This window comes from Gastrolobium bilobum, unplaced genomic scaffold (genome assembly GCF_033153095.1).
Source record: "Gastrolobium bilobum isolate Gb01-03AN ecotype WA unplaced genomic scaffold, APGP_CSIRO_Gbil_v1 utg32371, whole genome shotgun sequence".
In the NCBI taxonomy this organism is placed as follows: Eukaryota; Viridiplantae; Streptophyta; class Magnoliopsida; order Fabales; family Fabaceae; genus Gastrolobium; species Gastrolobium bilobum.
The window spans coordinates 533,730-605,818 of NW_026898885.1; the positions used below are offsets into that span (position 1 = coordinate 533,730).

General features: G+C 35.9%; 5 protein-coding genes and 1 pseudogene across 6 annotated transcripts; 5 read left to right on the forward strand and 1 right to left on the reverse strand.

Moving 5' to 3' along the window:
• The first annotated feature begins 260 nt into the window (after nucleotides 1-260).
• LOC133285060 (uncharacterized) lies at nucleotides 261-18,111 on the forward strand. Its single transcript, XM_061482216.1, has 11 exons — nucleotides 261-334; nucleotides 2,309-2,894; nucleotides 3,183-4,025; nucleotides 8,582-9,752; nucleotides 9,918-10,301; nucleotides 10,337-10,468; nucleotides 14,561-14,570; nucleotides 14,652-16,252; nucleotides 16,331-16,951; nucleotides 17,123-17,590; nucleotides 17,624-18,111. The coding sequence occupies exons 1-11, from the start codon at nucleotides 261-263 to the stop codon at nucleotides 18,109-18,111; spliced, it is 6,378 nt and encodes a 2,125-aa protein (XP_061338200.1).
• An 11,982-nt stretch (nucleotides 18,112-30,093) lies between these two features.
• Nucleotides 30,094-30,483, forward strand: LOC133285061 (uncharacterized). The gene has a single exon (XM_061482217.1). The coding sequence runs from the start codon at nucleotides 30,094-30,096 to the stop codon at nucleotides 30,481-30,483; it is 390 nt and encodes a 129-aa protein (XP_061338201.1).
• Nucleotides 30,484-31,730: 1,247 nt separating this feature from the next.
• LOC133285062 (receptor-like protein kinase) lies at nucleotides 31,731-36,408 on the forward strand (annotated as a pseudogene).
• Nucleotides 36,409-40,355: 3,947 nt separating this feature from the next.
• Nucleotides 40,356-42,593, forward strand: LOC133285079 (uncharacterized). Its single transcript, XM_061482239.1, has 3 exons — nucleotides 40,356-40,513; nucleotides 40,807-41,015; nucleotides 42,080-42,593. Exons 2-3 carry the CDS (start codon nucleotides 40,830-40,832, stop codon nucleotides 42,257-42,259), a joined length of 366 nt encoding a protein of 121 aa, XP_061338223.1. The 5' UTR covers nucleotides 40,356-40,513; nucleotides 40,807-40,829; the 3' UTR covers nucleotides 42,260-42,593.
• A 4,451-nt stretch (nucleotides 42,594-47,044) lies between these two features.
• LOC133285039 (abscisic-aldehyde oxidase-like) lies at nucleotides 47,045-61,954 on the reverse strand. Of its 2 annotated transcripts, XM_061482191.1 has the most exons (11): nucleotides 61,792-61,954; nucleotides 59,680-61,185; nucleotides 59,491-59,625; nucleotides 58,185-58,444; nucleotides 57,863-58,072; nucleotides 57,464-57,682; nucleotides 49,968-50,933; nucleotides 49,552-49,647; nucleotides 49,283-49,381; nucleotides 48,417-48,606; nucleotides 47,045-47,504 (listed from the first exon to the last, which is right to left on the reverse strand). In XM_061482191.1, the coding sequence occupies exons 1-11, from the start codon at nucleotides 61,946-61,948 to the stop codon at nucleotides 47,287-47,289; spliced, it is 4,056 nt and encodes a 1,351-aa protein (XP_061338175.1). In that variant the 5' UTR covers nucleotides 61,949-61,954; the 3' UTR covers nucleotides 47,045-47,286. The 2 variants fall into 2 exon arrangements, with proteins under 2 accessions (XP_061338175.1, XP_061338174.1); XM_061482190.1 differs by having other exon boundaries at nucleotides 59,491-61,185.
• Nucleotides 61,955-67,975: 6,021 nt separating this feature from the next.
• Nucleotides 67,976-68,970, forward strand: LOC133285063 (inactive protein RESTRICTED TEV MOVEMENT 2-like). The gene is made up of 2 exons (XM_061482218.1): nucleotides 67,976-68,096; nucleotides 68,318-68,970. Exons 1-2 carry the CDS (start codon nucleotides 67,976-67,978, stop codon nucleotides 68,968-68,970), a joined length of 774 nt encoding a protein of 257 aa, XP_061338202.1.
• The last annotated feature ends 3,119 nt before the right edge of the window (nucleotides 68,971-72,089 follow it).

Here is a 72,089-nt window from a genome sequence, read left to right on the forward strand (position 1 = left end):
TTATTTTAATGTAATAGATTTAGCCTTGCACCTGTCCATTGTACAGGTGCGGCGGTAACATTCCCCAAATTAGATTTAGATTAGCTTCCGCAATATTTCTATTATTATAATTGTAAAAAAAAAAATTTTTTAGACAATTTATTTATTATTAGATTGTTTTATAAATTGTTATAAATTTGGGGTATTACACTAAGACTGTCTGAAAACATGGGGAGAATTTCGTGCTCGCCAATGTTATTCTGGTTAGCTGCCCTAAAATTATGACAACACTTGATTTGCTGATTATATTCCGAGAATTGAGTCTTAGCTTTGATATTTGGCAAGGGTCATTGGGGTTAGAGACCAGTGGTGTAAATAAGTTCGGTCAAGTCAAGTTCTAGTTTAAACTAGTCAGTAGTCATGTTTATGAAAAATATTGTGAGTTTGGCTTGACCATAGTAGTTAAAATTTTAATTTAAATCAGTGATTTTATGATTTTACGATTTTTTTTAATCAAAATGATTTCATCAAAATTTCAAACATTTTTATGTTTTTATGATTTTTTTTTACGTTTTATAATTTTTTATCTTCCTTTCGATTTTAGATAAAATTTTGATTTTAACTACCATGGGTTTGACCCATTAGCCTGGAACGAGTTAAATTTTAAACTTGACTTGACTTGTTTATGAAAAATTAAAGTCTTGACTTGATTCATTTAAAATTATAAAAAGTATTTTTTTCAAACTCATACATCCAAATTTTGAGATTATAATTGCGTCAAATTCTGTATTCCTTCGTCTAAGAAAAAATAATCGTAAAATCCACTCAGTCCGCATATAATTACGTCTTTCATGCTATTTACCCGGAACAAAATATATTATTTGTTATAATAATATATTAAGTCAGTTCACGGAAAAGTTAAATCTCATTAAATTAGATTTGGACTTGTTTGTTAAACAAGTTTTTTTTTTAAAACTTAAGTCTGTTCTATTTATTAAATAAGTTAAGCCAAGCCAAACCTTGAATGCCTGGTGCTCGACCTTTTTACTCTCCTATTACAATCAAAAGTTCAACACAGGCCTTGTTGGGAGATGAGTCTTGCTATTCTATAGGTTTAACACGTTATCTTCTAACAAAGAGTTAGCAGGCTATCTAAAATAACTGAATTAAACTAATTGAACTATACTTTATTTTTTATTAGTTTTGTGAACCAAACTAATTTTATAAATCAATTTAAAAATTGAATTGAATTAAAAAATCAATTTGTAACATCGGTTTGAAATCAGTTTAAAATCAATTCTAAATCGATTTGGAATTAGTTTGGAACTAGTTTGCATATTGAAACCGGTTATAAATCATGAATTGGTTTTAAAACATAAATTGGTTTCAAACGAGTTATGAACCGGCTTACGAAAAATAAATTCAGTTCAGATTAAATAATGCAGTTGGATTTGATTCAGAGAAGAAAAAATCGATTTGGGTTGAACCATCCTCAACTTAAAAGTAAGCTCTAGGGCTTTAATCCAGGAATAATGTGGCTATAGAAACATCATTTTTGTAGAATTGCTCTTATGCATGTATACGTCATACATAGTGCCTGATGTATCAACTATTAATTTTTTTTATTACATTGAACTATTAAAAAATTCAGGCTTTTTGTTAAGGGTTTGGTGTTTGTCATTTTAAATGACATAAGTTATGTCATTTTAAGAGAGATAGACACAGAAAAACGAAAATCATGGAAGAGAGAAAATGAGTGTTTTTTTTTAATTTAAAATTGAAATAATTTTTTTATGTGTATGTCTCTCTCTTAAAATGACATAACTTTATATAATTTAAAATGACAAACACTTTTCCTTTTTGCTAATTGTCCTAAAAACTACTATTTTTTATGGTAATGTTTTGTTTGAGGTTTTAGAATTCATCTGAAAATAAAAAGAAAGAAAGATTTGTTTTATCACGTAAATCTCCACCGTTGATGATACTGGAACCAAAACCATTTGGTTTTTAAATAATACGTGTTTGACACTAGTTGTGTCTTTTAAAAATAACTCAACCATGAATTTATTTATGCTCAAGGACCGGATAGCCACTTAGTTATTATGTGAATTTTGTGGATATTCACTTAATTCATAATCAGGTCATTCATAATAAGTAATTTGTTGACTTGGTTCGAGTAGTTAGTTTTTTCGAAATAATAATCGCATTTGGAAAAGAAAGGTATTTGGATTAACAAAACAATTGACCAAATAAACTTACAAAACAATTTTAACATGACAATTCAAGTATTTAACAAAACGATTTGCATAACAAACAATTGAATTGTCAGTGATTCTGCAATGGTCTCTGATGGGGTGACTCTATTGTCACTCTTGACTCACTGGACCTTTATTCCTCCTATCATAAACTCGAGTTGGAATGCCTCTGATTCCATTCCATGCTCATGGGTAGGAGTTCAATGCGACCATGACCACCATGTGGTCTCCCTTAACCTCACTGATCATGCGATTTTTGGTGAACTTGGGCCACAAATTGGAAAATTGTATCACTTGCAGACCCTTGTGTTGTTGGGTAATGGTTTCTCAGGAAAAGTTCCTTCAGAGTTGAGTAACTGTAGTTTGCTCGAGTATTTAGACCTTTCTGAGAACAGCTTTAGTGGAAAGATACCATATAGCTTGAAAAAGTTGCAAAACTTACGGCATATCAGCTTGTCTTCTAATCTGCTAACTGGTGAAATTCCAGATTCCTTGTTTCAAATTCCTCCCCTGGATGAAGTGAGCTTGCACAGTAACCTTCTTAGTGGTCCTATCCCAACCAATATTGGGAATGCTACTGAACTGTCGAGGTTGTATCTATATGGTAATCAGTTGTCAGGGACTATTCCTTCATCCATTGGTAATTGCAGTAAGTTAGAGGCTTTATTTTTGAATGAGAACAGATTAAATGGGGTTCTGCCTGAGAGTCTTAACAATCTCAAAAATGTTGTTTATTTCATTCTCAGAAATAATAGTCTTGGAGGTACCATCCCACTGGGTTCTGGCAGCTGTAGAAGATTGTTTATTTTGGATCTTTCGCTCAATGTATTTAGTGGAGGTATTCCCTCTGGCCTGGGGAATTGTAGTGGTTTAGCAGAATTTTCTGCAGTGAATAGCAACTTAATAGGCAGAATCCCATCATCCTTGGGACTGCTACGTGAATTAGAGGACCTTGATTTGTCTTTTAACCATTTGACAGGTGAAATTCCAGCCAGTATTTGGAGAATTCCGAGTCTTAAGCACATCTTGGTTCATAACAATAGCCTTTTTGGAGAACTACCTTTGGAGATGACAAAGCTCAAGCATCTCAAAAATATCTCATTGTTTGACAACCAGTTCTCTGGAGTCATACCTCAAAGCTTGGGAATCAATAGCAGTTTAGTGAAGTTGGACTGTAAGAATAATAAGTTCACTGGTAGTATCCCTCCCAATCTCTGCTTTGGAAAGAAATTATGTTTGCTTGATATGGAAAGTAATCAACTTCAAGGTGGTATACTTTCTGATATAGGAAGATGTGGAACTCTAAGGAGGTTGATTCTCAAAGAAAATAATTTCACCGGGCCTCTTCCTGATTTTGTAAGTAATCCGAACCTCACATACATGGACATAAGCAAGAACAATATCAGTGGATCAATTCCATCAAGTTTGGAAAATTGCACAGATCTCACTGAAATTAATTTGTCAATGAACAAATTCACTGGGCTGATACCATCAGATATTGGAAAGCTTGTGAATCTTGTGAATTTGGATCTTGCTCACAACAAATTGGAAGGTCCTTTGCCACCTGAGCTGTCAAGTTGTACTAAAATGGATCGTTTTGATGTGGGATTCAATTCCCTAAATGGTTCATTTCCGTGTAGTTTCACAAACTGGACGGGGATAACCACATTAATTTTAAGCGGGAATCATTTTACAAGGGGTATCCCAGACTGTTTGGCAGAATTTGGCAACCTACGCGAGTTACAACTTGGTGGAAATTTGTTTGGAGGCCAAATTCCTCGATCATGTTGGGTTAAATTTTAATGAGATAAAAATAGAAAATAGAAAATAGAAATGTGAAGAGTTTTCTGGTGAAGAGTCATGTCCTTAGGTTTGTGTTAGTGGACATTAATGAGTTTGAAGTTATGTCAGTTAGAATATTAATGAGCCAGTTATGTCAGTTATAAAGTAATGAGGGTGTTATGTGTGGAGTTATGTTTGCCAGTTTTATAGCTTATAAATAGCCTTTGATAGTTTGTATGAAATGTAGATCAAGAGAAAAAGAAAAAGAGCAAGAATAGAAAAGAAAAGTTTTTTTGTAGATACACAAATATGGTTGTCTCTTGCATCTGTGTAGATACCAAATTCTAACAAATTGGTATCAGAGCTATGGAGAAAAAGAGCGAGTTGGAGGTGCCACTCTTCCATGGAGATAAGGATGAAGCATTAGATTGGCTTCTCTGTTTGAAGGAACATTTTCGGAAAGAAAAAAACTGGACGGAGGACAAATGGCGGGTAGCCATGAGAAGACTCAGAGGAAGCGCAATCAAATGGTTCCGTACATGGAACTGACGCGACTTTAATAATATGTGGAAGGATTTTCTAATGGCCTTCATAACAAAATACTTGCCTGGACGTTTTGATCTGATTAATGAAGAAGATGAAATCTTCAATGATGATGATGAAGATGAGGAGAATGATGTGGATGAAGAAGAGACCATGATGGCGGAATCCGAGGTTGCCAACGGCAACGCATCCGCGGAGGAGATTGACGTGTTAGAACGCGTAAGAGATGACTCGGAGAAGAAGACGATGGAGATGACTGCGGCCAAGGGAGCCGAGATAGAAGATGAGGAGAACAAGGGAGCCGAGACAGAAGAGGAGGAGAACGAAGGAGTCGAGATAGAAGAGGAGGACAACGAAGGAGCTGAGATAGAAGATGAGGAGAACGAAGGAGCCGAGATCGAAGCGGAGAAGGACGGGAACGACGAGTCCATTGTCGGGGTAGAAGACTTCGTGGAACCTGAGTGTCTGGAGACAGAGTCAAAAATCGGAAAGGAGATTGAGAAGCCGAGGTGCTTGATGGAGACCGGCATGGAGGAGATCGCGAATCCGAGTTCCGTGTTGATAACCGGGATGGGGGAGATCCCGGCTAAATCACCGATTTCATGATTTGGAGAAGAGCTCGACCCCGGCGTGATGAGGTTGATGTCGGAGACCGACATAGGCGCGGTTCGGGTTGGAAGTCAGAAGTCGGAGACTGCATTGAATTTATGGTGGAAGTGGAAGATGTCGACACCACGGAAAAAAGACCATTTCCAAGGAGGACGGTTGTCTGAGATTCCATTGATGAGGCGCGTGGAAGCTGGACTCGATGAAGAAGAACCCGACGATGAAGAAACTGAGAGCGGAAAAATGGAAAGTGTGATTGTGGATAAGGAACCCGGCGATGAGGAGCCTAGAGTTACTTTTATGGCGGAATCATTTTGGCTCAAGCGTAAACCAGAAGAAGATCGTGGGGCAGAATCAGAAAATGATGAGTTGAGTTATTTGCTTGATGATGGGAATCAATGGTCCTCAATGAGGGATGGGGTTATTGTGGTTGATGAGGCCCAACGTGCTATTAATGTAGCACATGTTGAATCTGGAAGTATTAAAATTGGCATAGGTGTTGTAAAACTAATGGGACGTTATAGTGATACAGATTAGTGTTGGGATAAATTTTAAATGTCCGTTTTGTAGCAGTTTTGGTTATTTAGTTTCTTGTGTCAGTTATAATATTAATGAGTCAGTTATGTCAATTAGAATATTAATGAGTCAGTTATGTCAGTTATAAAGTAATGAGGGTGTTATGTGTGGAGTTATGTTTGTCAGTTTTATATAGCTTATAAATAGCCTTTGATAGTTTGTATGAAATGTAGATCAAGTAGATCAAGAGAAAAAGAAAAAGAGCAAGAAAGCAAGAATAGAAAAGAAAAGTTTTTTGTAGATACACAAGTATAGTTGTCTCTTGCATCTGTGTGGATATTCAATTCTAACAAATTGGTATCAGAGCTATGGAGAAAAAGAGCGAGTTGGAGGTGCCACTCTTCCATGGAGATAAGGATGAAGCATTGGATTGGCTTCTCTGTTTGAAGGAACATTTTCGGAAAGAAAAAACCTGGACGGAGAACAAATGGCAGGTAGCCATGAGAAGACTCAGAGGAAGCGCAATCAAATGGTTCCGTACATGGAACTGCCGCGACTTTAATAATATGTGGAAGGATTCTCTAATGGCCTTCGTAACAAAATACTTGCCTGGACGTTTTGATCTGATTAATGAAGAAGATGAAATCTTCAATGATGATGATGAAGATGAGGAAAATGATGCGGATGAAGAAGAGACCGAGATGGCGGAATCCGAGGTTGCCAACGGCAACGCATCCGCGGAGGAGATTGACGTGTCAGAACGCGTAAGAGACGACTCGGAGAAGAAGACGATAGAGATGACTGTGGCCAAGGGAGCCGAGATAGAAGAGGAGGAGAACGAAGGAGCCGAGATAGAAGATGAGGAGAACGAAGGAGCCGAGATCGAAGCGGAGAAGGATGGGAACGACGAGTCCATTGTCGAGGTAGAAGACTTCGTGGAACCTGAGTGTTTGGAGACAGAGTCGAAAATCAGAAAGGAGATTGAGAAGCCGAGGTGCTTGATGGAGACCGGCATGGAGGAGACCACGAATCCGAGTTCCGTGTTGATAACCGGGATGGGGGAGATCCCGGCTAAATCACCGAGTTCATGTTTTGGAGAAGAGCTCGACCCCGGCGTGATGAGGTTGATGTCGGAGACCAACATAGACGCAGTTCGGGTTGGAAGTCAGAAGTCGGAGACTGCATTGAATTTATGGTGGAAGTGGAAGATGTCGACACCACGGAAAAAAGACCATTTCCCTGGAGGACGGTTGTCTGAGATTCCATTGATGAGGCGCGTGGAAGCTGGACTCGATGAAGAAGAACCCAACGATGAAGAAACTGAGAGCGGAAAAATGGAAAGTGTGATTGTGGATAGGGAACCCGGCGATGAGGAGCCTAGAGTTACTTTTATGGCGTAAAAGTGTGATTGTGGATAGGGAACCCGGCGATGAGGAGCCTAGAGTTACTTTTATGGCGGAATCATTTTGGCTCAAGCGTAAACCAAAAGAAGATCGTGGGCCGGAATCAGAAAATGATGCGTTGAGTTATTTGCTTGATGATGGGAATCAACGGTCCTCAATGAGTGATGGGGTTACTGTGGTTGAAGAGGCCCAACGTGCTATTAATGTAGCACATGTTGAATCTGAAAGTATTAAAATTGGCATATATGTTGTAAAACTAATGGGACGTTATAGTGATACAGATACTGATCAGTATGATGACTTGTGTGATGATCATACGTGTAAGAATGGATGTGGAAGTATATCGGAGGATGAGGTCGACAGAAAAAAATTCAAGACTGTCTATCTTCTACCAATGAAGGAACCGCCGGACAAAAATAAAATATGTTCAGAAAAATAATTGCAGGAGAGATATTTTCTTTGAGTTAATTAAGTTGGAAGGTGTTAGATGTTTTTTGTCAGTGATCAAGATTGAAGAAAACAGGCGCGATCAGAAAGTTGAAGAAAAGCAGAAGCAACGCGAAGAAAGAAAGAAGAATTTAAAATTTATGGGGGAGTTTTGTTGGGATAAATTTTAAATGTCCGTTTTGTAGCAGCTTTGGTTATTTAGTTTCTTGTGTCAGTTAGAATATTAATGAGTCAGTTATGTCAGTTAGAATATTAATGAGTCAGTTATGTCAGTTATAAAGTAATGAAGGTGTTATGTGTGGAGTTATGTTTGTCAGTTTTATAGCTTATAAATAGCCTTTGATAGTTTGTATGAAATGTAGATCAAGTAGATCAAGAGAAAAAGAAAAAGAGCAAGAAAGCAAGAATAGAAAAGAAAAGTTTTTTGTAGATACACAAGTATGGTTGTCTCTTGCATCTGTGTGGATATTCAATTCTAACAATCAGTATGATGACTTGTGTGATGATCATACGTGTAAGAATGAATGTGGAAGTATATTGGAGGATGAGGTCGACGGAGAAAAATTCAAGACTGTCTATCTTCCACCAATAAAGGAACCGCCGGACAAAATTTTTTTTTTTTGAAGAAAGGAGTGCAACATGGAAGCAGCGCGGAAAAAAATCAACCGGTGGAAAATTCAAAAAAAAGAATTAAAATTTAAGGGGGAGTTTTGTTGGGTTAAATTTTAATGAGATAAAAATAGAAAATAGAAAATAGAAATGTGAAGAGTTTTCTGGTGAAAAGTCATGTCCTTAGGTTTGTGTTAGTGGACATTAATGAGTTTGAAGTTATGTCAGTTATAAAGTAATGAGAGTGTTATGTGTGGAGTTATGTTTGTCAGTTTTATAGCTTATAAATAGCCTTTGATAGTTTTTATGAAATGTAGATCAAGAGAAAAAGAAAAAGAAAAAGAGCAAGAAAGCAAGAATAGAAAAAGAAAAGTTTTTTTTGTAGATACACAAGTATGGTTGTCTCTTGCATCTGTGTGGATATTCAATTCTAACAGATCAATGGGAAATTTGCGGAGTCTGTTCTACGGGTTGAATCTGAGTGCTAATGGATTGACAGGTGACATTCCTTCAGAAATTAGTAATCTAGGAGTGCAAAGTCTGGACGTATCCTTGAACAATTTGACGGGTAGCATAGATGTTCTTGAGGGTCTTGCTCCATTCATTGAGGTCAATATTTCTTATAATTTCTTTGATGGTCCTGTACCAGAACATCTGATGAAGTTATTGAATTCCTCACCATCATCATTCATGGGTAATCCTCTCCTGTGTGTTAATTGTTCACTTTCAGATGGCTTGGGTTGCAATAAAAATAGTTATGTGAAGCCATGTGTCTACAAATCAACTGATCACAGGGGTATCAGTTGCCATGAAATTGTGATGATAGCACTTGGATCCTCAATATTTATTTTTGCCGTGCTGCTAATAGTAATTGTAATGTATCTCCAGAGAAGATCTCAGCAGGAAATGAAAAGGGCCTCCAGCTCCCATAACTCTGAGCAGGAACTTAAGTATTTCGCTGGAAATGGAGGAGGAAAGATTGGAGCAATCTTTGATAGCCAAGTCCATATCTCAGCTCAAAAGAAACCGTCTTACCTTAACGACCTAGTGTTGAAGGCTACAGAGAACCTAAATGATCGGTATATAATTGGTAGAGGAGGCCATAGCATTGTATATAAAGCCCAACTAGGTGAACTGGATTTTGCAGTAAAGAAGGTTACATTTGGAAGTAACAAACAGAAGTATGTCGGTATTATGCAAAAAGAAATTCAAACTCTTGGGATGATTAAGCATCGAAATTTGGTCGCATATGCAGATTACTGGGTGGGAGAGGACTATGGTTTAATCATATATGAGTTCATGGAAAATGGAAGCCTTCATGATATTTTGCACGAAAAAAACCCCCCACCCTCCTTAACGTGGGATGTCCGGTTTAAGATAGCTGTTGGAATTGCTCAAGGACTAGCATATCTTCATCATGACTGTAACCCGCCCATAGTGCACCGAGACATCAAACCAAAGAATATACTTCTTGATGCTAATATGGAGCCTCTTATAGCTGATTTTGGTACTGCCCTGTACAGGAACCTGTATGAGCATTCTAATAGTCATTCTGGTTCAAGGCCAACGCTTTCATTGCGCATTGCTGGTACTCCTGGCTATATTGCACCGGGTATCTAATTCTTCATCTACGCTTAACTATTGATTTGCACACCACTTTCATAGCTGATAATAACTTGCTAGGATGCGATAATAGCTTTATTTTTCTTTACAGTTTGAAAGTGGAGTTGTGGAAGATAGCATTTCTCTAACTTGCTTGCATTGTGCCCTGTGACAGAGAATGCATATGCAATAGTGCAGAGCAGAAAGTCTGATGTATATAGCTACGGGGTTGTTCTGCTTGAGCTAATAACCAGAAAGAAAGCATATTTTTCGTCTTTGAATGATAAAGAAGAGGTGACCACTATAGTGAACTGGGCTAGATCTGTATGGTTGGAAACGGGCAAAATTGAGAAGATTGCTGATTCATACCTTGCAAGTGCATTTCCCAATTCGGCAGTACTAGCCAAGCAAGTCACTGCAGTGCTTTTGTTGGCATTACAGTGCACAGAAAAGGATGCAGACAACAGAACGACCATGAAAGATGTTATCAATTTCTATCAAAAAGGCGTGTTCAAGTTGTGGTGTGGTGATGTGGTTTATGTTGATGGTGATGAGGCTGCTGCAGTTGTAGCACCACAACCATATCGCTCCCTTAATCTTTTCCTGATGTTCCAGTTGTCAGTATTGACCACCATCTTCATCGAGAAAGTAGCAGGGCTGCAAACCTGAGAAAGAGAGAAGTTACATTTAATGTGGAGACTGAACCTGAAGATCTTAATGATAGAGGCTGAACAAGTAGCGGTTGTGGCTCTGATTGCTCCTAAAATTACCTATACTAGGCCTTTCTTGATCTTCCTTCCCTCTGTAATTGGTCCAGTACCTACCAAACCCCTTTGTTTTGCTTTGGAGAAATTTACTTTGGTCGTTGGTACATGTAAGAGACTCTTTGAAAACAATGAAAGAACTTCGTGCTCGTGTGCCAATGTCATTCTGGTGTTCAGAATATTCCTATTAATATAAGATCATTTTGTGAGCTTTTCGTTTTAGCTGTCCTTAAAATTACGAAAATACTTGATTAGCTGATTATATCCCAAGAATTGAGTCTTGGCTTTGATATTTGGAAAGATTCATTTGGGTTAGAAAGAAAAGTTTTGCGTTGGGAGATGAGTACTACTGCGTTTGGTAGAGGAGAAATTTTTTTTTGTCCGAAAATCTCAATTTTCAAAAATATAATTTTTACATTTAGTTTACGATAATATCCAAAAATTTAAAATTTAAAAAAATTCGATTTTCCGAGAATCTTGAGAAAACCCTCATACCAAACGCCTTAATAACAAGGAGTTAGCGGGCTATCCAAAATAACTGAATTGAACAAAACTTTATTATTTTACTTTTTTCAGTTTTGGGAACTGAATTGTTTTATAAATCAGTTTAAAAATTAAGCATTTGTAAAATTGGTTTAAAATCAATTCTACATTGATTTGGAATCAGTTCGAAATATGTTTGGAATTAGTTTGTATATCGTAACCGATTATAAATCATGAATTAATTTTGAAACATAAATCGGTTCCAATTGAGTTTTGAACCGGCTTAGGAAAAATAAAATTGATTTAGATTAAATAAAACAGTTCGGTTTGATTAAGAAAAAATCAATTTGGGTTAAACCATGCTCATTCTTAATAGTAAGCTATAGGGCTCTAATCCAGGAATAATGTGGCTATGGAAACATCATTATGCATAAATACGTCAATATGTCATACATTGTTTCTGTAGCGCCGATGTGTCAAATGTGAAATATATGCATGATGTATAAACTATCAAGTATCAACTATTAATTTTTTTTTTTAATACATTGAACTATTACAAAATTTAGGCTGTATGTTAATTGCCCCAAAAAACTACTCCTTTTAGATTATTTAAAAAAAAAAAAAAAACTAGTATGGTAATGTTGTTTTGTTTGAGGTTTTAGAATTAATCTGGAAATAAGAAAAGAAGGGTGTGAATATAAATAATGAATTAATTTTATCAAATGTTATTTTTAAGTATTCTATTATTCAAATAGAAATAAAGAAAATAAATTAAAAAAAAAAAGCATTTGTGGGAAGAAAAAACACATTTATGGAAAATTGTCATGCACACACCAGTGATGACAATTTTGTAGTAAGATTTGAAACGAGTGTTTGGCAGAGAAAAAAAAAATTTGTGACTGAAAATTACAATTAACAAGAATATGGTGAAAAAATAAATTTTTCTAGATATGACAAAAAACTATTTTGGTAGGTCAAAATTATTACTGAAATAATTGGTTCAACTTTACTAATTTTATATTTAGTTAATTGTGTGAGTTAATTTTACAAAACTACGCTTAACCATCAATTGATTCAAAACTTTTTCAATTTAAAATTAAAATAAATTTTTTACACAATCATCCAAAAACAAAATTAACCATAACCTCTGCATTGTGATGGGCGACCCAATTGCTTTTGGAAGAGCTCCTCGATTGATTAAGGAATGACTCATTAACTGCAACAACCGTTGTAACAATAATGCATGGCTCAACATTACCAGCAAATCCCATCTTCGTATACCTGCAACATAAACATCATTTTCCAATTTCAGGGTAAGCCCAATTCGTGTCAATCAATATTAGAGACAATTATATGGCAAAACTAAGAGAACTGAATTGGGGCATTTTAGCAAATACATGGTGTCCCTACTACATTGATATCAAGAAAAAAAAAAGACAAGCGTAGAGGAGAAATGGGTGATAGAGATGAAGGAAAAGTGTACCCGGAGACATTGTCGATGATTACAGTTGGACGAGAAATAGAGGGGTCTATGAGAAAGAGCGAAAAAGGTGGCGGTGAAGGTTGGAAGTGGATCTGCGACTGAGATCCGAAAGTGACCATGAGGCAGAGGATCATGTGTGAAAAGCAAGGGTGACGGTGACGGTGACGGTGACGCAGACTTCGATCCTAACAAGGGTATTTTTGTCCTAAAAAATGGATAGATTTTTCCACCCAGTGAGATTTTCAGAATACCACGTGCGGGTGATATTATTGTTGAGATTTTCTAGTAGAATTTAAAGAGATAGGATATTGTGACACACAAATAATGTTACGCACAATGTTACGACCACATCTTAACCGTTGATTTCCGCCAATCAACGGTTATCATTTATTGAGAATTAATAATTAATTAATGAGTTTGATTTGAAAAATGATAACCGTTGATTGACGGAAATCAACGGTTAAGATGTGGTCGTAACATTGTGCGTAATATTATTTGTGTGTCACAATATCCTATCCCGAATTGAAAATCCTTTTACAGCAAATGTGTAAAAATAAGATTTCTAATAGGATTTTATAAGAGTTATGTTGTAAGAAAAGTGATTGTGTAATATTATAGAGATTCATTTTGTGTGCCGTAATTTTCTTTTCTTTTTTTGTTCTTCAAAAAATGTGGGTCCCACAAAATATTGTATGTGTAGAAAAATTTATTGTGTCAAATTAAATGACAAATGCAAATCCCTTTCTAATATTACTTTTCCGTGCAAATAAAATTTTCCCAGGATCGAAGGTAAGGGAGTGTTTGATAGGAGGTGAAATTTTTTTTTCCCGAGAAAAGAGTGGGAGAAATAATTTATCTATAGGAGATGAAGTAAGAGTATGACTGAGACATTTTTTTTCTTTGTAAAATAGTTGAGAAGATTATCATTAAAAGTATGAAATTATTTTTTCTCATATGGTATAGCATCATTAAAATTAAATCAATATTATTCAAAAAAAATTAGTCTATCAAACACTTTTAGGGAGCGTTTGATAGAGGAGAAATTTTTTTTGTCCGGAAATCTCGATTTTCAAAAATATAATTTTTATATTCAATTTACGATAATATCCGAAAATTTAAAATTTAAAAAAATTCAATTTCTCGAGAATCTGGCCAAAATCATTGTACCAAATTGTACCAAACGCCCCTTTAAAAAATCTACCAAGGATAAAAAAATTTCTATCGTATTCTCGAAAATTATTGTTTTTCAATAAAAAAAATTTCTCCTCTCTAAGAGACCGGTCTCAAACACGTCCCCATGTATAGACTCTGATGAGGCGTTGGTGTTACTCACTGGTTATGGTTGAAGATGGCATGGTTAGGCAGAGGAGATGGAAGGCCCTGTGCAGCGCAATACGTGGCTGGAAGGAGTGATGGGTTCTAACGAGGCTTGTTTGTGCACTTGTTGGCGTGGAGGGTATGTGATAAAAAACTTTTAAATCGCAAAATTTTGTAAGCTGGTAAATGATTATGTAAAAAATACAAGGGGTTAATATACAATAGTAGCTCAGTTGGCAATACTTTGTTTGAATTAGGGTTCAAACCTTGCCTAAAATAAATTCTTAAAAAATCTTTGAGGGTTTCTGGATGTGTCTAGATTAGTCTTATCCTTTCTCCGGTAACCAAGCTCAATGCACCATCTGTTTCAATAAGGAGCTAGCTTACAAGACCGTATTCTGAGAACAAAATGACCAGAGTAGGTTGAACGAGAATAACTAGAAGTTATATATAAAAAAAAAAATACAAGGAGTTTTTGGAGTTTTTTCTTACTTTCTCCCAATATTTTTATAAGTTTTGACTCTTGAGTCAGCTAGAATGCCTTCTCCTTTTCATTTACTCGATGACTTGCTACGAAGGGAGCTATTACCACCATTTTCCTGGCAGTTTCAGAAAAGTTCTCCCTTTACTTTTCATAAAGAAAGCAAAGCCGCTCAATGGGGACACGTATCCCATATTGCTTCTCCAAGTTCAACTCTATTTTCCATCTCAAAGGAGAAAAGTCTCAATCATTGACTTCAATTCCAATCCCTTGGTTTCTCAACTTGTAAGCTTTGACAAGGTAAGTGGTTATCTGATCCTTTGCAACCTCTGTTAACTTTTTGTCACCTTGTTTTGTCAACTACCCTGTCTCAATGACTAGAACTAGGAGTACTACTATCACACTCGTGTTGTTGGTTTTATCCTTCCCTGCCTTTTTGCATGGTGATTCTGAAATGGTCTCTGACGGGTTGACTCTATGGTCACTCTTGGCATGCTGGACCTCTATTCCTCCTATCATAAACTCGAGCTGGAATGCCTCTGATTCCACTCCATGCTCATGGGTAGGAGTTCAGTGCGACCATGACCACCACGTGGTTTCCCTTAACCTCCCTCATCATGGGATTTTTGGTGACCTTGGACCACAAATTGGAAAATTGTATCACTTGCAGACCCTTGTGTTGTCGGGTAACGGTTTCTCAGGAAAGGTGCCTTCAGAGTTAAGTAACTGTAGTTTGCTCAAGTATTTAGACCTTTCTGAGAACAGCTTTAGTGGACAGATACCTTTGGAGATTACAAAGCTAAAGAATCTAAAAAATATCTCATTGTTTGACAACCAGTTCTCTGGAGTCATACCTCAAAGCTTGGGAATCAATAGCAGTTTAGTGAAGTTGGACTGTAAGAATAATAAGTTCACTGGTAGTATCCCTCCCAATCTCTGCTTTGGAAAGCAATTGCGCGTGCTTGATATTGGAAGTAATCAACTTCAAGGTGGCATACCTTCTGATGTAGGAAGATGTGCAACTCTAAGGAGGTTGATTCTCAAAGAAAATAATTTCACTGGGCCTCTTCCTGATTTTGTAAGTAATCCGAACCTCTCACACATGGGCATAAGCAAGAACAATATCAGTGGATCAATTCCATCAAGTTTAGAAAATTGCACAAATCTCACTGAAATTAATTTGTCAATGAACAAGTTGACTGGGCTGATACCATCAGAGATTGGAAAGCTTGTGAATCTTGTGACTTTGGATCTTGCTCACAACAAATTGGAAGGTCCTTTGCCACCCGAGCTGTCAAATTGTACTAAAATGGATCGTTTTGATGTGGGATTCAATTCCCTAAATGGTTCATTCCCATCAAGTTTCTCAAGCTGGACGGGGATAACCACATTAATTTTAAGCGGGAATCATTTTACAGGGGGTATCCCAGGCTGTTTGCCACAATTTAACAACCTACGCAATTTACAACTTGGTGGAAATTTGTTTGGAGGCAAAATTCCTCGATCAATGGCAAAATTGCGGAAACTGTTCTATGGGTTGAATCTGAGTGATAATGGATTGACAGGTGACATTCCTTCAGAAATTAGTAATCTAGAAGCGCTGCAGAGTATGGATGTATCCTTGAACAATTTGACTGGTGGCATAGATGTTCTTGAGGGTCTTGTTTCATTAATTGAGGTCAATATTTCTTATAATTTCTTTGATGGTCCTGTACCAGAACATCTGATGAAGTTATTGAATTCCTCACCATCATCATTCATGGGTAATCCTCTCCTATGTGTTAATTGTCCACTTTCAGATGGCTTGGGTTGCAATGAAACTAGTTATGTGAAGCCACGTGTCTACAAATCAACTGATCACAGGGGTATCAGTCGCCATGAAATTGTGATGATAGCACTTGGATCCTCAATATTTATTTCTGTCATGCTGCTAATAGTAATTGTAATGTATCTCCAGAGAAGATCTAAGCAAGCAATGAAGAGGGCCTCCACCTCTCTTAACTGTGAGCAGGAACTTGAGTATTTCGCTGGAGATGGAGGAGGAAAGATTGGAGCAATATTTGATAGCCAAGTCCATATCTCAGCTCAAATGAACCCATCTTACCTTGAGGACCTAGTGTTGAAGGCTACAGAGAACCTGAATGATCGGTATATAATTGGCAGGGGAGGCCATGGCATTGTATATAAAGCCCAACTAGGTCAACTGGATTTTGCAGTAAAGAAGGTTACATTTGGAAGTAACAAGCAGAAGTATCTAAGTATTTTGCAAAGAGAAATTCAAACCCTTGAGAAGATTAAGCATCGTAATTTGGTGGCATATGCAGACTACTGGGTTGGAGAGGACTATGGTTTAATCATATATGAGTTCATGGAAAATGGAAGCCTTCATGATATTTTGCATGAAAAAAAACCCCCACCCTCCTTAACGTGGGATGTCCGGTTTAAGATAGCTGTTGGAATTGCTCGAGGACTAGCATATCTTCATCATGATTGTAACCCGCCCATAGTGCACCGAGACATCAAACCAAAGAATATACTTCTTGATGCTAATATGGAACCTCTTATAGCTGATTTTGGTACTGCCCTGTACAGGAACCTGCATGAGAGTTCTAATAGTCATGCTGGTTTAAGGCCAATGCTTTCATCGCAGGTTGCTGGTACTCCTGGCTATATTGCACCGGGTATTTAATTCTTCATCTACACTTAATCATTGATTTGCACACCACTTTCATAGCTAATAGTAACTCACACTTGCTAGGATGCAATAATAGCTTTATTTTTCTTTACAGCTTGAAAGTGGAGTTGTGGAAGATAACATTTCTCTAACTTGCTTGCATTGTCCCTTTTGACAGAGAATGCATATGCAATAGTGCAGAGCAGAAAGTCTGATGTATATAGCTACGGGGTAGTTCTGCTTGAGCTAATAACCAGAAAGAAAGTATTAGTTCCGTCTTTGAATGATAAAGAAGAGGTGACCACTTTAGTGAACTGGGCTAGATCTGTACGGATGAAAACGGGCAAAATTGTGATGATTGCTGATTCATACCTTGCAAGTGCATTTCCCAATTCAGCACTAGTAGCCAAGCAAGTCACTGCAGTGCTTTTGTTGGCATTACAATGCACAGAGAGAGATGCACGTTATAGACCAACCATGGAAGATGTAATTAAATTCTATCAAAACGGCTTGTTCAAGTTGAGATGTAGTGATGTGGTTTATGGTGCTGAAATTGCTGCAGTTGTAGCACCACAACAATATAACTCTCCTAATCTTTTCCCTGATGTTCCAGTTGTCAGTATAGACCACAATCTCCATGGAGAAAGTAGCAGGGCTGCAAACCTGAGAAAGAGAGAAGTTACATTTAATGTGGAGACTGAACCTGAAGATTTTGATGATTTTAGCTTTTTGCGGGATGCTAATCAATCTCAGCTGGGAGTCTATGCTCGGGGTGATTGGAAACTCGTGTATAGGCCTATAACTGGTACTGATGGACTTGTAATTAAACTAATGGGCAACGGTAAGATACAGGCTGAACAAGTAGCGGTTGTGGCTCTGATTGTTCCTAAAATTTCCTATACTTGGCCTTTTCTGATCTTCCTTCCCTCTGTAATTGGTCCAGTACTTACCAAACCCTTCAACTGGTTTTTCCTCTCACGTTGGGCTCAATATTTGCACCTGCAGAAATCCTTGTATTCACAGCCCATAACCTACTTTATAATACCATTAAAGGCCACTCTTCAACTTAGTAATCATGGAGATTTCGAAAGTCCCTATATAGCCAATGTTCTTCAATCCTTAAACAAGGAGAAATACATGGCCTGTACATTGAACTTCTATTTTTAGTCTTATCAGGAAACGGATACTGATGTTATGTTATCCAAACCAAGTAATGTTAATTGTTATGCTTCAACATTTCTTGACTGCAATCTTGCATTGATATCGAGTTTTTGCAATGGGATCCTGACTATGCATCTGTTTGATTTAGCTTTTGCTTTCTTTATTCATTGAACTATGTGACTTATTTTAAAAATACATATTATTATCTATTACATTGGAGGAAAACTGGAAATTAATATTTAATTGGCTCAACGAACATATGTCTACATGCACTTACATTCATTATCAAGATTTTAAAATTACATTTGTATATCTCTTGCATGATTCTCACAATAATATTCTTCAATATCTATCTTCATATCGCATCTTCATGATTATTTTACAGTGTTACGTACTTATGTTTATATTGTATCTCATCATTATACTATTAACAAAGAGGGAAAAATACTACTCTCATTTTACATGAGATAGTTATCTCATTTTCTTTCACTTCGAAAATTGTACTTTTTTTTTTTTAATGGTGGACCCCACTTGAATTTTCTTTATAGTATGAGAGAACTACTCTCATATAACATAAGACTAATATTCCCCTCACAAAAATGCATGCCTACATGTGACTTGCCTTACCTGCTGGGTTTCTCTTTATCAATCAAAATCTGCAATGGTGTTGTTATTGGTTTCTTCGTGACTTTTGATGCTTGTGCTTACGCATTTTTGAAACATACTTTTTTGTGCTTACTTTTGCATTTTTATGTGGGGCGGACAGGGGTTGGTTTTTGCTCTAGGAATTTGGGAATTAAAATATAAAAGTTCCGCTACAAAAATATTAAAACTCACTCAACCGGTGAATTTATTAAATTAAAATTATATAAAAGTCAATAACAATCTTAAAATTAATTTTTATTTCACACAAATTGAAAAAACATATATTTAGGATAAGTGTTAAACTATTCAATTATAATTAATTTTATTATTAAATGAGATAAATATAATGTTTATTTAAATGAACGAAGCATGGAGGAGGGAGGGAGCAACTTTTATAGTATTCTCTAGCAACAGTTGCCATGTCCGCCTGAAGAAGGAGTTTGATGCTTGGAGAAGGAGCTTGCAAGAAGTAATTTTTTGAATTTATCTAAGGGAGAAACTACTGCTACGAGTGATAAATTTCTCTTCTACATACCCTTCAATAAATGTGCCATCTTTTTCTTTTATTTTATTTTTATTTTTCAGGTGATGGAGCCCACAAGTTTATCTCTATGACATGAGATAACTTATCTCCTTTAACATAAGATTAATAAAATCCTTTGTCTAACTAGTCATCCAAGCCAGATAACAATTTTCTCTTATCTTATGCATGCACCCCGTGTTAACCCGGTTTGTTAACATGTCATCGTATTAAGCCACGCTTAATTAAAAATGCGGAATATTCTTTTTCTTTTCAATTATGACGTCATTATCATTACCAAGTTGAATTACTTAATTCATTTCCAAAACATTGCCTGTATGTAGACTGCAAAGTAAACAGCTAACTGAAATACCTCAATATATAATTAACTGTGAGTATCTAAAATCGCGGAACTACAACACGTAGCCCGGACATAATCCTGATACATTATTACATCTCAAATCTAACCAAGACATAGTCAATCAATGTGGCATGGACAATCCTCATGCTCACCAAATAAGGCAACAAAGCCAAACATAGTCTCAGCAACAGCAACATAATAATAACAAGCTAAAGGCATATCATCAGCAGATATAATCCAACATCGAAACATATCATCATATAAACAACAATATCAGCTAAGCTCCGGCCTCCTGCCGCTAGAGGTCTCAACCCCCACATTACCTGAACCTGAAATGGTGCCCCAAACGTGGGGTGAGATCTCTAAACAGAATGCTCAGTAAGACAAGGGGTCCTCAAGGATCTTCCACCTCAAGCTCACTTACATGTGCAATATAAGTTCTAAAAGCATTAATTCAATATCAGTTCCAAAATCAGTGCAATGCAGCAGATATTTATGTCATGTGTGTTATAACTATTCTACTGATCAGAGAAGTGAAGGAATACGTCTATTACCCACACAGTACACGCTCATGCTGTACCCGCCCACAGGACCGCCACATGGCTTCCTGTCTAGGCGGAACATCACATACATATCATATAGCATTTGCACTTAACAGTTCAATAGCATTTCAGTAAAATAATACATGAAAACACATTATGCATATAACCATCCCCCATAAGACATGGTGGAACAAACAATGGCTAAACTGAGGACACAAAAGCTTACCTTACAAGCTAGCTATCCAAGCCAAAAGTCCACACAAGCTCAAGGTCCACACACTGCACAATCACAATCTGTTAGGACCACTAACAACATCAATATTTATACTCTACAAGCATACGATATAAAGACAACGCGTTTCCTTTGCGTTCCAAGTCTTAAGGCTTCTCACAAAGTCACAAGCCCTTAATCCCTTGATTCTAACTTAACTTAATCATTGCAGAAGTCCAACTTCCACAATCTAGGGTCCACAAACCTATAACTCAGTTCTGTATGAACAATATCGTTCCTGTTCTTGAAAACCCAGAATATCCAGATATTTGTCGGGGCAATATCCGGATATGTATATCCGGATATCATAAGACCCCATATCTGGATATCAATGTCCGAATATTTCGCGACAGAATGTAGTTCTACATTTTCGCGAAGATATCACTCAACTTTTACCATTATTATACGTCCAAGAGTCCATTTTTAGGCATATACAGGTTCATATACGTGTTGGTTACTTCATTTTAACATATTACATGCCAAGACTCAAGCTTTAACCCATTAAAACTCATGATCAAGTTAGGGAACATACCCAAGGCTTCAAAACAGAAGCAAGAGGTGCTCTTGGAGCTGTCACAACTGCTCATAAAGTCAGACTTGCAAGGAGAACGAAAATGCCAACAAAGTTTGGTCCTTTCTCAACAAAGATGGCTCCTTGGAGCTCAAAGTGCCATCACCAAAGGCTCTCACCACCAGGGGTGTTCGCGGTCTGGATTGGATCAGTTTTGGAAGCAAAACTCATCCGATCCAATCCCTTCGGTTTGATCATGTAATCATACATTCGGTTTAGATTTTTTTTCAAATTCGATCCGATCCAATCCAATTATTTTCGGTTTGGATTGGATCGGTTTTCGGTTTTTTGAATATCCTAAAATTAGTTTCATGATTATTGTGCAAATAACATCTTTTGTATATATTGACTTTGTAAAAAAAAATTGAAATACAAAAATATCAGTAAACAATACTATAGTTGATGAGACGTGACTAAGTTTTTTTTTGGGTTTAATTGATGAGTTAATGAGTCTTGAGTTTAGAAATTTTTGGACTATGATTGGAGAAAGGACAAGTAGATAGAGAATAATTAATATATTGGATCGGTTTGGATTGGATCGGTTTTCATCAACCCATCCGAAAACCGATCCAATCCAATTAAAATTTGCGGTTTTTTTTCGGATTTCGATTTTTCGGTTTTCGGTTTATTCGGTTATCGGTTTTTCGGTTCGGTTTTCGCGGTTTGAATCGGTTTGGATCGGTTGATGAACACCCCTACTCACCACTCTAACCACCAAGTCAGAAACTTTCTCACTCACCACATGTAACATCCCGAGCGCTGACGAGGGCAGGGAGTGATCGCCGGTGCAAAGAGGCACAGACAAGGAGCGGCTCCTGACAGGCTTCCAGCGTGGGGTTACATACATGAATGAATCGAATCGACACCCGAAAGAGAGGGATTCCAAAGACTGTGCATGTGTGAGACTGCACAGTCTGGGATAGCTTATAAGAATTAATTGGTACTACCTATACTAACAAGATGCATCTGTTTTTCGGTAGCCTGGATCGGAAGAACTCTATAGTTAAGCGTGCTTGACTTGGAGCAATTCTAGGATGGGTGACCTCCTGGTAAGTTTTCTCGGGAAGTGTGCGAGTGAGGAAAAAGCACACTGAAAAGTCTCGTGTTAGTATGTGGGGACAGTCGTTAATTTTTGAAGTGGCCGGGCGTTAGGCACAAGAATAGACTTAGGATCATGTGCCAAGGCTATATATAGTCACTTAAGTCTTAATCGCACTGTATTAGCGCTAATTGCTACGCTTAGCAATTTAATCCCAAACTTAGGATTCTGAACCTACTTATTTTTCTAAGATTTATCATATTTTTATTTTATTTTTTGCAGCACCTTTCCGGTACGCGCTTTTCCATAGCCAGTATCAGTTCTGGCACCAGTTCTCATTATTTTAACTTGAAACTTGTTTTACAAATCCTATATATTATTCTAGTGAAATATACACACTTTTCATAATTTTCTGGGATACTTCATCGGTACACATTTATACCGAGTAGCAGAATCGATATCTGCACTTTTCATCAGAAAAGTGACTTTCAGCATTATTAATCACTTACCAATATTATTTAAGCCTCATAATAATAATTAGGGTTAATTATGGAATTACTTCTTAATTTCTCATAATTAATTAATTAACTTCCTTAATTAACGGTGCAGGTTCTTACAATCAACTCCTGCATTATTATTGTGCAAGATTTATTATAATAACTTTTGTGTTGAGGTTTTGTACTAAAAAAGCATATGATAATATATTGGGAAAATTATTTTTCCAGTCATCGGAGATAAAGTTATCTTCAGTGAGTTCAAAATGACGTCGTTTTGAGTTATAAGATTAAAAAATTATAATGACAAAGACTAATATAATCCTGCAATATATTATAATTACAAAAATACCTTGATTTCTGCCCTAAAACGACGTCGTTTTGAACTCACTGGAGATAACTTTATCTCCGGTGACTGGAGAAATCCTTTACCTTATTTTATTTTATTTTATTTTTATTTTATTTTTATGTAAGCTGCGTATTTCTTATAAAAATTATAAAGTATAATGTAGAATTCCCCGTTGCTTTTGTTCCTTGACCCGTCCAATGTGATTAAACATTTTCTATTATAAATTATTTGAACAGAAGTTAACGGTATATAAATTCTCCAACTATACTTCACTTGTATTGGTTAATTATTTTATCGCCCATTCTAGTTTTTACTCATGAAACTAACCATAAATTAGATAAATTTAACTGATTGTTTAAAATGGTTATGTGAATATTAATTTTTTGTATAGAATGATGAATGAGATATGAACATATAAGCCGAAGAAGATGACTGGAAGAAAAAGAAAACAAACGTCAATGAAATTCAATTTCACAATTATTATACATATTAACATATAACATAATAATAAGAAGTAAAATTATTTATTTTTTTCTTTTGAAGGAGAGCATTGTAGAAAAAAAGTGAAAAGAGAAATCAAAGCATATACGTTGAACTAATAAGAGAGTTTTGTCGAAACTAAGGACAAAAGAAATTTAATTGTTATTTGATTTGTGATAGAAGAAAGTCACGAGAAGAAGAAAGTACAGCCAAAAAAATTAAAATATTGTTTTTTAATAAAAAAATTTACAAAAACATAGTAATTTTGAACCAATTTACGAATTTATTGCATTCAGTCACGTCTAAAATGGGCATGACCACTCACGCCTCACTTAGGCATGACCCATAAGTAGGGACGTCGAAATAGGTTATGACACGTAGGTTGACCCGTGACACGACATGAAAATTCGTGTTTGGGTTGACTTGCAAAAAAATTTGTGTCGTGTTCATGTTGAAAAAATGACCCGCAAAAAATTCATATCGTATCGTGTCAAATTCGGGTCGACCCGTATTTTTTGAATTATTTTTTTAAATTTTTTAAATATTATTTTTTAATTTTGACCATTTTTTTAATTTTGTGTGGTCAATTACTGTTTTGACCCCTATTTTGCGTGCTATTTGTAGGAAATCTTAGATTTATGCGGAAGCGGTTTAGGACCTAGTACATTGGTATGCTTACCGAATCATCCTTGTTTCACAATTACCTCTCTCGGTGCGCAGGTCTCGTGTAGAATATTCCCTTGTAGGATTCCTCTTCACGAACAGCTCACCTCAGCGCCGCAACACGAACAACCTCCTTGAAGCTGGACTGTGGCAGATCTTCCAAACTATCTCTCGAGGAGGAAGGGGAAGTGTGTGGGCACTGATTAGATTCTGAGTTTGCCTCTTTCTCACAAAAAAGACCTTGGAGGCTGATGACTTAAGAGGTACTATTTATATGGGTTCCAAGAAACCCTAGCTCATTGGGCTCTAGGTTCCTTGGGCTCTTCTCATACTAATAATTCATTTGGGCTTTAGTAAAAGAGCAAACCCAACAATCTCCCACTTGCTCTTTTGGATACAAACTTGAGTCGTAAAACCCAAGATCATGTAATCCATAAGTCATCATCTATCCGAAAAATACCCCATCCCTTGTCTCAAGCTAGCTTGGGGATCTACCATCTGTTATTAATCAAGGCTCCTGATAATCAACGAATGATTATCTAATTCGGTGCTACTCCACTAAAAGCCCGAACTTGAACTCCAAGATTAACAACACTTATAACATGAATATGCATCGCCCCTTTGTAGAATGTCTATAATTGATTGACAAGTTTTCTGTAACTCAATCAATTATTTATTCCCTTGACTATGATAGTTTCTCTGATGGATTACATGCACTGGCCAGTGTCTTTAATATCCAAGTACCGAAACATATCAAGGGGACATATCCTACAAATTCCATGTTGTTTATCTCATAAATACCGATAATCAAATAATCTCACTCCCAAAATACCGAGTTATTGGCCGTCAATAGATCGAACCTCACCCTTTGGTAAATCAAAGAATGAAAACTATTTGATTACCTATTTATAATAAACTCAGGATTAAGAGCAATCACATAACTATAGTTAACTGGAGATTTGATACCTTATGACAGAAAAACAACCTTAATCAAATCTCTCCTTGATCCTTTCAATGTGAATGTTAATTCACACCAATATTTTACAATGATTCGAACAAAATCATTTCATAAAATATTGCAGCCTGAATAAAGTGCCCAACTTTATTTAACGGCTGTGACTCCATTCATCAACTGTGAGAACCTATGATCATGTCCTCCATGAACGTATCCATATGATCATATACTCCACAATTTGATCCGGACCTTTATGTTTGTAAATAGTGCGCAAAATAAATAAATAAAACCTTATTTATGAAATTCAGAAAATTATTTATTGTTTCATCGTCTTACTCCAAGAGCACAATGAAAACAATAACTCTGACTTGCTTAATGCAAGTCTGGGATCCTCCTAAGACCCAAAGAAGTAACATGCCTCTCGAACACAAGTTCAGGCAAACTCTTAGTAACTGGGTCTGCAAGATCCACTTTTAATGTTATCTGAGTTTAGTAAAAACTCATAGCTCGAGGTTGATTTTCTTGAGTCAATATCCACTTGAAATAACTGAATTTTTGAAAACTCAGCTTTTCAAGACTCCCACTAGAATATACCAGCATATAATCTCTCGTTCTCCAAAGATACTTGAGTACATGCTTAACAATAATCTAGTATTCCTCTAGGTTCAAAATGGTACTATCTCACTACTCCCACTGCGTGACAGATGTTTGGTTTAACGCCGAACATGATATGCGTGAGTCTACCTTTGCCAAAGCATAAGATATCTTGCTCATGCATTCTTCCTTCTTAGAAGTCTTTGGTCACTCCTTAGGAAGATGAATTCCACATCTGAGAATTATAATTCTTCTCTTAGAATTCTCATGTTGAATTTTGGGTTTTGTCAATGTAAGTAGCCTGAGGTGATGCCAACAACTTATTCTTCCGGTCTCATAAGAGTTTTATACCAAGAATATAATTGGCTTCCCCAGTACTTCCATACCAAAACACTAACTTAGCCAACTCTTTATGCTTGATATTACCTCCACATTGTTTCTAATAAGGAGCATATCATCTACATAAAGTACCAGAAAAGCTACTGTCTTCCGTTGTATCCTTTACATACAAATACACATCATTCATCAAGGTTCTCTCAAAATCAAAATTTTGATAACCTGATCAAAACTGATGTTTCAAGACCTGGATGCTTGCTTAAGTCTATGAAATAGACTTTCACAACTTGCATACCGTGTGTTCCTACTCATTTGCTATAAACCTTTTTGGTTGTTGTATGTAGATATCCTGACATCCAACTCCCAAAATGAAATCTCATAATTGAGACTTATAGCAACTAAGAGAATCTGGATAGACTCAAGCATGGCGTCTGGCAAAAAATGCCTCCAAGCTAGCTTTGAAGGTTTTCACCTTTCTGTCCATCCTCTCTTTGCCTTTTATATCCACATGCACCTTGTGGGTTTTACCCCTCTTGGTGTATTTACTAGGACCGAACGGAGTTGAAATACAAGTATTTCATCTTATTGTTCATAGCGTGAGCAACACTTGATCAACAACATCTTCTAGTGTATTATCGTAACTAGTAGGATCAATATCACTCAACAAGAGACAACTTGAGAGTTAACAAGGTTCTCTCCTACTACGAATGTACTGCACTAGACCTTGTGTATTTATAGGTAAAACAAATAGTGGGTCAAATGATGGATCTTCAATTTCTTGAGGATCCGATTATCCTTGATATTGTTCCTTTACATGTGATACTAATATTTCTACTAGTTTCACTTATATATTATCATGTTGAATTTCCAATCATGGTTCTCTTGTTTGTTCACTTAGAGATATATCTATCCCCTCTTGAACAATCAAGGGAACAATGGATGAAGCTTCTAGAGATTCTGGAAATTCTTGATCTGAGATAAATCTCATCGAGAATAACCTAACTTAAGAGCTTGTAATTTCTTATCTAGTCCTCCTTTAAGAAAATCATGTGAGTGCTCACTTAGATTATCTTGTCCTTAAGACTAAATAAGAAATCATCCCTAGTTCTCTTAGGGTAGCCAAAAGATATGCACACTTCCATACAAGATTCCATCTCATTTGACTGCTGTTGTAGGACGTGTGTCGTAGCACCCTAAATTCGAATATGGTTAGATCTGGGCTTGCACCCCTTCCATAATTCTTTAGGTGTCTTTACAACAAACGTTGACGGAACCAAGTTAAGAAGGTACATTTCCTTCTCTTAGGCATCTCCCTTGAACAACATTGACAAAGATGAATAACTGAACATGATCTTCACCAAGTCTAGAAATGTTTGATTTTTGCATACTGCAACTTCATTCAACTAACGCGTTCTTAGAGTTGACAGTTACAAAAACTATCCCCTCTTAAATCAGGTAAGACCTGAACTTACCAGACAGGTAGCCAACACTTTAGTCAGACCAAAGTGTTTTTGATTTGAACACCTACATGCTTTTCTGCCTCAGACTAAACCTCTTGGAAATTTTCAAAAGCTTTAGACTTATAGCGCACTTGGTTCATCTGTCCAAATCCAGAGTAAACATTCATATAATGAAGTACTCATCACCTCTTCTGGTCTGAACGCTAAGTGGTCCACATACTTTAGTATGTACCAGTTCCAGTTGAATAGTTGCGCAAACCTTCTTGGCCCTTGTAGGATTGCTTGGCCACTTTACCTTCCAAATAGGACTAACACGTAGCTGTTAGTTAAAAGATTATTGAACTTTCAGTCCCTCTTTTAACTAAAACATGTTTCCTACTTGAGATAACATGACTCAATCACAAAGGCCAAAGTTATGTTTCATTTGAAACTTTTATTTCTTTGGTGAAATTTCTTGTTCATCATCCTTCCATTCAACATAACAAATTTAAAAAGGTTATAGGACATAGGTAATAAAGACTATTTAAACAATGTACCAGAACAAACAAGACGAAGATGAACTTCGAAATGTAACTGAGGAATCAATTGCATTGTCAACCCATGTTTTAACCAAAACAACTAACAAAAATTGAATTCCTCTTGAAATCTGGAACAAATAAACAATCACCCAAAACCATAGTCTTATAAATAACTTGTCTTACTGCAAATGCAGACACAAGTTCCCATTTTCAAGCTTAAAATATCTGTCCATTGCTGACAGGTATGCCATGTTTGAACTACTACAAAGAGTAACAAACATAATCAGTGATTCCTGAATCAATAATTCATTCACTGATCAGGCCTTGATATGCCCATGTCAGGTTCTTTTCATCACCTCTGGACAATTTTTCTTTCAGTATCCCTTCAGTCTGCACTTGAAGAACTTGCCTTGCGGCTTCTTCATAGCAACTGGTTTGACAACTGATAACCAAGTCATTTTGTTCTTGTTACCACCCTTGGGTTTCCCTTTGGATTTAACAAGACTCTTAGCAAAACCTGCACCGACTGCATTCTGTCTAGCAGAGCTGCTAGACGCAGCAAACATGTCATTAAGAGTCTGAAGCATTTCTACTCCACTCTTAATCATGTACACTTGCTTCTGCAAGTATTTGGAAAGACTGACAATAATATAGAAGCGAACTACCATTTCTGCCCTTTCCCAATCTGAGAAATGCATCTTAGCTTCCTTAGACGCATTCTCTGCAGGTTGCTATGGCCCTCGCATTGTCAGGACAAATTTTAGCTTCCATGTTTTAGAACAATATCAAAGATTTGTTTTTCACTTATTCATAGTTGGTACCATCTAGAGGTTTTCGACTCAAAATCATTTCTAAGATATTTTCTGAAAAACATATAAAGCACACAATTACAAACAAATAATGCAATAAACAAACGAAGTGCAAGTAGATTCTTTGTTTATTGTTAACAATCTTTCAGTTTATCTTTACAAGGCTTACGATGGGCAAGTCACTTGTAAAAACCAAAATTGTTATTTGGGCCTTCAGTGCCATTGCCAGAGCCTCGATGGGAGGGTTAACAATTTTACCAAAGTTGAACGTAATTAACCATTGTTTAATTTCAAAATTATCCTTAGTGTCTAAGCATTGCCGACGATGGGCCGTACAATACTTTACTAAAATTTTGAAATTATTAAGATTTAATCTAGTGAAATCTGATTATCCTTATCCGATGGGGCTTCAGCGATAACCATTTCACTAATAAACCCACAAATGGAGCCCACAGGTTTTAAAATTAATAAATTTTTAAAACCTTCACTCATTCAACATTTTTGTTTGAGAATTTTCATAAGCCCAGTCGAATTCATTGTTTAATTTCAAAATTATCTTTAATAACTTAGTATTATCGACGATGGGTCGTACAATACTTTATTAAAAATTTGAAATTATTAAGGCCCAATAAAATCCAATCATGCTAATCCGTTGGGGCCTCACATGATTATTTTATTGATAGGCCCACAATGCGCCTGGAGGTTAAATTAATTTCTTAATTTAAATCTCCTCCCATAGATATTTAAGTCCAATCTAATAAAATCCAATTATGCTTATTCGATGGGACTTTACATGATTATTTTATTAATGGTCCTATAATGCGCTTGAAGGTTAAATTAATCTCTTAATTTAAATCTCCTTCCATTCAACATAAGCAACATTTTCTAATTTCCAAGAATTATTTAATTGAGAGTATTCTTTGTTTGATTTCAAAAACTATATAAGTAATAGCGCCGATAAACGTGCACTAAGCTTAACATAATTTTGAAAGCATTAAGGTCCTGAAATCCGGTCACTTTACGTCAGCGTGTGCTCCAAACAATCATGATACATGAATGTTGTATGCAGCGTGTGTTATTCCATGACCATTTCAGAAAACCCACAAATTACTCGCAAAATAAAAGAATTCTCTTAGGAAATTTTCTCTAATTATTTTTCTAGATTTAAATCATCCAAATAGCTGACTTAATTATTAATCTAGATTGCAACAATCGGTCGTGTCAACTCGCAAAAATTTTGTGTCGTGTTCGTGTTGATGTATTCGTATCGTGTCAATCCGTTTTGACACCCCCACCCACAAGGCATCCAATTGTCCCTGAGTCTCAGACTGTAGGACGATTGTATGTTATTATTCAGCTGCAGGCGAAGAAAGCGCCTGCTATGGTGAAAGATACGATCTATATTGATAATTATGATATAGATGTTTTATTTGATACAAGGGCTACTCATTCCTGTATTTCGAATTTTATGGATGTGGGCTTGAATCTGCATATGTGTAAGGTATCTCCTCCTATGAAAGTAACTACAACTACTGGGGAAAAGTGTGGTACTTTCTACATATGCAAGGATGTCGAGTTTAAGTACGAGGGCCGAGATTATGTAATTGATTTCGTTTGTCTACCCATGATTGGTCTTCAGGTTATCTTGGGTATGGACTGGCTTTCTAAGAATTGTGCAACGATTGACTATTGTGGTAAAAGGCTAGTGATGTTATTTGATGAGTCTGTTACTAGCTCCTCTCCTATTATATCAATACTTCAAGCCAAATAGGCCTTGGAGGAGGGAGCATTGGGCTACATATGGTTGGGAAGATTAGTGAGTAGCACTAAGGATAAAATTGCTGATATTTCGACTGTGAATGAATTTATGAATGTATTTTCGGATGAGATTTCTCATCTTCCACTAGAGAGAGAAATAGAGTTCTCCATCGAGTTATTGTCAGGTGTGGGGCCTATCTCTATAGCTCTATATTAGATGTCTCCTTTAGAATTGTCTAAATTGAAGAAATAGATTGGAGATTTATTAGATAAGCAATTCATTTGAATGTGTGTGTCCCCGTGGGGAGCACCGACGTTATTTGAAGAAGGATGAAAGCATAAGACTTGTGACCAACTATAGGAAGTTGAATAAAGTGACTGTAAAGAACAAGTATCCTCTCCCTCGCATAGATGATTTGCTTGATCAGTTGAGAGATGCTTGTGTCTTCTCAAAAATTGATTTGAGATCAGGTTACCATCAGATTCTGGTAAAGCCAGATAATATTCTAAAGATTGCATTTAGGTCTAGATACAGACATTATGAGTACCAGGTAATTCCTTTTGGTCTCACTAATACTCCGACAGTATTCATGGACTATATGAACCGTTTGTTCAAGCCATATCTGGATCAGTTTGTGGTTGTGTTTATAGATGACATTTTGACAAAAGAGACAATAAAAAATTGCATTACACAAGGAAAATGAAAAAGTTAATCACATTTTTCATCATAAAATACTGTAATTTTAACTGAAATAACATAATTCTATCAACATTAATCCCTTGAATTAAAAAGATAAAACCACCATTTTCTTGGCAGTTTTAGCAAAGTTCTAACTTTACTTTTCATAAAGAAAGCAAATCCGCGCAAACGGGGGCGTTCTATCTCATGGAAAAGTGTTTATTCTTTTAAAATGATATAATTTTTATTATTTTATTTTCATAAAGAGTTAAGACCCATATCTTTATATTTTTTTATTCACTATCTTTTTCTCATTTAAAACGATACAACTTTACCCTTAAATGATACACATTTCTCCGTAAAAATATAAGTCCCTTTAAATATAAGTCGAATATGTACCAAAAAAAATATATATATAAGTCCAACTATTTTTTCCATCTCAAAGTAGAACTCAATCATTCACTCCAATTCCAATCCCTTGGTTTCTCTCCTTGTAAGCTGTGACAAGGTAAGTGGTTATTTGATCCTTTGCAACCTCTCTTACCTTTATGTCACCTTGTTTTGTCAACTACCCTGTCTCAATGACTAGAACGAGGAGTACTACTATCACACTCGTGTTGTTGATTTTATCCTTCTCTGCCATTTTGCATGGTGATTCTGCAATGGTCTCTGATGGGGTGACTCTATTGTCACTCTTGACTCACTGGACCTTTATCCCCCCTTTCATAAACTCGAGCTGGAATGCCTCTGATTCCATTCCATGCTCATGGGTAGGAGTTCAATGCGACCATGACCACCATGTGGTCTCCCTTAACCTCACTGATCATGGGATTTTTGGTGAACTTGGGCCACAAATTGGAAAATTGTATCACTTGCAGACCCTTGTGTTGTTGGGTAATGGTTTCTCAGGAAAAGTTCCTTCAGAGTTGAGTAACTGTAGTTTGCTCGAGTGTTTAGACCTTTCTGAGAACAGCTTTAGTGGAAAGATACCATATAGCTTGAAAAAGTTGCAAAACTTACGGCATATCAGCTTGTCTTCTAATCTGCTAACTGGTGAAATTCCAGATTCCTTGTTTCAAATTCCTCCCCTGGAAGAAGTGAGCTTGCACAGTAACCTTCTTAGGGGTCCTATCCCAAGCAATATTGGGAATGCTACTGAACTGTTGAGGTTGTATCTATATGGTAATCAGTTGTCAGGGACTATTCCTTCATCCATTGGTAATTGCAGTAAGTTAGAGGCTTTGTTTTTGAATGAGAATAGATTGAATGGGGTTCTGCCTGAGAGTCTTAACAATCTCAAAAATGTTGTTTATTTCATTCTCAGCAATAATAGTCTTGGAGGTACCATCCCACTGGGTTCTGGCAGCTGTAGAAGATTGTTTATTTTGGATCTTTCGCTCAATGTATTTAGTGGAGGTATTCCCTCTGGCCTGGGGAATTGTAGTGGTTTAGCAGAATTTTCTGCAGTGAATAGCAACTTAATAGGCAGAATCCCATCATCCTTAGGCTTACTAGATAAGCTTTCTATTCTTCGCCTTCCCCAGAACCATTTATCTGGGAAAATACCCCCAGAAATTGGTAACTGCAGATCTTTGAAAACACTACATTTATATTCCAATCAACTGGATGGAGAAATTCCTGATAGATTGGGACTGCTAAGTGAATTAGAGGACCTTGATTTGTCTTTTAACCATTTGGCAGGTGAAATTCCAGCCAGTATTTGGAGAATTCCAAGTCTTAAGCACATCTTGGTTCACAACAATAGCCTTTTTGGAGAACTACCTTTGGAGATGACAAAGCTCAAGCATCTCAAAAATATCTCATTGTTTGACAACCAGTTCTCTGGAGTCATACCTCAAAGCTTGGGAATCAATAGCAGTTTAGTGAAGTTGGACTGTAACAATTATTAGTTCACTGGTAGTATCCCTCCCAATCTCTGCTTTGGAAAGCAGTTACGTGTTCTTGATATTGGAAGTAATCAACTTCAAGGTGGCATACCTTCTGATGTAGGAAGATGTGCAACTCTAAGGAGGTTGATTCTCAAAGAAAATAATTTCACTGGGCCTCTTCCTGATTTTGTAAGTAATCCGAACCTCTCATACACGGACATAAGCAAGAACAATATCAGCGGATCAATTCCATCAAGTTTGCAAAATTGCACAAATCTCACTGAAATTAATTTGTCAATGAACAAATTTACTGGGCTGATACCATCAGAGATTGGAAAGCTTGTGAATCTTGTGATTTTGGATCTTGCTCACAACAACTTGGAAGGTCATTTGCCACCCGAGCTGTCAAAGTGTACTAAGATGGAACGTTTTGATGTGGGATTCAATTCCCTAAATGGTTCATTCCCATCAAATTTCACAAACTGGACGGGGATAACTGCATTAATTTTAAGCTGTAATCATTTTACAGGGGGTATCCCTGGCTGTTTGGCAGAATTTAGCAACCTACGGGAGTTACAACTTGGTGGAAATTTGTTTGGAGGCCAAATTCCTCGATCAATGGGAAATTTGCGGAGTCTGTTCTATGGGTTGAATCTGAGTGCTAATGGATTGACAGGTGACATTCCTTCAGAAATTATGAAACTACGAGCGCTGCAAAGTCTGGATGTATCCTTGAACAATTTGACTGGTGGCATATATGTTCTTGAGGATCTTGTTTCATTAATTGAGGTCAATATTTCTTATAATTTCTTTGATGGTTCTGTACCAGAATATCTGATGAGGTTCTTGATTTCCTCACCATCATCATTCATGGGTAATCCTCTCCTGTGTGTTAATTGTTCACTTTCAGATGGCTTGGGTTGCAATAAAACTAGTTATGTGAAGCCATGTGTCTACAAATCAACTGATCACAGGGGTATCAGTCGCTATGAAATTGTGATGATAGAACTTGGATCCTCAATATTTATTTCTGCCATGCTGGTAATAGTAATTCTAATGTATCTCCAGAGAAGATCTAAGCAGGAAATGATAAGGGCCTCCAGCACTCTTAACTATGAGCAGGAACTTAAGTATTTCGTTGCAAATGGAGGAGGAGGAAAGATTGGAGTAATATTTGATAGCCAAGTCAATATCTCAGCTCAAACGAACCCGTCTTACCTTGAAGACCTAGTGTTGAAGGCGACAGAGAACCTAAATGATCGGTATATAATTGGCAGAGGAGGCCATGGCATTGTATATAAAGCCCAACTGGGTCAGCGGGATTTTGCAGTAAAGAAGGTTACATTTGGAAGGAACAAGCAGAAGTATGCAAGTATTTTGCAAAAAGAAATTCAAACCCTTGGGATGATTAAGCATCGAAATTTGGTCGCATATGCAGACTACTGGATTGGAGAGGACTATGGTTTAATCGTATATGATTTCATGGAAAATGGAAGCCTTCATGATATTTTGCATGAAAAAAAACCCCCACCCTCCTTAACGTGGTATGTCCGGTTTAAGATAGCTGTTGGAATTGCTCAAGGACTAGCATATCTTCATCATGATTGTATCCCGCCCATAGTGCATCGAGACATCAAACCAAAGAATATACTTGTTGATGCTAATATGGAGCCTCTTATAGCTGATTTTGGTACTGCCCTGTACAGGAACCTGAATGAACATTCTAATAGTTATTCTGGTTCAAGGCCAACGCTTTCATCGCGCATTGCTGGTACTCCTGGCTATATTGCACCGGGTATCTAATTCTTCATCTACGCTTAACTATTGATTTGCACACACTTTCATAGCTGATAGTAACTGACACTTGCTAGGATGCGTGTTGAGATATATAGTCCCACATTGATTGGATGAGCAACTAATATGGCCTTTATAAGGCCTTGGGCACTCCCACCCCTTGAGCTAGCTTTTGGGGTGGTGTATCACAAGGTTCTTTACATGGAATTAAAATAAAATAAAAAAGCACAAAAAGCTAAACCAAAAATGGGCCTATGCAATTTCCACCCTTCTAGCCTAAGGGGCTCTTGCGTGAGGGGGCGTGTTGAGATATATAGTCCTACAGTGCAATTTCCACGCTTCTAGCCTAAAGGGCTCTTGCGTGTTGAGATATATAGTCCCATATTGATTGGATGAGCAACTAATATGGCCTTTATAAGGCCATGGTCACTCCCACCCTCCCAACCCTTAAGCTAGCTTTTGGAGTGGTGTATCCCAAGGTTCTTTAGAATGCGATAATAGCTTCATTTTTCTTCACAGCTTGAAAGTGGAGTTGTGGAATATATAGCATTTCTCTAACTATCTTGCATTGTCCCCTGTAACAGAGAATGCATATGCAATAGTGCAGAGCAGAAAGTCTGATGTATATAGCTACGGGATTGTTCTGCTTGAGCTAATAACCAGAAAGAAAATATTAGATCCGTCTTTGAATCATAAAGAGGTGACCACTTTAGTGATGTGGGCTAGATCTGTATGGTTGGAAACTGGCAAAATTGAGAAGATTGTTGATTCATACCTTGCAAGTGCATTTACCAATTCAGCAGTACTAGCCAAGCAAGTCACTGCAGTGCTTTTGTTGGCATTACAATGCACAGAGAGGGATGCACGTAAGAGACCGACCATGAAAGATGTTATCAATTTCTATCAAAAAGGCGTGTTCAAGTTGAGGTGTGGTAATGTGGTTTATGTTGATGGTGATGAAGCTGCTGCAGTTGTAGCACAACAACCATATAGCTCCCTTAATCTTTTCCCTGATGTTCCAGTTGTCAGTATAGACCACAATCTCGATGGAGAAAGTAGCAGGGCTGCAAACCTGAGAAAGAGAGAAGTTACATTTAATGTGGAGACTAAACCTCAAGATTTTGATGATTTTAGCTTTTTGCAGGATGCTAATCAATCTCAGCCGGGAGTCTATGCTTGGGATGATTGGAAACTCATGTCTAGGCCTACAACTGGTATTGATGGACTTGTAATTAAACTAATGGGCAACGGTAAGATACAGGCTGAACAAGTAGCGGTTGTGGCTCTGATTGTTCCTAAAATTTCCTATACTTGGCCTTTTCTGATCTATCTTCCCTCTGTAATTGGTCCAGTACTCACCAAACCCTTCAACTGGTTTTTCCTCTCACGTTGGGCTCAATATCTGCACCTGCAGAAATCATTAAATTCACAGCCCATAACCTACTTTATAACACCAATAAAGGCCACTCTTCAACTTAGTAATCATAGAGATTTCGAAAGTCCCTATATAGCCAATGTTCTTCAATCCTTAAACAAGGAGAAATACATGGCCTGTACATTGACCTTCTCTTTTTAGTCTTATCAGGAAATGGATACTGATGTTATCTCATCCAAACCAAGTAATGTTGTTATGCTTCAACATTTCTTGACTGCTATCTTGCGTTGACATCAAGTTTTGGCAATGGGATCTAGTTTATGCATATTATTATCTATTACAGCAGTGGAAAACTGGAAATTAATATTTAATTGGCTCAAGGAACATATGCACTTATATTCATAAATTATTTATCATCAATATTTTAAAATTACATTTGTGTATCTCTTGCATGATTCTCACAATAATATTCTTCAATGTCTATCTTCATAGCGCATCTTCATGATTATTTTACAGTGTCAGGCACTTATGTTTATACTGTATCTCATCATTATACTATTAACAAAAATGCATGCCTACATGTGACTTGCCTTACCTGCTGGGCTTTGGAAGTTGGAACTAACTCAAATCATCTTAGATCCCACTTTCATTCCTTTTCTCTTTATCAATCAAAACCCGCAATGGTGGTGTTATTGGTTTCTTTGTGACTTTTGAAGCTTTTATTTATGCATTTAGGAATCATAGGGCATGTTTGAATTCTATTTTCAAAAATAATATTCTAATTTTCAAAGAAAAAAAATCTGTTTGATAATATCTTTTTTGTAAAAATAATTAGCCATCCAATCCCCACAATTATTTTCTCTTATTTTATACATGCTATGGATCAACTCCTGCACTATAATTGTGCAATTTTTTTTTTTTTTGGTAATCATAATTGTGCAAAATTTATTACAATATCTTTTGTGTCGTGGTTTTGTACTGAAAATGCATATGATAATTTTTTTATGTTAATATTTATGGTTTATTTATCATTACACTTTAATTTTATTTTTAATTTATCAATAATATTGATATATTTTTAGTTAATTTTTATGTTTATTGTATAGTATAAATAAAAATGATGAGACAACAAAATTATTTGACAGCTAACCTAATCTAAATAATGACTATGTTTTTTCTTTAGTTCAACTGTTTTTTTTTTCTCTTTTTATTTTTTATCTAAGCTTCATATTTCTTATAAAAATTATAAAGTAAAATGTAGAATTTCCGGTTGCTTTTGTTCCTTGACCCATCCATTGTGATTAAAAAATTTCTATTATAAATTAGGGACAAGTTATATTTACAAACTTTTTTGTTTACAAACTCTTACAAACTACATTATCTTCCTCCGGGAGAACACTAGGTACACTATCTTCTCCCGGAAGAAGATAATGTAATTTGTAAAAATTTGTACAAAAAATTTGTAAACGGATCCTTCCCCTATAAATTATTTGAACAGAAGTTAACGGTATATAAATTCTCCAACTATACTTCACTTGTATTGGTTAATTATTTAATCGCTCATTCTAATTTTTAACTCATGAAACTAACCACTAATTAGATAAATTTAACTGATTCTTTAAAAAAGTTATGTGAATATTAATTTTTTGTATAGAATGGTGAATGAGATATGATCCTACAAGCCGAAGAAGATGACAGGAAGAAAAAGAAAACAAACGTCAGTGAAATTCAATTTCACAATTATTATACATATTAACAAGGAAAAAACAAGTATCATGTTGCACGACAATTCTTTTGTCATGCTATAGAGATAACTAGTGTGGGATCCACTATTTAAAAAAAAAAATGAAACACAAATATTGATGTATGTGTAGGAAACTCAATTTTTGTCATGTAACATGACAAATAGGGTTGGCAAAACGGGCAAACCTGGCCCGACCCGACCAACCCGCATTCAACTTAGAAAAAATGAGCCGGATTAGGGTTGGCTCGAAAAAAAAACGAGACAGAAAACCCAACCCAACTCAACCCGAGTTGGGTTAGGGTTGGCTCGCGGGTTGGCTAAAAAATATGGCTTGTGGGTTGGCTTGAAAAAATAGCTCGCGAGTTGGCTCGAAAATAGGCTTGCGGGTTGTCTCAAAAATTGGCTCGCGGGTTGGCTCGTTTTCAGCCTATTTAAATGACTCTGTAGTATTAATGCACCAGCTATGTGGCTTCCATTAGCTTAAAAAAAGGGTAACAAAATGAGAAATAAAAGCAAAATATTTTAGTTTCGAATTTTCTTCACAACAAATTTGCATCAACATCCAGAAATAATCAGAACCACTTATTACCAAGTGGGTAAGATATTTGAACCAAACAGAGCCAGCACAGCCTAACAATATAAAGATGGCAGGGATGTGAGAAGATTAGGGACTTAGGTTTAGATAAGGAAGAAAAATGATGACAACATGTGTGGGTTTTGTCCATTTTTTTATATTATATTTTATATTTTTTTATTAAAAAAAACTCAACCTACGAGCTGGCTCGTTTGACCCGCGGGTTGGCTCATTTTTTCACGGGTTGAAACGAGCCGGGTTGGCTCGGGTTAGCAGCTCATTTTTGCCAACCCAACCCGGCTCATTTTTGGCGGGTTATGAGCCAACCCGACGGGTTGGCTCGTTTTTGCCAACCCTAATGACAAATGCAAAATCCTATTAACATACAGGATTCACTTTTTCTGCAATAAGCCCAATACGACGTCGTGTTGGGCAGAAATCATAGTATTTTTATAATTTTAATTTATTTCAGGGTTATTATAGTGTTTATAATTATAAATTTTTAATCTTTCAATCCCAAAACGACGTCGTTTTGGAAGTAAATGCAGATAACTTATCTGCAGTAACTGCAGAAATAATTTTTTGTAACATATAACAGAAGAATAAGAAGTAAAATTAATTTTTTTTTCTAATGAAGGACAGCATTGTAGAAAAAAAAAGTGAGAAGAAAAATCAAAGCATATATGTTGATATAATAAGAGAGTTCGGTCTAAACTAAAGAGAAAAGAAATTTAATCTTTATTTAATACGTAATAGAAGGAAGTCATAAAACGAAGAAGAAAGTAAAATGAGAAATTAAAAATTAAAACATTTATGCTCATATGTTTCTAATAAAAAGGATGAACAAAGAAAAACAAATAGAAAAAACTGCATAAACTAAGGAGGGAAAATAATTTTTTAATCTTTTTATTTAATTTGTGTTATCTATAAATTTTTATCAAGTAGTTCACGCAATAATAAAACATAAAAAATAAAAGACTTGTGCTCTGGAATACATTTTTATCCATTCCTTTATTTATTCTACAAATTAAAAATTACAAATGATCATAGATTATTTTTTAATCTAAAAGTTAGATAACAAATTTATCTGAGAACCATAATCCGAGAATGAAAACAAAAATAAGGATCTCATTTTGAATTTTCTTACCGAAATGAAAAATCAAATAAATAGTTAAGATTTTTTTTTCATAATAAAAGTAATCAATGAGATTGAGTGAAAGTTAAAAAGGTCATTTTATTAAAAAAAAGTCATTTTATTTCTTCATTTCAGATTATTTCTTCTTCTCTTTTGGTAAATTAGATAGATTTACGACTGAAATACTATACATTTATTTTCCGACATGAAAGAAACATTTGGTAAATTTTCTTTCCAAAGATCAGACATAAAATTTCAAAATGAAACGAGATTGATATGATGTGTATCACTATCACAATTTACTAGTGAAAACAATTAGTTCATTACCACGTTATGAATCCTATTTATTAAGTTGAATTATTTATTTAAGCCCTCATTTATATATGAGGCAGGATCTTTTGACACCGGTGTCAAAGGAAAAGTTTGACACCTCATCTGAGAGTCGTTAGATTAAAAAAAATCAATGGTGTCACATGCTTACAAATCAGAATCGTTGATTTTTTTTTAATCTAACAGCTCTCAGATGAGGTGTCAAACTTTTTTTTTGACACCGGTATCAAAGGATCCTGTCTCTTTATATATTTGGTTCGGCGTGTTGTAACCAAACGCTAAAATCTAAATAAAAACTTAGGGTCCCATCCCAACTTACATAACTTCAGCCCAATTCATATATACGCCAGCCCAAGCTCAAACTCCAAAACATATTTTATTTTAGTTTTAATTTTCTTATATTTTTGTTTAATAGCTAAGCCCTTGGCAATAGTTCCCATCATAGCCCAAGAGAAGAGCACCAGAGGCACCTTGTCCGTCGTGACTATCACACAAATTCTGGTCTACACGCTTGATTTTACAGGTATGCCTCAGTAGATTCTGAAACTCGTCCATAAAAGTGAGTTCATTTAATCTGTTTGACAAAATGCCTGTGTGGGAATCGTGTTCATATCACTAGTTCTGTGTTTTTGGGTTTAAGGAACCAACCACTGTTACCCTTTGGTTCAAGCTAGGATTTTTGTGCATAGGGGTCATTTGGGCAGAGTAATGTCTGATAAATGATTAATGGGGTTCTTGAAAATTCGAGGGTGGGGGTTTTCATTTAAATAAAAATTTCAGCTTTAGTTTCGGATTTTGATGAAATTGTGATTGCAGGGTAGAAAGAAGTAGAGAAGAATATGAATAAGGATAAGATCTTCAAGCTAGCAAAGGGGTTCAGAGGAAGAGCCAAGAATTGCATTAGGATAGCAAGGGAGAGGGTGGAGAAGGCCTTGCAGTATTCCTACAGAGACCGACGTAACAAAAAGCGGGACATGCGTTCCCTTTGGATACAAAGGATTAATGCCGGTACCCGCCTTCATGGTGTATGTCTTCTCACTCCCTTTCTTCTGTTACTAATTAATCATCTTTTATAATTCAATACTTGACCAAGAAATTTAATATTGTTACTACTGTTTTCATCAAACTTTAATTGTTGTTTAAATGCTTGGTGATGTAATCGTTATGATTATGAACCTTGTTGTAACTCCTACATCTGCATGTATAGCTTTAGTAGTATTTTTACTCGAAGGCTTTGGCTGCAAAACCTATGCTCTATATATTCAGTGCATGTTTGGTAACAGCTATTTTTTGGGAAATAATGGTATTTTTTTAGCCTCGAAATAAGCTAATCTAAACACGTACTTAGATCATTGCTCCTTTCATAGACTGCATGCAAAATATATAGTCAAATTGTAGTATTGTTCATAAGGAGAATTTATGATTTGTCATGATATTACCTGAGATTTTCTTTAGCATTGTCTGGAGACTTTGGACTGGCTTCCCTGCTCTTTGGTTTTATGCTTATATTACTCCTTTCCCTAGTCTTATATATCCAGCATCTTAAAAAATGGATTGTGCTTTTGTTATTCTCTGTTACAAAAGTAAGACCAAACAACGGCTATTGTTCTCCGGTCAATTGTTTTTAGTTAGAAGCTCAGTTAGTTTTAAACAATGTGAGCTTTAGCTGATAGTAAATCCGAGAAAGGAGTTTGTGTTCTGTTAACTTTTCTTTATTTGAGCATTGTGGGATATAGATGGACTTTATCTTTTTTTGATGTGTGATAGAAGGAAGCCATGAAAATGAAAATGAAAATGAATTTCTTAGAAGCAAAATAGTTGGCTTAGAAGGAAATTTGGATTATTAGGTGAACCTGCTTTGGGATTCAAGTTAACCATATTCCCTGTACATAAATGACCATGGACTGAATACAAGGTGTGTGAGTGATGCAGTTTTAACCTCAAATGAACTAAATATTAGGTGAACCTCCATTGCTTGTTTTACTTTTGAGTTATAGGTAGAGTATGGACATATTCTTCTGCATGCACTGTGAGGTGTTTAATCTTGTTCCATTTCCTTTTTCAATTGATTTTTGCTTCAATTTTCCAGGTCAATTATGGGAACTTCATGCATGGACTGATGAAGGAGAATATCCAACTTAACAGAAAGGTTCTGTCGGAGTTATCTATGCATGAACCCTATAGCTTCAAGTCCCTGGTAGATATATCACATAGTGCATTTCCAGGAAACAAGAATGTGGTGGTTCCTCCAAGAAAGGTGGCCCTCTAGAGCATTTGGCACGTTAGCAAATATTTAGAGGTAGTTTATATCAGTATCGTTAATTATCTTCGAGGATTTCAGGTTTAGTTCACTACAAATTACTATCAATTTTGTATGCCTGTACTTCTTCACATACTCTTGAGTACTTTTTAACTAGATGATCTTCCTCCTCTGATTTCCCTTTCACTTGCTTGGGTGTCTGTGATATTGTATAATAAAAAACCTTGAGCAAAGGTATGGTTGGCTATATTTTGATCATTTGCTGCCATTATAGCGTTTGGAGTGTGGACAGAGTGAAATAGAACGGTCTGTTCTGTGCTGCTGTTCCTCTTGCTTCCATCTTTATTACTGGAACCATAATGTATCACTTTTTAATCTCATAAGTTCGTGTCTAGTTCTCCCTTTTTTTTTTAAAGAAAAAAATGTGCTAAACATAGAATTATGTTCTGTTCTGTTTTAACGCTTCCGGTTCTATCAAAAATAAAAAAATGTAACCAAATTTCTAGTTATTCTAAACCCAAAATTACGTGAGAAAATTCTGAAGAACAGTCTTATTCATGTGTCTCCAAGGGTGTGGACTATACCTTAAATCTGATAGTTTCGAAAGTGACAGCCATTAAAGTTATTAAATTTAATTTCAAAAGATAAGTTTATCATATAATGAATTTAATTTAGTAATTTCAAAAGATAAATTTATCATTACGATCTCTATAAATTATTATAAAATTAAGAATGCATTTGTATAAGCTTAAAGAAAGAGATTAAGGGATGGTTTGGTAGGAGTAATTTTTTTAGAATGCGAAGAAAGTAATAGTGGGATTCTTATTTACCTATGTTTAGTAGAAGTTTTCGCAAAATTTTCTCAGATATCTAATTTGCTCAGAATTTGTATCTATGTTTAAAATTTTCCTTCCCAAAATTCCTCCAAAGGAGCGGTATTTTTGGAATACCGGATGATGGGGTTTTGAGAGTAAATTTGTCGGATAAATCTACCCTTCCTTTTCGTGGTGCCCTAAGCATACGGATGACAGAGCTCTTCCCTTGAACATTGTGGAACACTGATCAAAATGTCACTGTTTATCAATTTTTTTATCTAAATGACATGTGAACAGTGTTATTTCTCAATCTGTCACAGGGACAAGTTCGTTATCCGGTGTAGCGAACTCCGTTTGTTGACGTGTCATATTTTTAGTGGATAATAAGTATTAAATTAAAAAAAAAAATGAAGTTCGCCTACATGGACAGCGAACTTAGTTAAAAACAAGTTCGCTTCCTCGTGTAACGAACTCGATGTTCACCAGAAACGTGACACGTCAGCAAACGGAGTTCGCTACACCGGGTAACGAACTTACCCCTGTGTCAGATTGGAAAATAACACTGTTCGCGTGGCATTTAGGTAAAAAAGTTGATGAGTGTCATTTTGGCCTGTTCCGAACATTGTCTTCATTTCTTCAACCAGATCCGTTGACAGAGCTGGTCTTCACAAATAAGCCACAATATCACCTTTCTCTTCAACTTCCCTAGAAGCACCACTAATCGGATCAGTAAATACAACTGATTCTGGAGTAACCGTTGAATCGTCGATCGTTTGGGAAGAGGAGTTGGAGCAGGAATTCGAAGCCTTTCTGAAGGTTTTGGCGGAAGGTTGCGGCATGGAACCAAGAGACAATGGAAGCTTCTGGAGAAGAGTTCAGCCATTTCATCAAGCTCTGTTTTTTTATTAATTGTTTTTCGATTTTGTTCTAATGCATGATTACAGTTTTATGAGTTGGAACTATGAAATTGTGGATGAAGAGTGAAGACGATGATGAGAACATGCAGATAACTAGAAAATTTTTAGTGCTGAGTCACCACAGTCCACAAACATAGGCACCTAATCTACCCCAACTTTGTAGAATTTTTTATTTTCAATGATTGTGGCTCAAGAAAAGCCAGATCCGTTGTTTCTCTGCGCGTAAGAACAACGTTCATTATCATGCTTGAATAACAAAGTGAAAATGGACTTATTTTTGTAAAATAATCTCATATTTTCACTAATATTATTATACAATCAATCAAATACAGACTCAGTAAACTTAGCCAAATAATCTCGATAATATTTTGCATATCAAACAGTTTTTTTTGTAATATTTTTGAGTAATTTATTTTTCCACCATATTCTTGAAAATTATGATTTTTAGGCCCTAAAATATTTCTCTTCTAATGTTATTAAAATATTTCCCTTAATGACTAATTTTTTTATGTTTTTGATAAAAAAATCTCTTTCAAAATTTGCTTTTTTTTTTTTTTTGTAAGCAAAATTTACTTTTTTAACTTAGAAAGTATTGAAATTGCTTTTTTCTCCCAACAAGTATTTCCTTTTAAATTTTTTTATCTGATTATTATTAAATTCTTTAGATATATTTATTTTAATTTAAAAGTACTTTTTCTTTAAAATTTATTAAAAAAATTGGGTCCTAAATTTGTGAAGTTAAAATGCCAAGTCACCATACTAAATTGTATTTTACAAGTCACGTTTGCAAAAAGACAGTTGCGAGGATCCATGTAGAAGAAAAGGGTGTTCTTATTAAAGTAGTTGTTTCATTTATCTCATATAAGTTTTTATTACATAGTAGGGTTTGTAGACAAGCTAAATCCAAATGAAAATAGAGGATCATAATGTTTATCACCAACATTCATTGGGAGCTGGTCAACTGTCTTGAACCATGTTCTTGCCAACTTGCCAGTGAATCCATAATCACCAAAGAGAACATCAGTGACTCCTTGGCCTTCAGTCCCTGGAAGCCATGCAGCCACAAGTGCATCTATTTTTGATAGATATGGCTGAATCACAACTTGACGGCCAGTGATGAGAATTTCTACGCATTTGATAGACCCACATACATTGTGGATGGTGCTTGGACCTGGCTCATCCATAGTCAGATTCTCACTATTACCAAAATTTTCTGCATAAGGGTATTCACCTACAACGATTATATATGGCATATGATAACTTTTTGGACTTGACATAGTTCATGTCAGGATTTTCCTTTTTTTTTTGAAGTTACTCAATCTTAATTATCTCTTTGAGACGAGTTGGCTCCCTCCGGTATCTCCACGAGCTTCGACTCTTTGAGCCGGCTATGGGACTACTCCGGAGTGCGGGGGAACCGTGATGGCTAAAGGTTCAACCCCCTCCCCAGAATGCATTCAGCGGGAATCGAACACATATCCAACTCCACTAACTCAGCGCCAAATTACCAACTGAGCTGCACTCATCCGGTCATGTCAGGATTTTCCTTGTATATGACTTTAGTAGGAGGATCAACTGTTTGTTTCACAGCATCAAGGATTTTTGTACCTGTTAGAAAATGGAATTTTATCAGGTATTTTTGTAATTATCCTACAAAAGGAAACCATGATAAAATATCTTAAGTTGCTCGCTGTATGAATGTTTTTCATGTTGTAACCCATGAATGTTTTTTATTTTGATTAAAATAATAAGATTTTAAATATTTTTAAGGGTTTTCGTTTTATCCTTTAACATAACACAACAAACTTTCCTACTCTTACAACATTTTGTGGGGCCCACACTTTTTAAAACAAAAAAATAAATAAAAAATTAAGGCACGCAAAACGAATCTCTATAACATTACACAATCACTTTTCCTACAACATAACTCTTATAAAACCCATCTTTTAAATACAATTCAAACTTGACAGCCAGACCAAAACTTTTATTTTTCAAAAACAAATCCAAGCAATTCTATAAGAGACAGGATCTGTTTACAAACTTTTTTGAATTTTTTTACAAATTATACTATATCCTCCCGGGAGAACATAGTTTAGTTTGTAAAAGTTTGTATTCTCCCGGGAGAATATAGTGTAGTTTGTAAAAAAATTCAAAAAAGTTTGTAAATATAACATGTCCCATTCTATAATTTAACTTTTATAATACTAATAAACCAAGTCAGATTTAAAACATTTTACATGAATTTAACCTATTTATGCTAAAACCTAACTTGATCAGACTCGATTACATCTCTAATAACATGGTTCTTAGTCCCGCCATTGGTTTATGTTTACAACTTTTTCAAGCTTGTGAATAAAAACATTTTTAGAACGAGAATTTGAGATTGTGTACAATTTTCTCAAAACTGATGATGACAATCTTTATCGATCTCTACTTTTAAGGTTAATATTATTTATACGGAAAAAGTTATATTTACAAATTTTTTGTTTACAAGCTACACTATATTTGACCGGTAAGACACTCTTGATTGAAGTCTTACTGGTCAGACATAGTATAATTTGTAAGTTTATAAAAAAAAAATTATCAATATAACTCTTTTCTACTTATATTATTATTTTAATATAAAACTGATTGTCAATTGGGGGTATAATAAAACCTCATTTGTTGTAGGGTAGTCTGGCCCAATATTGTCATGCATACGTGTGCCGTTAACTCTAGTTCTAGATATCTAAGGTAGGGTAGACTGTGGATCAGTTTTTAAAGCATGAAAGATCCGGACGCTGCTATCATGTGTCTGTCAGTTGTGGTTATGTATGTATGTTTTTATAAGCTATAAAAAACAACACATTTGAAAAGGTAGAGATGGGCACAAGAAAAAAAAATTATATATGCTGAATTCAGGAATTCAACCCCGTGACAAAAAACTAGATTGTTAAAACCAATTTTCATACTGGTAGTTTCCTTCTTCTTTTTAAATAGGTTTGGTTAATTATCAAAACATATTGATGTCATTAGAACATTCAAGCAAGATGGACATCACTTTAACCATTTCACTTATGCGGAGACATAATAAATGTAACTGTCCAGCTAATCCTTTTCCTTGTTGCAAAAACTACCCAGCAGAACTAGCCTATATGTTTCTCACTGTAAACATACCTCGTATAATTTCAAAATCTTTCACTAGCATGATCATTATGTGAAATAAAAATATTAAAAAAAACCACTTATTTTTTTACCAAAAGGATTAAAAAAAATGAAGAAAAAACAAACTACTTTTCTGAATTTTCTAGGATGATGAGCACTTTTAAGTCCTACCCATTTTCCATTTCAAGTATCTTTCTACAATGTCAAGTCCACAGAGTTCCTTTACCACAGGCATGGTTGCAGGGACCTCCAACTGAAATGTTGAATCTGGTCCATCTAAGTTACTCCATGAAAGAAGCTGTTTCCTTGCTTCTTTGACAGCTGCTCTCGTGGCACAGTGAACGGAAGCTGCTAGAAGCAGGGGCGGCTCGCCAGAAGCTGCAGCAACAAATTTCAATTTTTTTTGCATTCAATATTTTTGAACTGAAATAAGGGAAGCAATCTCAATCATATTAACAGTCTAAAACATCCACCTTCATATGATCAAAGTTGTTGGATCTACCTGAAGTAGAATAGAAGTTAGAGATGGACAATCAACTGACAAGAGGATGAAGTGGTCAAATGTACATAGGACTAGAGAGGCTCAAGTATGGGAGATAAGAGTCAGGCTAAGGCTGAGTAGAGGGAAGGTGTGTAAAGGGCTTGATTTCTGGTGTATAAGTGAGTGAAAGTGAGGTATTTATAGGCAAATGGGTGCTTTCTTGGTACATAAACCATTGCCTGTGAGCCCCATTTTCATGTGTGAGCCAAGGATATTCCTCCTGATGAGGTAATGCAATGTCTGGGAGTGAGGGAAGAGCATTTCTAGAGACTAAAGTCCTATGGTGGGGATAGAGGATTGGATACCCAAATGGCCCCAATGCACTCATCCAGAACAGTACCTATGTTGATTTATATATTATTGTAACTTAAGTAACTAAGACCGAATCGATTCAATATTTTAATATTGCGACAATCACAAATTATGAGTATATTACAATTTGAGACAGTTATCGCTTAGATTCAATTCAATCCATTCTTCAATTGTATAAACCTGACTAACCATTTTCTAATTTGAAAACATGCAACTTTTGCTTTTAATGGATCTCCATATGATTTGGTGTTATGTTTAGATTGTAATTTATTGCATAAAGTAAAACTACTCATAAACCTATAATGAATAAACAAAACAGAATGCATATAACTCCAAGTTTGAAGTATAATCGATATGCATTTATAGGGATGGAAAAAAAAAAAAATGCAGTCGTAATTGAATATATAGACAGAGTTTTGAGAACTCCTTGGTCATACCCTTTGAAGAAAGAACACGATGTTGGTGATGCCCGCTGTTGAGGATTTGCACATTAAACTGTTTAGGTATAGTGTCTATTGTAGGGATTTTGTAGTTCCATGTACCGTCTGCTAACACCAAACCATCCATATTTGTTTCGTATTCTTCAAGCATGAAAAAGCCCAACCCCTGGACAAAAGCTCCTTCAATCTGCATCATCCATTTATATTATTATAAAAGGAGTTTTTCAGATTTTATAACTTAATAAGTTGACAACTTCAGGAAAGCAAACCAAACCAATGCATCCCGTGTGCACTTCACTCAAAAAACTAGGGATTTTTTGCAACGAAATAAGAGAATACAAGGGGTTAGGATAATTGAAGTGATAGTGGAATAACTGAACAATAATTGTAAAAGACCATATACATTTTTCGACCACGAACTAAAAGCTTAAGTTTTTTTCGGTTGAATTGGTACTTTACAAAATATCAAACACTCATTGGCTAACTGACCAGGGGATAGGTTATTTTACCTGTCTCTTTTTCTGCCTACCATTCTGAAACACCATTAGATCAGAATCTCAACTAATATTTATCTTTCTCTCTCCTCTTGAGATTCTGATCTAACAGTGTTGGAGAGTGATAGGTAAAGGTAGGCAGAAAAAAAAATAGATAGAATAACATATCCCACTGACCAGAGACAATACTTGCTATTTCCTTTCTTTATAATTAAATTGAACTTAGCATGAGGAGTAGTGCGCCAATTCTTTGTCCATCGTTCATACCGAAAGGACTTTTACGGAAGAGGCCATGTTAATAAAGACTATTCTTGGACCTCCAACTCTAGTGTTAATTGAGCTTGCGTAACAAATTTGTAGTCAGCTTACCTGTCCTAAATCCACAGCAGGGTTGAGACTCTGTCCACAATCATAGATAATATCAGTTTGCAAAATTCTGGTTTCTCCAGTTAGAAGATCAATTTCCGCCTGAGAAATAATTTCCTTAATTTAGCGTAGCAGTATATGATAATTTGGCTCAATTACTTTAGTAATATGGCTTGTGTGACAATATGAAATAAGAACTTGACATTCAAGAGAAAGAATTTTCAACAAACTTGAAAAAAAAAAAACCATTTTGCATGAGGAAAAAACCTTACCTCACTTACAGCACCACCATAATTAAGGTAATTCGTAGAATTATTACTGGGTACATAAAATGAAGATGCTGATAAGTTCACAGCTTGCATGTATGCCTGTAAGTTGATAAATTGTCAGAAACATGATAATTAAATATTTTTGCTTGTGGGCTAGGAAAGTAAGAAAAAATACTCTTCCCTCAACCCAATTCCACAGTTTACTCCCGAAATATTTTCCTAACTATTAAGGGTAATTTGGCTCCCATAAGCATGCTAAGTGTCATTTTCCACATATTACAAGACCTCAACAAAGCTTGAGGCAACATATCTCATGCACAATTATAAATGCTAAGCTACATGCATCAATATGAATTGAAAAACACAAGTTTCTTAACCTATCAATTTTTAGAATTGAACTTTTACTTTTTAGTAGCTACCTGAAGAACAAGTGTCTCCCACTTTACAGAGTCCATTTGCTCCTGCAGCTTTTCCTTGAGAGGCTTTAACCTCTCAACCAAGATATTGCAACTAAGCCTAACTGCTTCGCAGCTTGACTCTGATGTAGTGCTCCCAGCTGTGAACCCCCCTTGAATCAAGCTCACCGAATCAGATTGTACAGCCCGTACTTTGTCCAAGAGACCCCCAGTTCCATCACATTGAATAGCACTGAGAGCAAATGCAGCCATCTGTTTCACCTTTGTCCATAGACCCTGACCAACTTCGATTCCTCCAACTTCAACAACGATAGACCCATCTGATAAAATACTTACTTTTCCAGGAGTTGGTCTTAGAGTCAGTTGAAACACAACTGGTACCCGAGAAATTCCCTTTTTTTTCCAAGTGTTAATCCTGTTAAACTCCTCTACCATTTTGTTTCTATTGTCATAGTTTGCAGAAACAGCTAACTTACTCCATATTGAAGGCAAAGTATACTCATGAGGTTCACCAAAACAATTCTCATAGAATGACTGAAGGCTTTTGTGTGTGTGAAGATTAATGCTTCTGACAGAATCTACATCCATTGAAAGTGTAGCTGCAACATTTTCTATTACAGCTTCAGCAATGAATGATCCCTGCACTTCCCCAGGGCCCCTCATTGCAGATCTACTAGGATGATTTGTTCTGCATACCTTTATATCAAAAGATAGGGCACCCCAGTCATACTTTTTAAGTGCGCCAACTATGTTATGCGGCATTATTGCACTTACATCCACATATATCCCAGCATTGACCAATATCTGAAGTTCTAATGCAGTAATCTTCCCATCATTCTTAAACCCAACACCGTATGTTATCTTCATGGGATGCCTTCCTCCAGCCATTATCATATCTGTCTTTCGATTTAGATACATCCTGACAGGGCGGCATAATTTGTGTGCTGCTAGTGCACATGATGCAGCAATCTGCAAGATCTGATTATCAGTACTTGGCCTATATTTTTTTTCATATATAACTTCTCTATTACAGAATCTTTTCTGCCATCTTACAGGATGAGATAGAACAAGGGAGAGGCAAAAGCACATAATATTTTGAAACCAGAAGGAAATGAAAAGGACAAAAGTATATAAACATCTTATACTAATTCAAAGCTTAATGTGAACACAGTTATATCATGTAACACAAAATGGAGTTCATATTTATAGCAAAGAACCAGAGAGAAGCTATTAACATGGATATTTTAAAAGGATGATGCCAAATCTGACAAATTATATTAAGTTGCATTATATTCCACATTTATCCTTTCTATTCCCCGGATCCCCAAACCTGAGGCCCATTTGATGCTTTTCCAAAATGAGCTATTTATACCACTTCAAAAGTATGGCTAGTTTAAACATATTTCTACCTCTTGGGTTTTTTCAATGCATGCATTGTCTTTCTACCTCGCATAAAGCTTTTAGCTGTGTTGTTCTCTTTCCTCTCAGTTTCTCAGGGTTTTTTTTTTTTTTTTCTGCTCAAAGTTCTCCTCTATATTGGAAAATTCTCTTATTTAGGAATCTTAACACCCACCAAGCTTCTGGTTTGATTTGCATGGCAGTAGGCATCCTTTATTCTTTCACATTTTCTTTCTCCTGGCTAACAGACATGGATTTTAGATTCTTCCGAATGTTCACGAGTAATCTACTTTTATTCTGGGAACCCTTGGACTCATAATACTTTTGTTTTTGAAAGGTTAAAAGCTCCATCTAGGGTTAAGGTTTTTCTTTGAACAATGATAAGACTGGAAGTAATATATCAGAGTAAAGAACGCACACAGAAGAGTTTTGGCCCAGAAATCTGGATTTTCTTTATATTAATCAAAAGAGTGAAATGCTATTACAATGAACTTTCAATCTAAAGCTTAAAAAGGACAATTACAGGAAATGACTAACAAATTCAGTGCAATTAAAGAGGCACTGATCTCTCCCAAGAACTCCCAATTTCCCCACCTCCTTTATCCTCTACTTTATTCAGTTATATAACCCAATGAGGCCCCATTACACCTCAGCACCATGCTCCGCACGCACTACTTCCTTTCTAACAGAATTCCCATCAGCCTCAGCAACAACAACTTCAATATTCCCTCTTTCCTCTGAGTCAGCCTTGAGAATTGATCCCCTGTGACGCTTTCTACTGTACACCTTAAGAGGGGTCTTATCAATACTCCCCCCTAAAACCTTCACCTTGTCCCCAAGGTGAAATTCAGGGAATTGAAAATCAATTTGAGCTGAGTCTTCCCATGAATTTTCAAAGGAAGGGAGCTTCAACCATTTAATCAAAACTTCCACACGTCCCATGACATTTTTTCTCCACTGCAGGACAGTTTCTGGTTGAACACTAAGTTCCCATTCCTCATTCAGCATAGGAGGAAGAGGTTGCACTGTATCCGTGGATGAAAGAGCTTTTTTAAGAAGTGAAACATGGAAGACATCATGGACTTTACATTCCACCGGTAACAATAACCGATAAGCAACCGCCCCAATCCGTTCCACTACTTCGTAAGGTCCATAAAATCTCGGGCTAAGCTTCTCATTTAATTTTTTTGCAAGTAAGCGTAGACGATATGGCTGAAGCTTGAGAAAGGCTTTGTCACCTACCTGAAACTCCACATTTCTCCTATGCTGATCTGAGTGAGCTTTCATCCTACTCTGAGCAATTAATAGGTGTTGCTGCAGCTCATGTAAAATTAAGTCACGGTCCTGTAGCATTGTGGAAATTTCATCTACTGGTGATATAGCAAAGCTGGACCGAAACAGTGTAGGGGGCTCACACCCATATACTGCCTTGAACGGAGTGGTGCCAGTGGCTGTTTTGAAGGTAGTGTTGTACCAAAATTCAGCCCAATGCAACCAAGATGACCATGTGTTGGGTTTAGGCGAGCAAAAACAGCGGAGATAATCTTCCAAGCATCGGTTTACTACCTCCGTCTGGCCATTGGTTTGTGGGTGATAAGATGTGCTATATTTCAATTTAGTACCACTGCAACGAAACAACTCGGACCAAAAGGAGCTAAGAAAAACTCGGTCCCTGTCACTGACTATGGACGCTGGAAATCCATGAAGTTTGACTACTTCTTTGATAAATAAAAGAGCAACTACCTTGGCTGTATAAGGATGCTTTAGAGGGATGAAATGTGCGTATTTAGAAAGACGATCCACTACTACGAAAATCGTGTCATAACCTTGGGCCTTAGGTAGTCCTCCTACAAAATCCATGGACAAATCAGTCCAAGCACTTGTAGGAATGGGCAGTGGCTGTAGCAACCCTGCAGGAGACAAAGTGGACACCTTGTTTTGTTGACACACTGGGCAAGCAGTCACATATTCCTTTATTTTTTTGTTCATGCCCTCCCAATACACTAGACTGTTAATTCTTTTCAAAGTTCTCAGGAACCCCGAATGTCCTCCAACATATGAATCATGGAACTCATGCAACACCATTGGGATGAAGTTGGAATCCTTGGCTAACACCAATCTGCCCTGGTGATATAAACGGCCTCCATTGAGGCTGAATCCATCGTGAGACTGAGGATTGGCCACTAAATCTTGAATAATTCCCCTCATTCTGGTGTCCTCTTGTAATTCTCGTTCCAACACATCATACTTGCTAACATCCATACAAGAGAGGGAGTAGCATTGCATATTGCGGGATAAGGCATCAGTAACTTTATTTTCCTTACCCGGTTGATAATGAATCTCAAAATCGTAGCCTAGAAGTTTGGATACCCACTTTTGCTGCTCCTCCCCTAGCATACGTTGTTCAGTTAAGAATTTCAAGCTTTTCTGATCGGTTTTGATGATGAAATGCCTACCCAACAAATACGGCCTCCACTTTTGAACGGAAAACACAATCGCCATTAATTCTTTTTCGTAAACCGATTTTTTCAATGCCCGTGAGGAGAAAGCCTGACTGATATAGCTGAGAGGACGATCACCCTGAGTAAGCACTGCTCCCATTCCCCTTCTTGACGCATTTGTGATTACAGTGAACGTTTTGCCAAAATCAGGCATTGCTAAAACGGGAACGAAACACATGGCATTCTTTAACAACTCAAAGGCAGATTGGGCTTCATTATTCTAAAGGAAGGCATCCTTCCTTAGCAAGTCAGTTAAGGGTTTTGCAATCTGTCCGTATCCTTGGACGAACTTCCTATAGTAGCCCGTTAAACCCAAGAATCCCCTCAGCCCCTTTATGGTTGTAGGAGTAGGCCATTGAGACATGGCTGCAATCTTGGAAGGATCGGCCTTTACTCCCTCTTTTGAGATTAAGTGGCCTAGGTATTCAATTTGCATATGTCCGAAGCTACATTTCTTTTTGTTTGCCACCAAACTCTGCTGCCTCAAGATACTCAGGACACACCGGAGGTGCTGCAAATGCTTGTCCATACTGTGACTGTAAATTAAGATATCGTCGAAGAAAACCAACACAAACTTGCGTAAATGTGGCTTCAATATCTCATTCATCAATGATTGAAAGGTTGACGGTGTGTTGGTGAGCCCAAAAGGCATCACCAAGTACTCGTAATGTCCCTCATGCGTCCGGAACGCAGCCTTGGGGATGTCTTCCTCTCGCATTCTGATTTGGTGGTAACCAGACTTGAGATCCAGCTTGGAGAAAACACTGGCCCCTCCTAACTCGTCTAAAAGCTCTTCAATAACCGGAATAGGGAACTTGTCTGGTACGATGAGCTTGTTGAGAGCCCTATAGTCCACGCACACTCTCCAACTACCGTCCTTCTTCCGAACCAGAATCACTGGGCTCGAGTAAGGGCTGATACTTGGTCTTATCATCCCTGCAGTGAGCAACTCAGAAACCAATGATTCAATCAAGGATTTTTGGTAGTAAGGATACCTGTAAGGTCGCAAGTTTGGCACCCCACTCCCAGGTTTCAGCTCAATAGCATGATCATGGCGTCTGTGAGGGGGTAGGCCTTGGGGTTGTTGGAAGATGTCATCAAATTCTGTCAGCAATACCGAAAGCTCAGCCCCATGTACAGGATCCGTTGCTGCCTCTCCGTGAACCCACTGAGGCCCAACAATGCAACCTTGACCGCTATTCTTCAATGTTTTCACCATTGAACGCAACGATGCCCAAGCTCCCTTACGCGACAGAGAAGGGTCGTCGTGTAAGACCATTGCATTTCCCCCATCACTAAACTTCAACGTGAGTTTGTTGAAATCAGCCGTGATTTCCCCTAACTCCCTCAGCCATTCCATGCCCAAAATCACCTCTGCCCCACCCAAATCAAAAACGAATAAGTCCAAAGTCGTTTGAAACTCCTGAATTTGTAAAGCCACGTGACGGCACACCCCTTGGCTGCCCACCTTATGTCCGTTCCCAAGCACGACCTTAAAACTGCAAGAGTCTTCAATGGTTAACTTCAATCGTTCAGCCACCTGCCGACTGACGAAGTTATGAGTCGCACCACTGTCAACAAGCATCTTCACCTTGTCACCGTTCACCATACCCCACAGTTGCATACTTTGGTTTGAAGAAAGCCCTAAAACACTGTAGACAGAGAGTTGTAAGATCGCCGCCTCCAACGGCTGTGGTTCCTCAGGCGGTTGTAAGGTCTCTGTGCGCACCTCAACTGGTGATGGGACCTCCGATTCATCCAACGCGTCATCTTCTTCGACGACCAGCAACCGCAGATGAGCGTTCCGGCAACGGTGGTTGCGGTCCCATCTCTCCCCGCACTTGAAACAGAGACCCAGACGGCTTCGCTCATGAAGCTCCGCCTGACTGAGTCGTTCACCGCCACCTACTTGATTGCTACTCGAAGCTTCGAGAGGTCTGGGCTCTCCCTCAACACCCACGTTAAAAGAACGCGTAGGGTTTGCGTGTCCTAAACGCACGTCGTTCTGAACGGTTGGAGAAGCTCGATTATTGACACCTGGCGTGGACGTGGCATTAGTGGTCACGCTTTTGGCATGTGACTCAGTAAATACACCCTTCGTGGGCTGATGGTAGCGGCCCATCGCATTTGTCCGTCCAGACCCGAGCAAACCCAACCCATCCTGAACCCACGATGAATTCCTTCTTTCCAAGCTCATCGTCTTCCTCATCAAATCGGACAAGGAGACGATATTAGCTTGCATCAATTCAGTACGAAGGCTGCCATGAACCCCATGCAACCAAATCTCCTTCAACATAGCTTCATCCGCATATTGTATAGGGCTGATTATTCTTTCAAACTCAGCCCTAAAGTTTGCAATGCTTCCCGTTTGCTTTAAATTCATCAACTCTTGGTAGGGACTCCCTGTTAACTCCAATTGAAACCGGTCCATCACGTCGGTGCGAAAATCTTCCCAAGACGCATTGGGATTACCACGTTCCCAAACAAAGAACCAATTTAGAGCCGGTCCATCCAGGGTAACCATGACCGCGTCCAATTTCGTCCGCTCCGGAATGGCATTGACCAGGAAGTACCGTTCCACCCTGGTTACCCATGCGAACACATCATCTCCAGAAAATCGAGGAAGCTCCAATCTAGGTTGACGCGCAGGTCCTTCCCCAAGTGGGCTTCGCCAGTCAGAATCAGTGGATTCTGTGCTTCTCCGGCAAGAACGACCCCGGCGCGGATTGCCGTCCCCACCAGTTCGATCTCGTCGACGGGGGTTACGTCGTAATAAGGCTAAAATATCATTGAGCCTCTGGTCACTTTGTTCGTGACGTTCTTCTGCTAACGTCTCCATCCTCCTTAGACGTTCTTCCACAACTTCCAAGCGATTATCCATGTTACGGGTAACAACCATTCAAAGCACCCCAGGATCGGAGTGCTCTGATACCAGTTGATAAGACTGGAAGTAATATATCAGAGTAAAGAACGCACACAGAAGAGTTTTGGCCAAGAAATCTGGATTTTCTTTATATTAATCAAAAGAGTGAAATGCTATTACAATGAACTTTCAATCTAAATCTTAAAAAGGACAATTACAGGAAATGACTAACAAATTCAGTGCAATTAAAGAGGCACTGATCTCTCCCAAGAACTCCCAATTTCCCCACCTCCTTTATCCTCTACTTTATTCAGTTATATAACCCAATGAGGCCCCATTACACCTCAGCACCATGCTCCGCACGCACTACTTCCTTTCTAACAGAATTCCCATCAGCCTCAGCACCAACAACTTCAATATTCCCTCTTTCCTCTGAGTCAGCCTTGAGAATTGATCCCCTGTGACGCTTTCTACTGTACACCTTAAGAGGGGTCTTATCAAACAAATTATCCTAAAAACTTAAGTTGTTGAAATATTATAGATAAATAAAAGCAATGAAATGACCATAAAGGCTGTTTTGTTATATTATCAGTGACTTCTCCAAACTACAGAAAATTCAAAGCTTCATGTCTACACTCTACAACACTTACTAGCTAGTCATACTAAAAAAAGTGATAAGAGATCTAATAATAAATTAGAAAGATTTTCAAAAAATTAATGCACAACCAAATACTTACAGCCGTGGCTTTTATGGCCTTTCCGCCAAAACCTCCTCCAACCCTTCTTGTAATTACACGAACATTACTTTCAGGAATACCTAGGCATCTTGCTATAGTAGAATGTGTAACCTCAGGGCACTGGCTTGAAGAGTAAACTGTAACGCAATTGTCTTCATCTGGTACAGCAAGTGCAGTTTGTGACTCCATATAGAAATAGTATTGAGACCCAAGTTTCATCTGGATTTTACAATGAAATTACAATAATATATTTGACCAATATAACCATTTTAACGTTAATTATTCAGCAGCAAACTTAAAGATCACATCTCACATCAGAAACCAAGGTAGACAGCCACAATGGTGTGAAATGAGAGGAAGAGGGGAAACAAAGGAAACCAAAAAATATATTCCATGTACCTCAGCAGAAAGAATCTTTTGATCTGCTTCAGCCATTCCTTTCGATATATCACCAATATGTTTTGGGTAGAGAAAAGGAGGAACTTCAAAAAAGCTAGACCTTTCAAAAGCATCTTCAACAGATAGAATAGGTGGTTCAAGATTTTCAATGTCATAATCAACAGCAGCTGAGTTTGCAGCCATATCTGCAAGCTTCTGAGTATCTGCGACCTATAGAAGCTATTCGGTGACTAAAAAGGTAGTATTTAATGTATCAATCTCCAAAGAAATGAAAAACAAGCTCATACATTGCTGGACCAAAATGAGGGATTTAAGAACTCACCACAAATGCAAGACGTTCACCAACACATCTGGCTAATTCTTCTGCAAATAAAGGTTCTATACCAAATATAGTCTTAGATCCAATGTTTTCCCCGCCATTGGGAATGTCTTTACTTGAAATGATATCCCTCACTCCATCCAGTAGCAATTCAGGCCTGAGTTTTATACTCCTTACCCTTGCTAAAGGTTTCGCACTATAAATATATGCTCCATGTAGGCAATTTGGTGGTGATGGAATGTCATCCACAAACACAGCCTCACCTATATATGATTTATTCATAAACATGTACCTGTTACTGAACAGGAATTAAAACAATTAAAAATGAAAAATCAAAATTGAAAGGTGCCAAAACAGGATGAAATAACACTGTTTAACGCACAAAAACTAGTTTAAAACCTGCATAGTGCACCTGTATAGCATAGTTGTCTTAACAATGGCTAGATAGTAACCAGAGACAGAAGGGTGCAAAATATGGATACACGATTTGATTTGAACCAAGAAATGGGAAACAGTTTTTCTTTAAACATAGTGGTTTTGACTTCAGCTACATTGTAATCAGTTATAAAGATTGCCACAAAATGAATATAAATCTACTCCAAGGCAAAACAACAGCAATGACAAAAGGGAAAGTTTTAGGGAAGGAAATTTTTTTTGTCATGTTTGCTTGCTTACAAGCTCCTAAGGAGAAAGAGAGACATTATTTTGAACCTCAAAGAGGTTGATGCCACGGAACTAATATAATGTATAATGGACGGTTCAAAACACGAGCCTGCTGCCATTGTAAGATCTAGAAAGTGTCAGACATATGCAGCCTTACCTACATAAGTAGAGAGGCTGTTTCTACGAGTAGAACATTTTGACCAACAGGTCAGTGCCAGCAAATGGAATTTAGTATGAATAATGATAGGCATGTATTATAAAACCATTCATGCGTTTGCACCTAGCAGCTTAAACTTTTGGGATAGTTGACTCATGACAAGCCTCTATGATCAAGTAGTCTAAAGTTCGATCTCTTTTATCCCACTATTTTAACAAAATTTTGAATTATAACATAAGATAAGTGGACCGGTACATTGTCCACAAAAGAGCCATTTGTGTTAGGGATTGTGTTAGAGATGTAATATAAAACCATTCATATCTCTTCACCTAACACCTTTAGCTTTTGGAATAGTTGGTTTAGGAAAAATAAAAATACCAACTTCTCTCATGTAAATATTTAACTTCACAAATTTGAAATGTCGATAGAAATGCAAGAAAAAAAAAGCAGTCGGTAAATTAATTCAAAACTTGATGATACAAAACAAACCTGAAGCTTGTAGTGCAGCTCCAGATTTCACGATTGGCTCACCAATGGGATGATACTCACTACCTGCTTCAAGGACTTGCTTCCCAGATGAAAGTAAAGTTGGAATTTTTTCATGATGAACCTGCATCTGATTCTCTTTTACTTCAAAATCCTTCACAAAAGGCAGATTAGTATATCCATTTGAATAACCATTGGTTATTCCAGAAGGACTGTCAATCAGTGGGCTAAAGAACTGGAAAACAAAACCAGCTGCCAAACTTGAACGGTACGTGGTTTTTGAGTCTTCATCTTTAGGTACAATAGTGGCTGTAATCAAGTTGACAGCTTCGTACAGAATGTTAACACTTAACAGCTTTCCTGCCAAAAACTCCTCAACATTTTTTGCTCTGATTGCATGCTTAGTCCCGTAAGCACCAAAAGACAGCCTACAAGTGTCTATCACGGTTCCACCAGAATCCTTGCATGGAGACACCTTAACTAGGAAAGCAGCATTTAAGTAGGGAAGGGCATTCCCAAGGGGTCGAGGAGAAGCTCTGTAAGATTCAAAGAGAAATCTACTTCTTTGTTCTGAAGATTCACTTTTAATAAGTTCCAAACTTGGAATTTTAATGCTTAGGAGTACACTTTCCAAGCTTAATGGTGGTCTTTCCAGAAATTCCTCCAATGCCAGCCACTCAAAATGTGAACCAGTCATTATGTGAACCATTGAGTCCACAGCAAGAAGTATTGTAGCAATATCCGAGGGAAAATGATTCTTTTGTGCCATCACTAAATTGCCACCTACACTGGCTGTGTTCCTAATAAACCCTGAGGCAACTTTGTTCATATGGTCAGCAATCTTTTCAAGTATCATTACAAAATCTGAGAGAAAGTCACTTCTGCTCTCTTCCTTCAGTGCTTTAATAGCTTTAGATATTGTCACTGCTGCTCCAATTTCGACCCCTGTTCGATCTTTTCTGATCTTTGAGAGCTCAGAAATTCCCCTTAGATCAATATACTTATCATAGCCTTCTATATCTTTATAATATCCCGTACCTGTATTACTAACAAGAAGTCTTATCCGGGTTCCATTGGATTGGTTTGATTCCAATAAGCTCTGAAGCTCCTTTAGACTAGTAGGTCCGTGCCAACTGTGTTTCTCAGAAGCCAAGAACACATCATGCTTGATTTCCTTCAGAAACAAAGGAAATCTACTATTCTTGCGATCATGGTCATAGTGAGGCAACCTACTAAGCTTTAAGTCCTTACTATCTCCCTTTCTCCAGAAAGAGTTGAACCCCAAATCCTCCATATCAACATTAGATGCAAAGCTTTTGCAGGCATCAGCAATGGGTCGATACCCAGTACAGCGACAAAGGTTCCCTGAAATAGCCTTTTCAGCCTCAGAAACAGTTACTTTTGAGAACCCAGAAGGTGGCTCAAGACGATTAGTCTTTTCAGCATTGACAAGAGTCCCATAGAGTGAAACACACATTCCAGGAGTACAAAAGCCACATTGAGTAGCATGGAATCCGGCAAATCTATCATGAATTGAGTGGTATCCTTCTTTACTATTTCCAATGCCTTCACTTGTTGTTATTGAACACCCATGTATACTGCAAAGTAGTGTGAGACAAGAGCTTGCTGTGAAATCCTCAACTCTGTCAAGCACAGGATCATATTTGGAGATTAAAACAACGCAAGCACCACAACCACCTGAAACCAACCATGTCAAATCATGAAATACCAAATTGAAAAAAATAAAATAAAATTCTGAGGACTATGAAAATTCAACACCTTCTATTTGTTCTCCTTTTTCTCAAATCTTGCTGTTAAAAAAAGCTTCTCCTTTTCTTTTTTTTTATCACATGAACAAGAAAGTTACTGATATAACTGAACAATAATTGGAAACATTACAAGCTCGTATATCCTTAGGCCCCAAACAATGATCAGAGTAATCCAAGTTTCCATATATAACTCTTCTATTATCTCTGCTTCTTATGACGAAAAGAAAAAGTGTACTGGACAATTTAAAGTGATCCATAAACAGAAAGGGACTGCAATAATTGAAGAAGTATCCAACACATGCAGACCAACATTCAATTAACCCATTCGATCTGGAATTAGAAAATCATTCCAAGACCATAAAAATCCATTCAGGACTTCACCGAGTTAACATTAAGAATCATAAAAGCATGAGATTAATTAATCTTATTGAAATAGAAAGAAAAAATGATTCCTTGTAGTCAGTATCAACCTTATTTAAAAAATAAAAAAAAAAAAAAAAAAAAAAAACACACACACACACACAAACACATGTACCTTCACCACAGCCGAGCTTGACACTCTTGAAGCGAGTGTGAGTACGCAAGAACTCGAGCAAAGTGGTTGATGGGTCAACGTTGGATAGCTCAAACCTCACACCATTAACACCAAAAACCAAACTTGTTGGTTTCCCACCGTTCGCCTTCACCTCCATTTCTGAGTCAAGGCCAGTTTCAGTTTACTGACAAGAGAACTACAAACTTTGTTCAGTTATATTTACAACATACAACATAGTCAACTGGTTTGGTCGACGTGGGAACATATGGTACGGTGGTTCTCGGTTCTGCAATCTTAACAGTTTCTTAATCAGTCAATGTGCAATGTAAGGTGAGATTTTGCACCAAATGTGGATTATAAAAATTGTAATTCTGAATATTTAGATTTTTTTATTTTTGCTCTTTTAATTTGCAGTTTGCACCTAAATAATAGATATTTGTGTTTTTTTTTTTATATATATATACCACATATATTATTCGTAAATTTCTTCCAAAAATAATATTAAAAAAAATTAAACATATAATATCACTTTATGTATTCAGCTCTTATGTACCCGCTAAATTTCGGAAGTGAATGGTCAGTGCTTACCAATTTTTTTATCTAAATATCACGCGAATAGTATTATTACGCGAACAGTATTATTTTTCAATCTGCCACGGAGGCAAGTTTGCTATCCAATGTAGCGAACTCGATTTACTGACGTGTCATATTTTTAGTGGACACCAAGTTCGCTACACAGGGTAGCGAACTTGTTTTAACCAAGTTCGCTATCCAATGTAGCGAACTTCACACTTTTTTTTTTAATTTGGTACTTGTTATCTACAAGAAATTTGACATGTCAGTAAACTGAATTCGCTACATCAAGTAGCGAACTTTTCCCCGTGGATTGAAAAATAACACTATTCAAATGACATTTAAATAAAAAAATTAATAAAAAATAATATTTTGATCAGTGTTCCCTGAATTACAGTAGTTTGTTATTTGTGCCTATTTTTCTTTTCATGCGACAACGCACGGTTCCAAATTCAACCTAAACAAAACACGTCATGAGATTCTCAATTCTTTACCAATATTCGTCCAAGACGGCTGTTTTACTTCTCCTTTTTTTTAAGTAAATTTTTTTAATTAAAAAAAAAATTGAACAGAAGAAAATTGTTTTAGCATTTTTCTTAGAAGTTAAAAGTAGCAGTTCCATTGACAAAAAAAATAATAGTTCCTAAAAATATATATATATCACCTACTATATATATCAAAAAAAAAAATTAAATTAAACAAACACACCCTTAATTATTAAATAATATATTGATCTTCGTGTAACTTAATTTGAAAATGATTATATAAGTCCACGCTTAAAATTCACGTGAGGGGTTAGGAAGGATAATTATTTCCCTTAGAATTCATCAAAGATTATATTTAAGTATTTAAAAATATAAACAAATGTAATATAAATTCGTCCCGTCATTTTTATTATTTCATTTATATGAAGAGAATTTATTTATTTTTAAATTTAATTATATATCGACCCATTTTAAATTTTAAAATTTTCACCTCTCTCACAAAATTGACTGACTTGATAGTCAAAATCTATAAAGGATTTTTAAAAATTTATACAGGTAGTTTTGTTCAGCTCATAATATCATTTATTAGGTAAATAATCGTCGTAATAAATTTTTTTGTAAAATTCACTTATTTCAAGAATACATCTCGAATATTTACATTATTTTTTTATTTTTTATTAACATTAAATTTCACAGATCTAATTGTTAGATTTAAAATTCTTTTTAATAATATGTATGATTTTGTGAAATTTTAAGATTAATCAGCATTTCGTTCAATTATTTTATTATAAAGTACAATATATTTTTTGACATATATGTAATTATTAATTTTTGTATTAGATATCTACAAAGGTTTAATTAACCTCAACTTGAATATTTATGATTATAATCATCAGGGCAAATCCCAGAAAGCTCTAACAATCGTAATAATGCCAAATAATTCATTAATCAAATTCAATATTGATAACAAAGTTATTAAATAGCTAATTCAAGATGTGCATGACAATAATTCTATTCCATAGAACTATTTTTGAAAAGAAAAATTCTTTTCTATTTTTGCTCCTTAAAATAGTTTTTAAGAAAAAAAATGTGTTTGATAACTATTATATTTTTATTCCGAAAATGAGAATTGTGTTTGATAACATAACTAATAATAGAATAAAAAATTATTCCTATTAAGCATAAAAAAATTTCCAATCATCATCACCACTTTCCTTTTCATATGGTGTGATGGTGGCGGTTGTGACATGATGGTGGTAGTGGTGACGGTGGTGATGATGGTTGTGGTGGTGTTGGTGACGGCGATGGTGGTAGTAGTGTTGGTGGTGGTGGTGGCAGTGGTGCTGGCATAGTGGTAGTGATGTTGGTGATGACACGGTGGTGGTGATAGTGGTCGTGGTCGTGTCGGGATAGTAGTGGTAGTGGTGGTGATGATGACAGTGGTGGAGAGCGATCGAGAGACAAGTGTTTCTTATTTTGTGTCCGAAAATTAAAACAAGCAAAAAAAATGATTCTTTTTTTTGTTCCCCAGCACAGAAATTGGATCGATTCATTCTCGAGAACAAAAAATAAATCAATTTTGTCAAATATTATTTTGATCTATTTCTAATCCCCAGAACAAAAATTAAAAAAAGAAAACTAATTATAAAAAGGTTGTCATGCATAGCTCAAGTGTCTTTGGCTTATTTAGAAGTGAAAAAACAAGCTAAAATTGAAACAAGCAATTCACAGCATGTTTGGCAACTTTTTTTTTTTTTAAGTTAAAAATTACTTTTAAGCTAAATCAAAACAAAAGAGTTTTAAAAATGAGGAATATTATACTTACAACCTATTTTTGTTTACAACTATATCTTCACCTTTAATTTTCGTCAATCAACAGTTATCATTTATTGCAAATTAATAATTAATTAATGAATTTGATTTGAGAAAATAATAACCGTTGATTGACGAAAATCAACGATTAAGATATGATTGTAAGAGGTTGTAAATGAAAATTGGTTGTAAGTATAATATTTCTCTTTAAAAATAAAGCTAAAAACAATTTAATAATAAATAAGCTGATACAACTTAAAAAAAATTCTCATATAAGTTTTTTGCTCTTGGCTTTTTTCTTCATAATGTAAAAACCTCTTTTTATTACAAGAATTTTTATAAAAACTTGTTTAACCTAGCTTCTATTTATAAAAAGTGAAAAAATAAAAAGTCATCCAAATAGCACTAGATTGAAACCAGGGACTCAGGAAAATTGCTTTATGTCTGCACATTTAGGGGTGGGGGGCTGCCCCCAAAATATTTGTTTGTAAAGAAAGTTTAAATTAACGCTTGAACTGCTCATAATCTAGTTACTTCCATAACAAAGGATGAAGAAATCGTGGGAATGAGTACGTGACACAGGTGGAAGAATAAGTTTTCTCTCTACTCAATTTGACTTGCTACGTTGTTTTAATCATCTATGTACGTTGCTACGTTTCTAACTAATATAAGAATAAATATCTTTTTTAGTCCCTAACAAAAAATCAAGTCCCCGCTTTAGTCCATTATAAAAAAAAATAGTCACTTGGTCCTTATAAAATTTAAAGTTGACTCATTTTAGTCTTTTTATGGGACTAATGCAGGTCTTTTTTGAATTTGAAAAGGACCACGATTTTAACTAAATTGATCCACTTTGAATTTCTGAGGGACCTTCTCGAGACTAATTTTTTATAAGGGACTAAAATAAGAACTATATTTTTTGTCATGAACTTAAAATGATATTTACTCTTAATATAAATATTGAGCCTAGAGACAAATAAGCATCTACATAACTAAAAAAAAATAAGTGCCCACCTAGGTCCCGCAGTGATTGAAACCCAGATAAATTAAATTAAATTTCCTTGTTCAAAAGATGATAATTGTTCAACTCAAAAGATCAATGAGAATATAAATATTTATTCAATTGCCCATCACAATTGGAATGATTGAATTCTTGTCTCTTTAGGGAAAAGTGTGTATAATTTTAAAGGATGTAAAGTTGTGTCATTTTAGGAGAGAGAAAGATATAGATAAAGGAGGAGAGAGAGTTGACAAAAAAAATAAAGGTGTGGGCCCCACCTCTTTGTGAGAGTGAAAGGATGTAAGTTGTGTAATTTTAAATGATAGACACTTTTCCCAATTCAAAATAATGGGTGAATGATTATGTAAACTTATGTTTAAATAAATGAGTCTAACGCTATAACGCAATTATTTATCGAAACTCGATAGTGTAAGTATATTCTAAAAGTGCATTGACATCATGCTCTTCGAATATTTTTATAAAGAATCACTTCGATCCAAAATCTTAAAATGTTATACATCTTAGATGAGGGTTTTTTAATAATTTATATTATTCTCTAATAACATATTCGCTCGACTTTAATTTTATAAACATTTATTAAAAGTTTATAATACAAATCATAAAGTGGATATTTTAATTTTTCAAATTTGAGGAGTTTCGAGAAACTTGTAGTGCTCTTCATCAGATCGATTATACCTAGACATGGTAATAAACTAATAATACAGGGTTAACTCACCTTCTTGCCGCCCATTAGTGATGAGTTGAGGACGCCGTTATAATGTCATTGATTGAGAACTTGAAGTGTTGGTATATTCATGTTAAAAAGAGAGAGAGAGAAAGGAATGGAAGAATGGAGCAGCACGTGGTATCAGTGAGGTGTACAATTTTTGTTGTTAGGTCAGCACCATAAAACCAACTTTTCCGCCACGTCCACTTCTTTAAAAATCAATATGTTTATTCATTTATGGTGGTGATTTTATTACCGAAAATCATTCTCTTACTCCTCAGCAAGAGAAAATGTTTTCTCTATAAGGGTCCGTTTGATACATTTCAGATGGAAAAGTTTCTTTGTCAAGTATCTGAACCCGAATAGGATCATACTCGGAATTCAAACCAGCAAGAGTCGCAATAAGATTGCTCATCTTGATGGCCCTGTTCCTGAACTCACGGATCCTGGTTTTGCTGTCTGGGATAATGAGGATTTTCTTATCATGACTTGGTTGAGGAATTCGATGACTCCCTGAAGTGGGTCGTCACTGTATGTTCTTGTCTTCTGCCATGGAGATTTGGGAAACTGTCCGCTTCACTTATTCCTTGAAACAAGATATGGCTGCGCGCTCTGAATTGTGCAATAAAATATTCACTACAAAACAAGATTCTTTATGCGTGACTGAGTACTATGGCACCTTGAAGGAGTTATGGACTGAACTTGATCAATTTCAGAGTTTGAAGATGAAATGTACTGCAGATGCTACTGCTTTAGCCAAGGAGGTGGAAAATGAGCGTATTTTTGATTTTCTTGCGGGATTCTTGGAGATTTTTGGTAAACTAAATTTTTCTAAATTTTTAATTTTCAGATATTATCTCGTAAACTGAATGTAAAAATCATATTTCTGAAAATTGAGATTCCCGAACAAAAAAAATTTCTTCTTTACCAAACGTCTCCTAATAGAAGAAATGAGTGTTGAGAGAGGACGGGGACGGGAATGATAGTGAAAGAAAAGAAGTTGCGGTACAACTATCAAAATATTATATTTTGGCATTTTATTTGTCGAAATATCATGTTTCATGAACAAATATCAGGATGTAACGAAATAGGATTTTTTTTAGCAAAAACTGGTTTCATTTTATACATTTCACGCAGGCACAGTATATGCACATCCAAAGTCTATCCAAGCCATTACTTGAATGGGTAAATATTGAGTTGCAAACTTGTTAACCGAGAGAATATCTCATTGTTTGTACAATATAGAAAAGAATAATGCAAAACCCTCACCAAGGAACAGTCCCAAATCCTTATCTTTGGGCAATAAAGAAATTGATTACATGTATGTTTGGGGTAAGGGGCATGACTCAAGAGAGAAAGAAGCTCACATTGCCTAGCATATAAGTAAAGTATTTTCTCTTTGTGTTGCATATGACAACAGAGAAAGTCCTTAACATAAATCAATCTTTGCACGAAAAGGAAGAACTAAATTTGAAGAAAACACAGCCAACGAGGTGTATATAAGTAACATAAGCAGAGATTTCATTCTCCAAGAGAAGAGGCAAATATATCTATAACACAGAAGCAAGAGAGAAGATAAAGGAGCAAATGTCGTTGGATCAAAAGACACGTGTACAACCACAAGCAGATCGTGTCTACGAAGATTTTGAACCATCCTTTAACTGGGATCATGACGAAGGAAGTGCCACGCTAATTGTTATGCTTCCAGGTTCAATTGATTTTGTTTATGCCTCTTTTCTTATAATAATATAAAGTTGTGTCATTTCAAGTGAGAAAAAAGATAGATAAAGAAAAAGAGAGAGTGGACAAAAAAATATAAAAGTGTGGGTCTCACCTTTTTTGTGAGAGTAAAATGACATAAGTTATGTCATTTAGAATGACACTCTTCCCAAAATAATTTGCACATATCTATCTACTATAATTTTACAGGATTTAGAAAGGAGCAATTGAAGGTTCAAATATCCTCAACCCGTATCCTGAAGGTGAGTGGTGAAAGGAAGATCAATGAGAACAAATGGCGTCGATTTCTCAAAGAATTACCTGTTCCTCCTAATTCTGACACCAGTGGGATTAGTGCCAAGTTTGATGATGGGAAGTTATATGTTAGGATTCCCAAAGTGATCACTCCCATCAAGTCACAAGCTGCAGCAACAACACCAACACAAGAAGCTCCAAAGCCTCAACAACCAACAACTAAGAAACCAAATGCTCGAGATGTTGATCAACAAAAGCCAGTGGAAAAAACTGAGGCACAAACACCATTCAAGGAACCAAAGGGAGATGAAGATTTTCAAAAGAAGCCACAAAACAAGGAAAAGGGCAAGGTAGAAACAGATGCCAAGGAGAGAGCAGAAGCTACAACCTCTGAAGAAGCCATAATAGATAAAAGGTCACCAACCCTGGAACTTCTTTCACGTCAAACTCAGGAATATAAGAATGCACTTTCTGGTTTGGTCGAAGAGGTTAAGAAGCAAATGAAATTGGCGAACTTTCTGGTCCTCATCTTTTTTGTTTTGGTGTTTGGGCTCTTCCTTAAGAATGCAATCAAGTCATCTTTTGGAGGACCCAAAAAAGAGTTGTAAATTGCAATTGCTTTCAGTGTGCTATTATTATTATGTTAATATGGCACAAGACTTATTTGCACGTGTAAATGCATAAATTCAGTATGAGAATAAAAAGATTTAAGGTAGTGTTTCGTTGAGGTTTTCTTCGAAGATAGCCATGCATCTTAGATTGGTATTCTATGGTATCTTTGTTTGGTAGAAGACATTCAAAAATTTTGCTAGCAAACTGATTTGTCCAACTTTAGACAATTGTGTGGAAATTGGGACAAAAAATAGTATGCAACAATACTACTTCTAACATGGTATTCAAAGATAACCGGTCAAATGGAATAAAGAGGACCAAAAATACTATGCAGCAGTACCATTTTTTCGATAATATTTTGTCAACCAAATAAATTTTTTTTTTTACTTTTTTATTAAACTCACTTTTCCATTATATTTTTAGTAATTATATTTCCTTAATAAAAAAAATTCTCTCCAACCATACGCGGTTGTTAATTACTAGTAATTATTGATGGCTTCTTATAGTTATATATGATGATCAATAGTCATCGAGTCAAAAAGAAACTTCATTCCAGAAAAGCTATAGTGCAAATTATTAGTTAAATAGTAACTCAGATATCGACTAACAGTTTGGAAACGCGTCAACAGCTTTTAATATTTATTTCACATTTTTAAAATTATAGATAATATTGTATTAATATTTTTTTATTTCGTTACATTAACCCTTCAAAATAATACAATTATTATAATATTTTAAATATTAACTTATTGAAAAATACTATATTAAATATTAGTTTAATATTATTATATTTTAAATAAAAAATTTATATATAACCAACGTGATATTGCTATTCAAATTCTAGAGAGAAAAACTCAACGCGAAAAATAAATTTCTTAAATGAAAGAGTCTCATTATTACATAAAGCTTTCACACTGGTTCAATATGTGATATAATATAATTATTATTTTTCTTTTAAATATAATATTCATATAATTATTTTGTTTAAGAATTTATTCGAATATTAAAATAAAAGGGAAATTTTTTATGTGTAAAATTACTTAAAAAAACATAAAAGTGTTATTTTTTTAACATGATGTTTGGATGAAAAATACTTATAAACTTAATAATATCATAATCAAATTGCGATAACAATTTCTTATTCGTCTACACCTTAACATTATTTAAAAGACGAATTTTATGAAATATTATATTTAATTATTGTATAAAAAGACAATGGTACATAATAATAAATATTCATAACTATTTATGACCCACCGTTAGTATTATACTAATTTCTAAAAAAATGATAAAAAAAAGTAAACATATTTATTAATAAAATAGTAATTATAATTGTAATATTCAAATTTAATATATATATATATATAACATAATAATAATATAAATAAATAATAAAATAATAATAATGAATAATAAAATAAATAATATATTTTATAATAAATTAAAAGAAAAAATAAATAGTATAATATAAAGATACAATCACGTGGCAAGAAACGTGTAATTAAGCACCCTAAAAGACTCAGGAAATTTTATCTAGATTAGATGACGTTTATTTAGATGACGAATACTTAGATTTTTTAATCACAATGATTACTTAATTAAAATCTAACCAGAATATATCTAGTTCTGTTAAAATCTAACCGAATGCAATGATTATTTTGTTCAAAAAGCCAATAAATGCACCTATATATATATATATATAGTTACACTTTGTTGCTGATCGTAGAAGGAAAAACAGTAGAAAGAAAAAACCCAAGAAAAGAAATAGAGGAAGAGGAAACAGGGAGCGGAATTTGAAAGAAGATAGAAAAGAAAGTAAGAGGCATACAGAAAAAGAAGGTAATATTGAGTGTGTTTCTTTTCAAATATTGTTATTTTGTCGTTGAACTCTTTTCTTGATATGTGCTTTCGTTTGAGTTTATTCTTTGATTTTATTCTTTTGCAGTACTTTTATTTATTTCTTTTCAAAGGCTGACTATCAAATTAATAAATTATTTGGTACTAATATTAATTGTATTATTGTTGTGAACTTACCCACAAAGTTAAGAATCAGACGGTTATAGGGTAAGGGATACCTTATTATGACTTGAGCTCCGCCATACAAAACTTATCACATGCAAAGACCCACAAAATTGAGCATTTATATAACTTCACTTAAATATTACACAATTTGTTATTTGTCACTACTTTTTATATTATTTTATTTATAAGAAATTATTAGAGAGTGATATTTTTCTTTATTACGGCTGAAAAAGGTTATAGTAAAAAAATCTCAATATTATTGAGATTTATCTCACGTTTGTTTGTTTTGTGCTAATCTTTCAAGAGAACCACCATGCCTAGCTTAACTTTATTTGGAGAAGGCTGGACTGTTACCATTTATTTTTATGATGACCGTTAGGAATATTATATAGCAGTGGGTACTCAATGAACAATGGCTATATTTCATCCAAACAGTGTGGAAATTTATACCTATATGCTAGACTAAATGTGACTTTTGTTTTATACAAACTTATGTAATTATGTAGTTAGGTTGTGTAATATGTAGTAAACTGATGTAATATATTTAGGGTGTAGAACCTGCAGTAAAATAGTTGGCATGTAACATATATGTAACTAACTTATCATCATGTAATAAGTAATGTTATGGACCGAGGAAAGGCCCACGACTACAAGAAGCCCAACCAATACAAGCCCAAAGGTAAGCTCTATAAATAGGAGCTAAAGACCACAGGTATGGCTGATCTCTCTAACCCTATTTTATGCAATCACGACAGTGCACACACACACCCTTTCAGGCTGCAGCCATTATATAGTGTGTGGTGATTCGTTGTCCCCAAGATACCTAATTGATAGGTATCTAGAGAGAGAGCCCTAGATCCAACATCAAGTACCCGACCTACGGTCAGACACATCTGCCCAAGGCAGAACATTGGCGCCGTCTGTGGGGAACGAACCTATGACCACGTTGAGGTATTTGTCTTGCTACGGGCAAGTGGCCTGAAAGGTTCATGCTGGCCTATCAAGCTAAGGAGGGAAATTAAGGGGACGCCCTTACTTCCCTAACATCCTTACAAAAATAAGGGGGCCAGTCAAACAAACAAATATCGGTGCA

What these genes read in the sequence shown, in the direction of transcription:
- LOC133285079 (XM_061482239.1), top strand. Translation starts at nt 40,830, where the DNA reads ATGAATAAGGATAAGATCTTCAAGCTAGCAAAGGGGTTCAGAGGAAGA. An exon ending in CCGGTACCCGCCTTCATGGT is followed by an intron (nt 41,016 to 42,079) that starts GTATGTCTTCTC and finishes TCAATTTTCCAG; the next exon opens with GTCAATTATGGGAACTTCAT.
- LOC133285039 (XM_061482190.1), bottom strand. Translation starts at nt 61,948, where the DNA reads ATGGAGGTGAAGGCGAACGGTGGGAAACCAACAAGTTTGGTTTTTGGT. An exon ending in AGCTGCACTACAAGCTTCAG is followed by an intron (nt 58,445 to 59,490) that starts GTTTGTTTTGTA and finishes AATCATATATAG; the next exon opens with GTGAGGCTGTGTTTGTGGAT. An exon ending in GGGAGACACTTGTTCTTCAG is followed by an intron (nt 49,648 to 49,967) that starts GTAGCTACTAAA and finishes ATCAACTTACAG; the next exon opens with GCATACATGCAAGCTGTGAA.
- LOC133285061 (XM_061482217.1), top strand. Translation starts at nt 30,094, where the DNA reads ATGGTGAAAGATACGATCTATATTGATAATTATGATATAGATGTTTTA.
- LOC133285063 (XM_061482218.1), top strand. Translation starts at nt 67,976, where the DNA reads ATGTCGTTGGATCAAAAGACACGTGTACAACCACAAGCAGATCGTGTC. An exon ending in GCTAATTGTTATGCTTCCAG is followed by an intron (nt 68,097 to 68,317) that starts GTTCAATTGATT and finishes ATAATTTTACAG; the next exon opens with GATTTAGAAAGGAGCAATTG.
- LOC133285060 (XM_061482216.1), top strand. Translation starts at nt 261, where the DNA reads ATGACAACACTTGATTTGCTGATTATATTCCGAGAATTGAGTCTTAGC. An exon ending in GTAATTGCAGTAAGTTAGAG is followed by an intron (nt 2,895 to 3,182) that starts GCTTTATTTTTG and finishes CGTGAATTAGAG; the next exon opens with GACCTTGATTTGTCTTTTAA. An exon ending in TCCTGGCTATATTGCACCGG is followed by an intron (nt 9,753 to 9,917) that starts GTATCTAATTCT and finishes GCCCTGTGACAG; the next exon opens with AGAATGCATATGCAATAGTG.